At 50.0% G+C, this 72,089-nt stretch overlaps 2 protein-coding genes across 2 annotated transcripts; both read right to left on the bottom strand.

Annotated features, from left to right (window-relative positions):
• Window positions 1-27,398: 27,398 nt before the first annotated feature.
• On the bottom strand, window positions 27,399-27,848 carry LOC147976281 (uncharacterized). Its single transcript, XM_087520806.1, has one exon. It carries the CDS (start codon window positions 27,846-27,848, stop codon window positions 27,399-27,401), a length of 450 nt encoding a protein of 149 aa, XP_087376932.1.
• A 195-nt stretch (window positions 27,849-28,043) lies between these two features.
• LOC147976282 (uncharacterized) lies at window positions 28,044-28,999 on the bottom strand. Its single transcript, XM_087520807.1, has 2 exons — window positions 28,645-28,999; window positions 28,044-28,537 (listed from the first exon to the last, which is right to left on the bottom strand). Exons 1-2 carry the CDS (start codon window positions 28,997-28,999, stop codon window positions 28,044-28,046), a joined length of 849 nt encoding a protein of 282 aa, XP_087376933.1.
• Between the last annotated feature and the right edge of the window lie 43,090 nt (window positions 29,000-72,089).

Raw genomic sequence — 72,089 nt, forward strand, 5'->3', positions numbered from 1 at the left:
GGTTTGTCGGCGTTGCAGGGACGGACCCATGCGCAAGCGTCGTGCCGTTTGGGAGCAGTTCCGTCAGTTGGCGTCAGTTGAGCGGGCAACTAGGTCAAACACATTAGCCGCGAAGGAGTGGATTCATTCAAATAGATGCTGGGAAGGCGGACGTCACTGGGTCAGGCCCGAGCGACTTGGGGATGATGCAGCCCGAGGGGCGCCCCCAACAAGGTAAGCTAACAACATGAAATAAAAGGGATGCATGCCGCAGGGACGGACCCACGCGGCCTGGGAATAATGCAGCTCTGGGGGGGGGGCGCTCCCAGCTGGAAATGAAACTTGTAAGATGTCACCTGATGATGTTGAGGACGAAGGACTGTTGGTGTAGCAGACTCGGTGGGCTGCGGGAGCCGATCCTCACAAGCCCCCAGGCCTAGGGGCCTCGGGAGGCTCCGGAGGCGCTGGTGGCTCCTTGCGGACCATCTCCATCTCCGCCAGGGCTGCGGAACGCCTAGCCTCTTGTGCCTCCATGATGCCCCTCATGAGGCGCTGGTACGTGGCAGCCGGGTTCGGTAAGCCATAAGGCATGCGAACGTAGCTGTGGGGTGGACCTCCGCAGCGCCCCACTCGCGAGGGCCAGAGGCGCTCCAGAGAGGCGACTCGATTGAGCCCTGGTATGTCGATGCAGACGCGCAGCCCACCATCCTCGCCTGGATGGGGAGCCACTGCTGGTAGGCGGCGGCCGCCTTTCATGACTCTTGACTCCTGTAGCTCCTGAATGGCCTTGCTGACGAACTCCTGAGGGTCTGGCTCTCCTTGCCTTACTCCTTCTTGAGGGAAACGTGCTTCGAAACACGCCTCCATGTGGTGCCCAAGCGCCTCCCTCGTGACCCTAGCCAGGTCGGTGGCCCTCCAGGGGAGAGCCCCCGAGCCCTTCCTGAGGAGGGCGCCGGGCGCCCTTTCCTATGCAATGGAAGGAGGTTCCCCCTGGGCAGGCGCGGGCCCAGAGGGGCCTGCCTCCTGAGGGGCCGGGCCAGATGATGTCTTCTTCTTCTTGGGGGCGGTCTCGGGAAGCCTCCTGCTTCTGCGATCCGGGTCTTCCAGTGACACGGCCTGAAAGGCTCGCTCCAGGGAACACACCGCGTCCTTTTCTTCATAGGGCACCGTGATGACTCCGCCACTTTCTGGCATCTTAAGGACGTTGTAGCCGTGGTGAGTTACGACCATGAACTTGGCCAGCGCTGGGTACCCAAGGATGGCGTTGTACGGCAGGTGAATGTGAGCGACGTCGAAGTCGATGAGCTCGGTGCGGTAGTTGTCACGTGCCCCGAAGGTGACAGGGAGGCAGACCTGCCCAATCGGGCCCGTGGAGCCGTCGGTGACTCCGGAGAAAGGCTTGGTTGGCTGAAGCTGGCTGTAGGGCACTTGGAGATTGTTGAATGTTTCCACGGACAGGACGTTGAGCCCTGCCCCGCCATCGATGAGGGTCCTGGTGACCACCACATTGCTGATGATTGGGGAACAAAGCATCGGGAGGAATCCGGCTGCAGCCGCACCCTTGAGCTGATCTGCTGAGCTGAACGTGATGGCGCATGCCGACCACCTGAGAGGGCGCGTGGCTTCGAGCTTGGGGAGGACTGCATTCACTTCGCGGGTGAACTGCTTGAAGATATGTTGAGAGGCTGGGGCTTGAGCCCCGCCCAGGATGCAGGCGATCGCGCGCGGCTCCTGGAAGCCCCCAGCCCCCTCATCCTGGTGGCGGTCCTCGTTCCTCCTTGGCTGCAGCAGCAGTGGAGGGAGGCCTGCGTTGCCTTGCGGGCGATCCTCGCGAGGCTAATCCCTCCAATCTCCCTCGCGAGGCAGATCTTGCCAGCGATCCTCGCAAGGTTGATCGCGCCACCCTTGGCGCGGGCCACGGTCTTCCCAGTGTCCTGCGTTCCTTCCTCCTCCTCGACCGTAGCCCCGGTCACCGCGGTCGGGGCGACGGCCGATCCTTCCTTCTCGCACGGCTCGGAGCTCTTGACATTCGTTGGTGTTGTGGGTGTGGAGGTCGTGGTACACACAGTATCGACTGCCCTTGGGAGGTTCGGGCAGATCTCTGCCCCGCTTGGTGTCTGGTTCTGCCGTGAGCACGGCAGCCCCCTTGCGCTTCACATCCTTGGCCTTGGGCTTCTTCTCTTCTGAGTCTGCGGCAGGTAGCTCGAGGAGGGAGAGACGCCCTTCCTCGGCCCTGGCGCACTTGGTTGCCAAGTTGAACAGCTCCAAGGAAGTGCAGAGGTCTTCATGCATCGCCAGCTCCTCCTTCATCTTGACATCGCGCACGCCGTCGGAGAAGGCTGAGATGATGGCCTCCTCAGTCACCTTGGGAATTTTGAGGCGTGCGTTGTTGAAGCGCTGGATGTACTTCTGCAGGGTCTCCCCGGGTTGTTGCTTGATGCGGCGCATGTCACTCACGGCGGGTGGCCGGTCACGAGTACCTTGGAAGTTGGCGATGAAGCGGGTGCGTATCTTGTCCCAGGAGGAGATCGTGCCCGGGGCCAGGTTCAGGAGCCAGGTGCGGGCCCCGTCCTTGAGCGCCATGGGAAACCAGTTCGCCATGACCTTCTCGTCTCCGTTGGCAGCTTCGATGCCCAGCTCATAGGGCTGGAGGAACTCCGCAGGGTCGGCCGTGCCGTCATAACGAGGAGGCAGGTCTGGCTTGAACTTGCCGGGCCACGCGACGCGGCGTAGCTCGGTGGTGAAGGCACGGCAGCCTGCTGTGGCCACGGGAGGCCTTGGGTGACGGAGAGCTTGGTCTTGCATGTCCCCACGCGCTGCAGCTGGGAGCAGCGTGGGGTCTTGGCGTGCGGGAGCAGGAGCATGGTCGCGACGTGCTGGAGCAGGGAGCACCCGGGCAGCTTCTTGCGGTCGAGGGACTTCTTGGCAGCTCTGCTCTTGCCGCGCTGGCACCTGACGGAGCGGGTTCCGCCCAGGGGCCACGCGCCTTGGAGCCATGGCGCCTTCTTGAGGAGGAGGCGGCCGGGGCGCCGCCGGAGCCTCGTCGCCCACGCGGGGCGGGGTGCGGTGCAACGGAACGAGCGGCGCAGGAGAGCCCCCTGCGGCGCGGACGAGCTCGGCGACGCGGTCAAGCCATTATTCGTAGACGTCGTCGACGGGACGGTAGCGCGGGAGCTTGTTTGCCGCGATGAGCGCAGCTCGAGCCTCCATGGGTGCGCGGAGTGCGCGGGATAAAGAACCAGCTGGGGTGAGCGAGGGAGTAGCGGTGCGGCCGTCTTGTTGCACTGACGGATGCCGAGACGATGCTTGCTGCTCGTCCCCGCCGGGCCGGTGGCGGCGTTGACGGCAGGTGACGGGGAACGGCGAGGACGCCCGCCGAAAGGAGCCGTCTGGGCGACGCAGGAAGCGAGAGCGGCCCGGCGCTCGGCGCGGGCCCGACAAGCGTCAGACATGGGCGCGATGGTCGGAGGAGAACGGGGTGGTGGAAGACGAATTCCAGCGCACCTCTACCTGGCGCGCCAAATGTTGGATTTCGGGTTCCAGCAGACCCTTGAGGTTCGAACACTAGGGTGCGCGCGGAGATTTTGCCTCCTACCTACCTCCACCCCTCCGCCTCGCTAAGATCTAAGCTAAGGAAGGAACAACACAAGAGACACATGGTTTATACTGGTTCGGGCCACCAAAGGGGAGAGGAGGACACTGCGCGGGCTGGCGCCCGCCTGGCGCCCTTGGTCGTCATGGCTTGCGTCACGGGCACCTCGTGAGGTACCCCGCCTTGATCTCTCCGCCTCCTCGTGAGCCAGCCTGGTGAGGCCGTGCCTGAGGAAGCTCCGTGTCGTCCGCCCCGCGAGGCTTGGCCCCTCGCGAGGGTCTTGGGTCTGTGTTGATGAAGATGGGCCGTGCTGGGCCCCCCTTTGAGCCACGCCGCAGGCCGCAGGCAGGCAAATCTGGGGACCCCCGTTCCTAGAACGCCGACACAATGCGAATCCAAGCATTAATGATGTAAAGTACTTAGATACATAGAATCATTACACATAATTTTTGATTTTACTCTGGATATCGATCCTTAATTCAGCCACCCGTGCCCGCATTAAGGCTCGGGAGCTACTGGGCTTTGGGCTTATCATTTAATAATATTAAAGGGGCACATTGATCCCCTGGTCTGGTGTTTCCACCTGACCAGTGTCTCGGGGGCTACTGCATTGGCAATCCAGTGCAGAAAATTTAAGTGCAATATAGTTTTTGAGGAGATTATAATCCTCAGGTTGGTCGGCCGCACCCAACCTGAGTCTCGAGGACTCTGCACACTGCTTTTTGTGTCCCGAAGTATTCTACCGAGCTAGGAGTTTATCCTTAGACTGATTTTGCAAATCAACCTGAGTCTCAGCGGATACTGGGAACAACGGTCTCATGTCATCCTTCAGGTGCATCTCGGGTTTTAGACCGATACACACCTTGAGGGCTACTGGCTATATATCTCGACAGAGAATAAATTGCACCAATCAAAAATATTGACAAAAAATCGGCCCATAGTCGAGGTGGTGCACCACCTCGGAAACAGTCCGGCATAAAGCTCGGGCGCCAGTGGCTGGCTCCATAGAGGGCATTCCCGGCATTAAGCTCGGCTAAACTCTTTCAACTTTTTTTGAACCAAGGTGATCTATGACACCTCGGATATAGTCCGGCGTTGGAGCTTGGACATAGTCCGGCGTTGGAGCTCGGATACATTCCGGCGTTGGAGCTCGGAAGCGGTCTGACGTTGGTGCTCGTCTGCAAAAGATACCTTGAATATAGTCCAGCATTGGAGCTCGGATGCAAGAGGACACTGCCGCCCGGGAACAACTTCAAACCCGAGGTGTGGCATAAAAATAACAAGGCATTGATAAAGGCCGAAGAATTAAAGGGCTCCTCGGATACCCGATGTGTGAGATCTCCAGATTTAGCTCGGCAATCCTCAAGATAGAAGATGTGAAGATTTGTTGAACCAGTTTTCAAGACCGACGACCGAAGATGAAGAATAGTTCGGAAGAACCGAGGAGCGTCCCCAACTTGTAGACCGGTTCAGGGGGCTACTGACGGTGTCCTGGACTAGGGGGTACTCACCACAACGTCTCCCGATCAGTTGGATTGGGCCGAGGACCCCCATGGCCGGTTACTCATGGGCCAGTTTGGACAGCCGAAGACATATACGAGGAAGATTCCACAATACTTGGTGATCAAGACAAGGACTCGTCTCCACCAACGTATTCGGCTAGGACTCTTGTTGTCCTAGGCCTCCGGTACATTATATAAACCGAGGCCAGGCTAGTCGATAGATCATTATGACATTACTCATCATACCTGTAGGGTTTAGACCATAACATACGATCTCGTGGTAGATCAACTCTTGTAATACTCATATCATCAAGAACAATCAAGCAGGACGTAGGGTATTACCTCCATCGAGAGGGCCTGAACCTGGGTAAAACATCGTGTCCCCTACCTCCTGTTACCATCCGCCTTAGACGCATAGTTCGGGACCCCCTACCCGAGATCCGCCGGTTTTGACTCCGACAAGGGGCCTGGGGGCTTCCAGGAGCCGCGCACCATCGCCTGCATCTTGGGCGGTGCTCAGGCTGCAGCTTCCCAGTGCACCTTCAAGCAGTTTGCTCGCGAGGTGAACGCGGCCCTCCCCAGGCTTGAGGCCACACGCCCGCTCAGGTGATCCAAGTACGCCATCACCTTCAGCTCGGCGGACCAGCTCAAGTGCGTGGCAACCACCGGCATCCTCCCGATGCTCTATTCACCCGTCATCAGCAACGTCCAAGTCACCAAGACCCTCATCGATGGCAGTGCGGGGCTCAATGCCCTATTTGTCGAGACGTTCGACAACCTCCAAGTGCCATATGACCAGCTGCAACCTACCAAGCCTTTCTCAGGAGTGACCGACGACTCCACCACCCCGATAGGGTAGGTCCGCCTCCCTGTCACCTTAGGCCAGCGCGACAACTACCGCACCGAGCTCATCGACTTCGACGTCGCCCATACCCGTCTGCCGTACAATGCCATCTTTGAGTATCCAGCATTGGCCAAGTTCATGGCAGTGACCCACCATGGCTACAACATCCTCAAGATGCTAGGAAGCGACGGAATCATCACAGTCCCATGCGAAGAAAGAGATGCGATGTGCTCCCTGGAACGCGCTTTCCAGGCCGCAGCAATCGAAGACCCCGATAGCAAGGGCACCCTGTACCCTCTTGATGCCATCCCCAAGAAGAAGAAGCTGCTGCTCCACCCAGGGCCTCGGGAGAGCGGCGTCCCCAGCGGCACCACCTCAGGATCCGCGCCCGCAGCTGGGGCGCCTCCCTCCCTCGCATAGGAAGGCGTGCCCGGTGCCCTCCTCGGGCAAGGCTCGGGGGCTCTCTTCTAGAGGGCCTCAGACCTAGCCAACATCACGAGGGAGGCGCTCAGGCACCACGTGGAGGCGTGCTTCGCTGCACATTTCCCTCAAGAGGGCACAAGGCACGGAGCGCCAGGTGCTCAGGAGGAGCGCCAGGTGCTCAGGAGTTCATCACCCAGGCAATCCAGGGGCTTCGAGAAGCAAGGACCATACATGGCGACCGCCGCCCACCACCCGGCGCAGCTCCCCATCCTGGCGAGGACGGCGGGCTGCACGTCTGCGTCGACATTCCAGGGCTCAACAGGGCCGCATCTCAGGAGCGCTTCTGGCCTTCGCGCACTGGCCGGTGCGAGGGTCCACCTCACAGCTATGTTCGCATGCCATTTGGCCTGCTGAGCGTGGGTTTCACCTACCACCAGCATCTATGGAGCATCCTGGCGGCTCAGGAGGCCAGGCACCACGCAGTCCTGGCGGAAATGGCGACGGTCCTCAAGGAACCACCTGAGCCCCCAGAACCTCCCGAGGCTCAGGGCCCTGATGGCTCGTGAGGAGTGACTCTTCGGCACGCACCTTCAGCTACTTCAACACTCCTTCGACAACGGTACTAGGTGACATTTTCTGGTTTACTCAGCTGGGAGCGCCCCTCGGGCTGCATCATTCCCAGGTCGCACGGGCTTGCCCCTGCGGCACGTATCTTTCTGCATCTTTAGCTTACTCTGCTGGGGGCACCCCTTGGCCTGCATCATCCCCAGGTTGCTCGGGTCCGTCCCAGTGGCATGCATCGTTTTTACATCTATCTAAACTAGCTTATCTCCTTGCATGGTTCTCTTACGGCTATCGCTTGTTTGATTACATCTCGCGGCATCCTGCGTTGCTGACCAATCTCCTGTTTACCCTGTGGCGAAAACTCCACATACTGGCACGGCGCTTGTGCTCGGGTCCATCCCAGCAACACTGATAAATCTAAGAGATCGAGCTCTGGCTTGCGGCCCGCTCCGCACACGTCACCTCATCAGATCCTCAGTGCCTTTGTCTTCTGGTGGAGCAATCAGCAGCTACGTAACCAGCGCGACCATGGGCTATGCTCTCTCTTCGACTAACCTGCAGGAACCTCCCGAGGATGACAGCGGGCGGTACCGCGGGCTCCTTCTTTTCCCATGCAATTCGCTTGCGCGTTAAAGGGGAGGCACCTGAGCATCGCACCTCAGGAGCTCTTACTGGCTCTCCAGCCCTCACCCCTGGCCTTGACCATGGCATCATGACCTGGCATACCAGCGGAGACTGAGCTCGCTCGAGGGCCGGGACCCGAGGACGTAGAGCACACGGAAGAGTGTGGTAAAGAAGGGAAAGCTCGCACGGACCTGACCCGGCTACACTATGGCCATTGACGCACAAGCCTAGCACAACACAAGGAATCGACTCTGGACCGCTAAGATAAGTTTGGCACTCGAGTCAACCAAGCGTTGCAGCATAGGATTCTCATCTCTTGCAGCCTTGCTACAATGACGCCACCTTCCTTTCCTATCCTTAGGTAGCTGTTTGCGCGCTAAAGGGGACCTCTTGAGCATCACCCCTCAGGAGCTCTTACTAGACCTTAGGCTTCTCACCTCCTGGCCTTGACCACGGCATCGCGACCTGGCATACCAGCGACGACTGCAGCCTGCCTGGGGACCGGGACTTGTCGGCGTAGAGCACCAAGCTACTGCGAGGTTGGAAAGGGGGGGCTGAGCCGAAGCAGGACATGTAGTCGTACATCTTCATAATAAGGACAATATTAACCAAAGGGCACTACAGATCATTTACACGCCCTCATGGGGTTCGTCTCGATTCCTCGCAGGGAACAAAAGAAGAAGGTTTCTAGGATCCCTATCTACAAGTGTCAATGCCACCGACGCCATCATCAACAGTGGGCCACGGGAGGTCGACGCCAACTCCATCCAGATCTACGACGGCGGCGGGCGGATGCTGCTGCCGCGTTCCGGGCACGGCGAGAGCTCGGGGGCACGTAGCTGTCGTCGCTCGTCTCCGGAGTCTCGTAGGACTCGGGAGAGTCGCTGGATTCCCAAGCGTCATCACCGCTGCTGGAGGAGCTAATAGCTAGGCCAGTGGCAGGCCCGGCTCCTGCCGCTGTGCCATCCGGATGACCCCCTCCAGGATAGTACTCTAGGCAGCGGCCTTCCGCGTCGAAAACCTTGAAGAACATCATGGAGGCGCAATCGTATTCGAAGTGGATGGCGAGGGCGTCCTCCGCACGGAAAACCCAGGCGACCTCACCCCATCCGCGGGTCATGAAGATCTTGCCTGGGGAGACGACCTCAACCACCACCCCCGTCGCCGGGGCATCGCACTCAGCGTGATATAGCCATAGCTCAAGGGGACCCCTCGGCGGCATTTCGGCAGAGAAGAACGACGGGAACCGGATCCACGTACGCGGTGGCATCGCCGCCCATACCACGAGTTCACATGAGGAGCCCTCGGCGTGGGTTTGCGGGGCGGCGGCATGCGCTACCACTGTTCGGGCACTGCGGCCGTGGCTCAAGGGGCGTCGGTCCCTGCCTCCTCCTCCTCCGGAGTCCGCTGCCTGGGCGTACAAGGGCAGCGGATAGCCGGGGGGGAGGCCGTTCGTGCCAAGGCCTCGGCACCTCTGGCCTTACGATGACATCGCGAGGGCGGGCAAGCCTCTTCTTCGGCGGGAGAGGCCCAAGCTCTTCACGGGGGACTTTCCCCTTCTCGGCGGTGGAAAACCTCCGTATCAGCGCCATGGATGACGCAGCGAAGCGGTGAAGAAAGGAAGAAGAAGCAAGCGGAACAGAGGAAGAGATGGGCGACGGGGGCTCCGGCCCCCTCCCCATTTATAGCGGGAGAAGGCCAACCGACGGCCTCGACGATTGCAGGTAATGATGGCTTTTCTGCATGCACCAGGGACTCGTCAAGTCAGGCAGTTGCCGAGGCAGCATGGGGAAGCAGAGACGCCCACGTCCCATTAGTCGCCACGCGTCAATCAAGGCCGCATGCGGTAGGGGCCCGTGGCGCTTCGCACTTGCCCCTTGGCTTTGCCTCGAAGCCAAGTCCGAGCGCGCCTTGGGCCCCGGGGCTACTGTCGGCGTTCTAGGAATGGGGGTCCCCAGACTTGCCTGCCTGCGGCCCACAGCGTGGCTCTTCTAGCGGCCTGGTATGACCCATCTTCACCAGCAAACACTCAAGACCCTTGCGAGGGGCCAAGCCTCGCGAGGCGGACGACACAAGACCTCCTCAGGGGCAGCCTTGCTAGGCTGGCTCGCGAGGAGCAAAGAGATCAAGGTGAGTGGAACCTCGTGAGGTTTCCGTGACGTAAGCCATGACGACCATGGCCAGGCGGGTGCCAGCGGTCGCAGAGTACTGGTTTCCTCTTTGGTGCTAAAGGAGCAGGCGCAGGCGAGGAGTCCCGAGGCATCAGGCAAAGGCTTCCATGTCGGTGCAACAAGACCAGGACCAGTAGGACGGAGGTCATCGCGGAGCCCATGACGATGTCACCACCATAGCCTTTGGCAGGCGAAGACCACCTTTTGTCAGGATAACTTGTACTAGTTGCCCCCCTTCAAATTGGCTGTTGTGGGATCCCATCCCGCCTAATATTTGGGAAGAGGACCAGGGCCTCTATAAATAGGACTAGCCTCCACCATAGGAGGGGAAAAAGGAGGAGAGCTGGGATCGGATCCATTCCACCCTCATACGCACCAGCTCACTGAGCTTAAGAACACCTCTCCTCAGGAGGATGTTCTTCCCTTATACTTGTTCATCCTCAGCCTACAAGGAAATCCACCACACCACACTAGAGTAGGGTATTACACCACATCGATGGCCCGAACCAGTATAAACTCTTGTGTCCCTTGTTCTTCGGGTTCGATGAGTTAGGTTTTGAGATCGTTGTGAGAGCGTGAGCTGGGGGGAAAGATCTTCACGCGCACCCCAGTGTTCGAACCTCAAGGGTTTTTCCGGAACCCGAAATCCGACACTAGGCATGATATGAACATATAATTTCAACTTCATGATATTCAATTCATTCAACAATTTACTCATAGGATATAAGTGAAGCACAAGAGTAAATGACAAGCTACTCCAAAAAGATACAAGTGAAAATCAAGCGAGTAGTTAAGTAAAAAGGTGGCTAATTGAGGACTCTCTCTTATTTAAAAGTTTCAGATCTAAGTATTTTATTAAAACAGCAAGCAAAACAAAATAAAATGACATTCCAAGAATAGCACACATCATGTGAAGAAGCAAAAACTTAGGCTCAACCGATACTAACCGATAATTGTTGAAGAAGAAAGGTGGGATGCCTACCTGGGAATCCCCAAGCTTAGATGCTTGAGACTTCTTGGAATATTAGCTTGTGATGCCTTGGGCATCCCCAAGCTTGAGCTTTTGTGTCTCCTTAATTCCTCTTATATCACGGTTTTCCTAAATCTCAGAAGCTTCATCCACACAAAACTCAACAAGAACTCGTGTGATAAGTTAGTATAAACCAATGCAAAAACCTTATCATTCTCTACTGTGGCAAATCACTAAAATTATTATTCAACATTTCATAATAAATGCCTCTGCATATTTAATACTCCTATCCTCAAATAGAATCATTAAACAAGCAAACATATGCAAACAATGCAAACATAACAGGAATCTGCCAAAATAGTACAATCTGTAAAGAATGCAAGAGTATCAATACTTCTTAAACTCCAAAGATTATGAAAATTTACCATACTGTAGAAAATTTATCAGAGCTTATTCTCAAAAAGTTTCAAAATTTTATTACATTCTGACTTTTCTAGGGAATTTTTGCAACAGCGATAAACTTTCTGTTTTCAAACAGCAACATGTAGACTTGCAAAATAAGCATAGTAAAGGCTACCATTGCCACTTTTTTTTGAAAAAGATGCAAAGCATTATTATAAATAATAGTAAGCAAATCCTAACAAAATATAATGATGCTTCAAGCAAAACACATATCATGTGACGAATGAAAATATAGCTCCAAGTGAGGTTACCGATAATATTGAAGACAAAAGAGGGGATGCCTTTTGGGGCATCCCCAAGATTAGTTGCTTGGATCTTCCTTGAATATTACCTTGGGGGTGCCTTGGGCATCCCCAAGCTTAGGGTCTTGTCACTCCTTATTCTCCTCATATCGACATCTCACCCAAAACTTGAAAACTTCAATCACACAAAACTTAACGGAACTTCGTGAGATAGGTTAGTATGATAAAGATAAAATGATTCCACTTTTGGTGCTGCCAAAGACACGACTCATGATTGTTCTCACACAATGCCTACTGTAGCATATCATTTATACAATTTGTATTGAGCAATATAAGCCATAGAAACTAGAAAACAAGCAAACTATGCTTTGAAAACAGAATCTGTCAAAAACAAAACAGTCTGTAGGAATATGTACTCAAACCATACTTATGCTACTCCAAAAATTCTGAAAACTTAGGATCACATGAGAAATTGAAGCACCAACTTGAGTCAGAGATTGAAGGACAAAGAGATTTGAAAAACCAGCATGCGGCTCAGAGGGATCAAGATCAAGCCAGAGGAGCAGTATATCGGCAAGAGAAGGGCCTCCTTTGCCGGGTTAGGCGAGCCCGGCAAGGGGTGAGGCCACAACCAGAAGCAGGCAACAAAGGCTCCCCGGCAAGGTCTGCCGGGGGCTTGCAGAGGCAAAACCATCCCACCAACCACTCAAGCACGACCCACGTCGTCAATCAGTGCGGTGTCAAGCCGCAAGGTGATTAAGTGGCAGCCATTTCCTACAGAAGAAACTCACAGGTGACACCCGTCCTGTGACGTGTGAAGAGAACAAGCACAGAGCTGGCGAGGTAGCCTGGCAAGCCTTGCCGGGTAACCAATGATGTGACACAAAGCGGTGCATTTAATGCACCCTGTCAGCCCACAAAGTTAGGTATGATAGCACTATTTGCTATCATATCAGTGGATAATGACCACTTTGCCATTGTGGTGACCCCTTAATCTATAAAAGGAGGCCCATGTCACTCGTAGGAGGGGTTGGGAAATTTGAGGAACCCGCACCCATATGCGTGTAGTCACTGCTACCATACGGCAACCCCTGCCGGGCAAGTGTACTGCGTTGCATTATCCACATTCCACCATCAATCCACCAAAGAAGGAGTAGGGTTTTATGCCTTACGGTAGCCCGAACCTGGGTAAATTGCTTGTGTGCTTTGTGTCGTGCTGCTGTGCGCCGGTCTGCTGTTTGTGCAACGTGACGTCCCCCTGCTGAACCAGCAAGGGACCCCGTGGTCCCATAGGTGGCCGTGGATACCCCGCGACATCTTTGGCGCTCCAGGTAGGGGGGCTCTCCTGCGTGAACATGGAAGTGTGCGCAGCGCATCATCTTCAACACCACCTTCATTTTCGACGGTGCCATTAACCATGGCACCTGCGGAGAGGCGGAGGCGAAGCGGGGGCCTCGCCCGCGCCATTCTGTCGCTCTCCAAGCTTCGCCGTAGCGACAATTATGGCCAAGACCGCCACCGACGGCGGTAGAGTTATCCCGATGGCTCGTAGGCATTCTCGCCATTCGGGCACCATCAGGGGGAAGGGGCGCAAGACATGCGGGCGCGAGCTCCCTCCTTCCCGTCCCTCCCCCTCATCAGCAGTCCAGCTGCTTTAGCCTCGGCGTTGTCGACGTCGACGATTACCACTTGATGCTCGGTCCAGTATTTCCCCCGCTGTGGGTAATCCCAAGAAAAGCACTGGTACGAGTCCGTCGATTCATGCCCCGGCAAGTATGCTTTGGCAAGGCTGCCTACATTGCCACGATCCATGCAACGGCAGCCGCTGCACTGACTCGAGGGGAAGGGAGAAAAAGGGAAGAGGACCAGAGAAGCCCGACACCGTTTCCCGATGCCCACCAGTTGCAAGAAACACATGTCGGTCCTTACCAGGAATAAGGAAACCACCTGATTACCTTCTACTCCTCCAGGCGCCGCGGACGCATCGAACGCGCGCGGCCCGTCAGAAGAAAAAGAGGCTCAAAACGAAAGCTAAGTTCAAATTATCGCTTCTTGTTGATGCATTTCAGATTTTTGCGGCCGCTTATCCCTTAACTCTAGCGAGTGTTTGTATCGAGAGATCCCTCATGCGATTGTCGGATTACGGGTTCCGGAAAACCCTTGTGAGGTCTAAACTCTGGGGAGCGCATGAAGAACACTCTCTTCCTAGCTCGCTTGCTTAACGATCCCACGGCCTAACTCGATGGACCCAAAGAACAAGAGACACGGGGGTTTATACTGGTTCGGGCCACCTTGTGGTGTAATACCCTACTCCAGTGTGTGGTGGATTGCCTCGAGGGGCTGAGGATGAACTAGTACAATGGATGCACTGCCTTGGGAGGTGAGGTGTTCTTGAGCTAGATGAGCTCGTCTGGGTGGAATGAATCCGACCCCCTCTATGGTGGTGCCTAAGTCCTATTTATAGTGGCCTTTGTCCTCTTCCCAAATGTTTAGGCGGGAAGGGATCCCACAATGGCCAAGTTTGAAGGGGGACAACTAGTACAAGCTATCCTGACAAAATGTGGTCTTCGCCTGCCAATGGTTCTGGTGGTGATGCTGCAGTGCGCTCCGCGATGACCTCCGTCCTGCCGTCCTGGCGGTCTTGGTCTTGTTGCACCGATATGGAAACCTTTGCCTGATGCCTCAGGGCCCCGCGCCTGCGCTTGCCTCCTTAGCACCAAAGAGAAAAATGGTACACTATGCCCGTTGGCACCCGCCTGGCCTTGGTCGTCATGGCTCATGTCACGCAAACCTCGCGAGGTGCCCCTTGCATAGATATCTCCGCTCCTCGGGAGCCAGCCTAGCGAGGCTGCCCCCAGGGAGGTCTTGGTGTCATCCGCCTCGCGAGGCTTGGCCCCTCGCGAGGGTCTCAAGTTGCTGCTGCTAAAGATGGACCGTACTGGGCCGTTGACGGAGCCACGCCACGGGCCGCAGGTAGGCAAGTCTGGGTACCGCTGTTCCCAGGACACCGACAGTATCCCCCGGGCCCAAGGCACGCTCGAGCTTGGCTTTGAGGCGAAGCCAAAGGGCAAGTGCGGAGTGCCACGGGCCCCAACCGCCTGCGGCCTTGGTCGACGCGTGGTGATTGATGGGACGTGGGTGCCTCCACCTCCCCATGTTGCCTCGGCAACCGTCCGACTTGACGAGATGCCGTTGCATGCAGGAGGAAATCATCATTATGTGCAATCATGGAGGCTGGCGGTTGGCCTCCTTCTGGCTATAAATGCGGGGAGGGGCAGAGCCTCCTCGCCCATCTCCACTTCCTCGCCGATTGCTCCTTCTTCATCCTCCTCGCCTTGTCATCTTGCAGTAGTCCCATGGCGCCTACGAAGAGGTTTTCGGCCGCAGAAAAGGGGAAATCTCGCCAGGAGGGGCCCGGCTCGCCACTGCCCAAGTGGTCCTCGGCGGCCGCAGCGGCACCTCCTCCCATGGCGAGGGCCGCTCTAGGCAAAGCAGCCCTTGTGCTGAGGGGAAGCATGCTGTGGTCGCCCGGCCCACTCGGCCGCGCTTCTATTCAGCGGAGGTGCTCCCGGAGTTCGTCGTGTGGTCAGAGAGTCCGGCTAGCACCTGGCTCCAGCTTCCGTGCTCCTTTGCCAGCAAGCTGCCGGCCTGGGGTCTTGACGGCCTCTGGCTGCAGGCCGACGGTTGCTGCAGCAAGGCCTCGTTGGTCGCAGTGGAGGTCTCCGTCGCGGGCAACGTGTCCCTGGCCCCCGGTTGGCAGACGTTTGCCCGCACGCATAGCCTGAGCGGGCGGTGTACCCTCCACTTCAAGTACGATGGCACCGCGACCCTCTTCGTGAGGGTGTTTGAGGAAGATGGTCACCGTGCAGGGTGCTGCTATTGGGGAACGTAGTAATTTCAAAAAATTTCCTACGCACATGCAAGATCATGGTGATGCATAGCAACGAGAGGGGAGAGTGTTGTCTACGTACCCTCGTAGACCGACAGCGGAAGTGTTATAACAACGCGGTTGATGTAGTCGTACGTCTTCACGGCCCTACCGATCAAGCACCGAAACTACGACACCTCCGAGTTTTAGCACACGTTCAGCTCGATGACGATCCCCGGACTCCGATCCAGCAAAGTGTCGGGGTAGAGTTCCGTCAGCACGACGGCGTGGTGACGATCTTGATGTACTACCGTTGCAGGGCTTCGCCTAAGCACCGCTACAATATTATCGAGGATTATGGTGGAAAGGGCACCGCACACGGCTAAGAATATGATCACGTGGATCAACTTATGTGTCTAGAGGTGCCCCCCTGCCCCCGTATATAAAGGAGCAAGGGAGGAGGAGGCCGGCCCTAGGAGGGGGCGCGCCAAGTGTGAAGTCCTACTAGGACTCCCTAGTCCTAGTAGGATTCCACCTCCCATATGGAATAGGAAAAGAGGAAGGGAAAAGGAGAAGGAAGGAAGGGGGCGCCCCCCTTCCCTAGTCCAATTCGGACCAGACCAAGGGGAGGGGTGCGGCCACCCTTGAGGCCCTTTTTCTTCTTTCCCGTATGGCCCAATAAGGCCCAATACGTATTCCCGTAACTCTCCGGTACTCCGAAAAATACCCGAATCACTCGGAACCTTTCCGATGTCCGAATATAGTCGTCCAATATATCGATCTTTACGTCTCGACCATTTCGAGACTCCTCGTCATGTCCCAGATCTCATCCGGGACTTCTAACTCCTTCGGTACATCAAAACTCATAAACTCATAATATAACTGTCATCGAAACCTTAAGCGTGCGGACCCTACGGGTTCGAGAACAATGTAGACATGACCGAGACACGTCTCCAGTCAATAACCAATAGCGGAACCTGGATGCTCATATTGGCTCCCACATATTCTACGAAGATCTTTATCGGTCAGACCGCATAACAACATACGTTGTTCCCTTTGTCATCGGTATGTTACTTGCCCGAGATTTGATCGTCGGTATCTTAATACCTAGTTCAATCTCGTTACCGGCAAGTCTCTTTACTCGTTCCGTAATACATCATCTCACAACTAACTCATTAGTTGCAATGCTTGCAAGGCTTATGTGATGTGCATTACCGAGAGGGCCCAGAGATACCTCTCCGACAATCGGAGTGACAAATCCTAATCTCGAAATACGCCAACCCAACATGTACCTTTGGAGACACCTGTAGAGCTCCTTTATAATCACCCAGTTACGTTGTGACGTTTGGTAGCACACAAAGTGTTCCTCCGGTAAACGGGAGTTGCATAATCTCATAGTCATAGGAACATGTATAAGTCATGAAGAAAGCAATAGCAACATACTAAACGATCGGGTGCTAAGCTAATGGAATGGGTCATGTCAATCACATCATTCTTCTAATGATGTGATCCCGTTAATCAAATAACAACTCTTTTGTTCATGGTTAGGAAACATAACCATCTTCGATTAACGAGCTAGTCAAGTAGAGGCATACTAGTGACACTCTGTTTGTCTATGTATTCACACATGTATTATGTTTCCGGTTAATACAATTCTAGCATGAATAATAAACATTTATCATGATATAAGGAAATAAATAATAACTTTATTATTGCCTCTAGGGCATATTTCCTTCAGTCTCCCACTTGCACTAGAGTCAATAATCTAGTTCACATTGCCATGTGATTCAACACTAATAGTTCACATCACCATGTGATTAACACCCATAGTTCACATCTTCATGTGACCTATACCCAAAGGGTTTACTAGAGTCAATAATCTAGTTCACATCGTTTATGTGATTAACACCCAAAGAGTACTAAGGTGTGATCATGTTTTGCTTGTGAGATAATATTAGTAAACGGGTCTGTCATATACAGATCCGTAAGTATTTTGCGAATTCTATGTCTACAATGCTCTGCACGGAGCTACTCTAGCTAATTGCTCCCACTTTCAATATGTATCTAGATCGAGACTTAGAGTCATCCAGATCTGTGTCAAAACTTGCATCGACGTAACTTTTTACGACGAACCTTTTGTCACCTCCATAATTGAGAAATATTTCCTTATTCCACTAAGGATAATTTTGACCGCTGTCCAGTAATCTACTCTTAGATCACTATTGTACTCCCTTGCTTAACACAGTGTAGGGTATACAATAGATCTGGTACACAGCATGGCATACTTTATAGAACCTATGGCTGAGGCATAGGGAATGACTTTCATTCTCTTTCTATCTTCTGCCGTGGTCGGGCTTTGAGTCTTACTCAATTTCACACCTTGTAACACAGCCAAGAACTCTTTCTTTGACTGTTCCATTTTTGAACTACTTCAAAATATTGTCAAGGTATGTACTCATTGAAAAAACTTATCAAGCATCTTGATCTATCTCTATAGATCTTGATGCTTAATATGTAAGCAGCTTCAGCGAGGTCTTTCTTTGAAAAACTTCTTTCAAAATACTCCTTTATGTTTTGCAGAATAATTCTACATTATTTCCGATCAACAATATGTCATTCACATATACTTATCAGAAATGCTGTAGTGCTCCCACTCACTTTCTTGTAAATACAGGCTTCACCGCAAGTCTGTATAAAACTATATGCTTTGATCATACTATCAAAGCGTTTATTCCAACTCCGAGAGGCTTGCACCAGTCCATAAATGGATCACTGGAGCTTGCACACTTTGTTAGCTCCTTTTGGATCGACAAAACCTTCCGGCTGCATCATATACAACTCTTCTTCCAGAAATCCATTCAGGAATGCAGTTTTGACATCCATTTGCTGGATTTCATAAAATGCGGCAATTGCTAACATGATTCGGACAGACTTAAGCATAGATACGAGTGAGAAACTCTCATCGTAGTCAACACCTTGAACTTGTCGAAAACCTTTTTGCGATAATTCTAGATTTGTAGATAGTAACACTACTATCAGCGTCCGTCTTCCTCTTGAAGATCCATTTAATCTCAATGGCTTGCCGATCATTGGGCAAGTCAATCAAAGTCCATACTTTGTTCTCATACATGGATCTCATCTCAGATTTCATGGCCTCAAGCCATTTCGCGGAATCTGGGCTCATCATCGCTTCCTCATAATTCGTAGGCTCGTCATGGTCAAGTAACATGACCTCCAGAACTGGATTACCGTACCACTCTGGTGCGGATCTCACTCTGGTTTACCTACGAGGTTCGGTAGTAACTTGATCTGAAGTTACATGATCATCATCATTAGCTTCCTCACTAATCGGTCTAGTAGTCACAGGAACAGATTTCTGTGATGAACTACTTTCCAATAAGGGAGCAGGTACAGTTACCTCATCAAGTTCTACTTTCCTCCCACTCACTTCTTTCGAGAGAAACTCCTTCTCTAGAAAGGATCCATTCTCAGCAAAGAATATCTTGCCTTCGGATCTGTGATAGAAGGTGTACCCAACAATTTCTTTTGGGTATCCTATGAAGACGCACTTCTCCGATTTGGGTTTGAGCTTATCAAGTTGAAACATTTTCACATAAGCATTGCAACCTCAAACTTTAATAAACGACAACTTCGGTTTCTTGCGAAACCACAGTTCAGTTTGTGTCGTCTCAACGGACTTAGATGGTGACTTGATGGTGCCCTTTTAAACGTGAATGCAGCTGTCTTGAATGCATAACCCCAAAACGATATTGGTAGATCGGTAAGAGATGTCATAGATCACACCATATCTAATAAAGTACGGTTATGACGTTCGGACACACCATTATGCTGTGGTGTTCCAGGTGGCGTGAGTAGTGAAACTATTTCACATTGTTTTTAACTAAAGGCCAAACTCGTAACTCAAATATTTTACTTCTGCGATCATATCATAGAAACTTTCATTTTTGTTACGATGATTCTCCACTTCACTCTGAAATTCTTTGAACTTTTCAAATGTTTCAGACTTGTGTTTCATCAAGTAGATATACTCATATCTGCTCAAATCATCTGTGAAGATCAGAAAATAATGATACCTGCCACGAGCCTCAATATTCATCGGACCACATACATCAGTATGTATGATTTCCAACAAATCTGTTGCTCGCTCCATTGTACTGGAGGATGGAGTCTTAGTCATCTTGCCCATGAGGCATGGTTCGCAAGCATCAACTGATTCATAATCAAGTGATTCCAAAAGCCCATTAGTATGGATTTTTTTAATGCGCTTTACACCAATATGACCTAAACGGCAGTGCCACAAATAAATTGCACCATCATTATTAACTTTGCATCTTTTGGTTTCAATATTATGAATATGTGTATCACTATGATCGAGATCCAACGAACCATTTTCATTGGGTGTGTAACCATATAAGGTTTTATTCATGTAAACAGAACAACAATTTATTCTCTTACTTAAATGAATAACTGTATTGCAATAAACATGATCAAATCACATTCATGCTCAATGCAAACACCAAATAATACTTATTTAGGTTCAACACTAATCCCAAAAGTATAGGGAGTGTGCGATGATGATCATATCAATCTTGGAACCACTTCCAACACACATCGTCACTTCACCCTTAACTAGTCTCTGTTTATTCTGCAACTCCCGTTTCGAGTTACTAATCTTAGCAACTGAACTAGTATCAAATACTGAGGGGTTGCTATAAACACTAGTAAAGTACACATCAATAACATGTATATCAAATATACTTATGTTCACTTTGCCATCCTTCTTATCCGCCAATCACTTGGGATAGTTCCGCTTCCAGTGACCAGTCCCTTTGCAGTAGAAGCACTCAGTTTCAGGCTTAGGTCCAGACTTGGGTTTTTCACTTGAGCAGCAACTTGCTTGCCATTCTTCTTGAAGTTCCCCTTTCTTCCCTTTGCCCTTTTCTTGAAACTAGTGATCTTGTCAACCATCAACACTTGATGTTTTTCTCGATTTCTACCTTCGTCAATTTCAGCATTATGAAGAGCTTGGGAATCGTTTCCGTTATCCCTTGCATATCATAGTTCATCACGAAGTTCTACTAACTTGGTGATGGTGACTAGAGAATTCTGTCAATCACTATTTTATCTGGAAGATTAACTCCCACTTGATTCAAGCAATTGTAGTACCCAGACAATCTGAGCACATGCTCACTAGTTGAGCGATTCTCCTCCATCTTTTAGCTATAGAACTTGTTGGAGACTTCATATCTCTCAACTCGGGTATTTGCTTGAAATATTAACTTCAACTCCTAGAACATCTCATATGGTCCATGACATTCAAAACGTCTTTGAAGTCCCGATTCTAAGCCGTTAAGCATGGTGCACTAAACTATCAAGTAGTCATCATATTGAGCTAGCCAAACGTTCATAACGTCTACATCTGCTCCTGCAATAGGTCTGTCACCTAGCGGTGCATCAAGGACATAATTCTTCTGTGCAGCAATGAGGATAAACCTTAGATCACGGATCCAATCCGCATCATTGCCACTAACATCTTTCAACACAATTTTCTCTAGGAACATATCAAAATAAACATATGAAAGCAACAACGCGAGCTATTGATCTACAACATAGATATGCTAATACTACCAGGACTAAGTTCATGATAAATTAAAGTTCAATTAATCATATTACTTAAGAACTCCCACTTAAATAGACATCCCTCTAATCCTCTAAGTGATCACGTGATCCAAATCAACTAAACCATGTCCGATCATCACGTGAGATGGAGTAGTTTTCAATGGTGAACATCACTATGTTGATCATATCTACTATATGATTCACGTTCGACCTTTCGGTCTCCGTGTTCCGAGGCCATATCTGTATATGCTAGGCTCGTCAAGTTTAACCTGAGTATTCCGCGTGTGCAACTGTTTTGCACCTGTTGTATTTGAACGTAGAGCCTATCACACCCGATCATCACGTGGTGTCTCAGCACGAAGAACTTTCGCAACGGTGCATACTCAGGGAGAACACTTCTTGATAATTAGTGAGAGATCATCTTAAAATGCTACCGTCAATCAAAGCAAGATAAGATGCATAAAAGATAAACATCACATGCAATCAATATAAGTGATATGATATGGCCATCATCATCTTGTGCTTGTGATCTCCATCTTCGAAGCACCGTCGTGATCACCATCGTCACCGGCGCGACACCTTGATCACCATCATAGCATCGTTGTCGTCTCGCCAATCTTATGCTTCCACGACTATCGCTACCGCTTAGTGATAAAGTAAAGCATTACAGCGCAATTGCATTGCATACAATAAAGTGACAACCATATGGCTCCTGCCAGTTGCCGATAACTTGGTTACAAAACATGATCATCTCATACAATAAAATTTAGCATCATGTCTTGACCATATCACATCACAACATGCCCTGCAAAAACAAGTTAGACGTCCTCTACTTTGTTGTTGCAAGTTTTACGTGGCTGCTATGGGCTTAAGCAAGAACCAATCTTACCTATGCATCAAAACCACAACGATAGTTTGTCAAGTTGGTGCTGTTTTAACCTTCACAAGGACCGGGCGTAGCCACACTCGGTTCAACTAAAGTTGGAGAAACTGTCACCCGCTAGCCACCTTTGTGCAAAGCACGTCGGGAGGACCGGTCTCGCGTAAGTGTACGCGTAATGTCGGTCCGGGCCGCTTCGTCCAACAATACCGCTGAACCAAAGTATGACATGCTGGTAAGCAGTATGACTTATATTGCTCACAACTCACTTGTGTTCTACTCGTGCATATAACATCAACACATAAAACCTAGGCTCAGATGCCACTGTTGGGGAACGTAGTAATTTCAAAAAAATTCCTACGCACACGCAAGATCATGGTGATGCATAGCAACGAGAGGGGAGAGTGTTGTCTACGTACCCTCATAGACCGACAGCGGAAGCGTTATAACAACGCGGTTGATGTAGTCGTACGTCTTCACGGCCCGACCGATCAAGCACCGAAACTACGGCACCTCCGAGCTTTAGCACACGTTCAGCTCGATGACGATCCCCGGACTTCGATCCAGCAAAGTGTCGGGGTAGAGTTCCGTCAGCACGACGGCGTGGTGACGATCTTGATGTACTACCGTTGCAGGGCTTCGCCTAAGCACCGCTACAATATTATCAAGGATTATGGTGGAAGGGGGCACCGCACACGGCTAAGAATATGATCACGTGGATCAACTTATGTGTCTAGAGGTGCCCCCCTGCCCCCGTATATAAAGGAGCAAGGGAGGAGGAGGCCGGCCCTAGGAGGGGGCGCGCCAAGTGTGGAATCCTACTAGGACTCCCTAGTCCTAGTAGGATTCCACCTCCCATATGGAATAGGAAAAGAGGAAGGGAAAAGGAGAAGGAAGGAAGGGGGCGGCCCCCTTCCCTAGTCCAATTCGGACCAGACCAAGGGGAGGGGTGCGGCCACCCTTGAGGCCCTTTTTCTTCTTTCCCGTATCAATAAGGCCCAATACGTATTCCCGTAACTCTCCGATACTCCGAAAAATACCCGAATCACTCAGAACCTTTCCGATGTCCGAATATAGTCGTCCAATATATCGATCTTTACGTCTCGACCATTTCGAGACTCCTCGTCATGTCCCCGATCTCATTCGGGACTCCGAACTCCTTCGGTACATCAAAACTCATAAACTCATAATATAACTGTCATCGAAACCTTAAGCGTGCGGACCCTACGGGTTCGAGAACAATGTATACATGACCGAGACACGTCTCCAGTCAATAACCAATAGCGGAACCTGGATGCTCATATTGGCTCCCACATATTCTACGAAGATCTTTATCGGTCAGACCGCATAACAACATACGTTGTTCCCTTTGTCATCGGTATGTTACTTGCCCGAGATTCGATCGTCGGTATCTTAATACCTAGTTCAATCTCGTTACCGGCAAGTCTCTTTACTTGTTCCGTAATACATCATCTCACAACTAACTCATTAGTTGCAATGCTTGCAAGGCTTATGTGATGTGCATTACCGAGAGGGCCCAGAGATACCTCTCCGACAATCGGAGTGACAAATCCTAATCTCGAAATACGCCAACCCAACATGTACCTTTGGAGACACCTGTAGAGCTCCTTTATAATCTCCCAGTTACGTTGTGATGTTTGGTAGCACACAAAGTGTTCCTCCGGCAAACGGGAGTTGCATAATCTCATAGTCATAGGAACATGTATAAGTCATGAAGAAAGCAATAGCAACATACTAAACAATCGGGTGCTAAGCTAATGGAATGGGTCATGTCAATCACATCATTCTTCTAATGATGTGATCCCGTTAATCAAATAACAACTCTTTTGTTCATGGTTAGGAAACATAACCATCTTCGATTAACGAGCTAGTCAAGTAGAGGCATACTAGTGACACTCTGTTTGTCTATGTATTCACACATGTATTATGTTTCCGGTTAATACAATTCTAGCATGAATAATAAACATTTATCATGATATAAGGAAATAAATAATAACTTTATTATTGACTCTAGGGCATATTTCCTTCAGCTGCCCCATAGGCAGCGCCGGCGATGGTGAGCCCGGTCTGGGCGATGGCCGTGATGAGGCTGAGGGTGAGCTTGCCCTTAGCGACAACCGTGGTTCACCCAGCGGCGGCAGCTTCTCCGCCAGTGAGAGCACCAGCAGTGGCGGCTACGACCAGCCACCTCACCGCCGTGCCTACTTCGAGGATGGTGGCGGGTCGTCCCGTCGTCGCGCGGCGGTGAAGCGCGAGAGGGACTCAGATTGAGCTGAGTCCGGGAGGCCCTCAGAGCCGCGCCTTAACAGCTGTCGCAGTCACGCGGGCCGCTTTTGTTTGTCCTTTCCTTTCTTCCTGCATTTTGAAAAAGGTAGATGGCCCTGCTAGGGCATGTAATGAACTGTGATCTCTATGCTGCTATGTTATGCTTATTGCTCTGACGTTGTTCGTGTTCCACGTAGATGCAAAAAAGAAGGGGGTGACTTAGCTTGATACGCTCGGGGTAGTTTGCTGTCTCGGGAGGGCGTGCCTCCTGGTTGCCGACTTGGGACCTGTTGACCTTAGGAGGTGTCACAAAGCTGCTGAGTTTGTTATGTCATCTGTCGGGTGCCTTACTCCTCCTTGCACGAGCCCTCAGGCATGGGCTAATCATGGCTTAGTGCACCGCGTCACGGTACCTGTGGGGCACATACTTAGGAGGGTGCGCCAATCACGAGCTCAATCGAGGGCGCCTCGCGGAGATCAAGGGAGCTGAAGCTCTGGGGAGACAGGGCTTTGGCGAGGTGTGTCAGTGGTTTAGGGTAGCCCAGCACACGCATACACCTGCCCAGCACACGCATGACACGCTGGTCCAGGGCCATCCCCGTAAGCACGCCGCGACCCTTGCCGTGGCTCCTCGGGGGTGCGGTCGCACTCCTTCGGGGACCGTGTCGTCCTCGGCGGCCGCAACAACGCCTCCTCCCACGGCGAGGGCCGCTCTAGACGGAGCAGCCCTTGCACCGAGGGGAGGTGTGCCGTGGTCGCCCGGCCCCCTCAGCCGCGCTTCCATTCGGCGGAGGTGCTCCTGGAGTTCGTCATGTGGTCGGAGAGTCCGGCTGGCACCTGGCTCCAGCTTCCGCACTCCTTTGCCGGCGAGCTGCCGGCCCGGGGTCTTGACGGCCTCTAGTTGCAGGCCGATGGTTGCTGCAGCAAGGCCTCATGGGTCGCAATGGAGGTCTCCATCGCTGGCAACATGGCGCTGGCCCGCAGCTGGCAGATGTTTGCCCGCGCGTGCGGCCTGAGAGGGCGGTGTACCCTCCACTTCAAGTATGATGGCGCCGCGACCCTCTTCGTGTGGGTGTTTGGGGAAGATGGTCGCCGTGCAGAGTGCTGCCCCGAAGGCAGCGGCGGCGATGGTGAGCCCGGTCTGGGCGATGGCCGCGACAAGGCTGAGGGCAAGCTTGGCCTTAGCGACGGTCGCGGTTCACCCAGCGGCGACATATTCTCCGCCAGCGAGAGAACGAGCAGTTGTGGCTATGACTAGCTGCCTCGCCGCCGGGCCCGCTTCGAGGATGGCGGCAGATCGTCCCGTCGTCGCGCGACGGTGAAGCACGAGAGGGACTCAGATTGAGCTGAGTCCAGGAGGCCCTCGGAGCCGCGCCTCATCAGCTGTCGCGGTCATGCAGTCGCTTTTGTTTGTCCTTTCCTTTCTTCCCGCATTTTCAAAAAGGTAAATGGCCCTGCTGGGGCGTGTAATGAACTGTGATCTCTATGCTACTATGTTATGTTATTGCTCCAACATTGTTCATGTCCTATGTAGATGCAAAAAAGAAGGGGGTGACTTAGCTTGATACGCTCGGGGTAGTTTCCTGTCTCAGGAGGGTGCACCTCCTGGTTGCCGACTCGGGAGCCGTTGACCTCGGGAGGCATCGCAAAGCTTCTGAGTTTGTTATGTCATCTGTCGGGTGCCTTACTCCTTCTTACGCGAGCCCTCAGGCATGGGCTAATCATGGCTTAGCGCACTGCTTCGCGGTACCCGTGGGGTACGGACTTAGGAGGGTGCGCCAATCACGAGCGCAATCGAGGGCGCCTCGCGGAGATCATGGGATCCGAAGCTCTGGGGCGACAGGGCTTTGGCGAGGTGTGTCCGTGGTTTAGGCTAGCCCAGCGCACGCACACACCTGCCCAGCTCCCGCGCGGGGCGCACGAGGGGGAGCATCAGGCAACTGCCGTCCTCCCTGATGCAAAACAAAGAAGCGAGCGAAGAAGTAGAGGAAAAGGAGGCTCAACCAAGCAATCGAGAAATGCCAGAACTCCAAATTTCACAAAAGGTTGCAACCAGCTACAGAAAGCAAATGAATAGCCGCGTCCGGCACATAGTCTAGTCTTCTCACTAGCGCGGAGCTAAGTGCTGCCACTAGGACGTGGGAGGGAGCCCCCGAGGCCCGAGGGCAGCGCTCCGAAGACTCCGGGGCATGTACATCCCCACTCATTATTACGTGGGAGTGTCACGAGCGGAGACCTTCACATGCACTAGGCCTTGCTTCATGGGTGGAACTTCTGGAGGTGCTCGATGTTCCAGGCGTTCTGGATGGGGATCCTGTCCATCGTCTCCAGATGCACAACGCCATGCCTAGAGACGCGGGCAATCCTAAATGGGCCCTCCCACATGGGTGAGAGATTATGCAGCCCTTCCCTTGAGAGCACCCGCCGCAGGACGAGATCTCCCACCTCGAGCATCGTGGAGCGGATACTGCGGCAGTGGTACTGTCGTAGCGCCTGCTGGTACCTTGCCGCTCGAAGCGAGGCTTGGCGGCGGCGTTCCTTCCCCAGCATGAGGTCCATCCCCCGCATGGTGTCCTGACGTGCCTCATCAAACGCCAAGACCCACGCGGAGCGATGCTTGACCTCGTGAGGGAGAACCGCTTCGGCTCCATAGACGAGGAAGAACGGGGTCTCACCTGTTGGCTTGGTGGTGGTGGTGCGGATGGACAACAAGACGGAATGGAGCTTGTCGTGCCAATCCCAGCCATAGGCCTCGAGCTTCTTCTTGAAGGTCCTTATCTTGAGGCCTCTTAGGACCTCCGCACTGGCGCGCTCAGCTTGGCCGTTGCTCCTGGGGTGTGCCACTGAGGCATAGCATATCTGCGTTCCAGGATGAGCGCAATATGTTTTGAAGAGATTGCTAGTAAACTGTGAGCCGTTGTCACTGATGATGCTATTAGTGACTTCGAACCGGCTCACAAGGCCCTTGATGAACTTAACTGCGGAGCCGGCTGGGATGGTGTGGACGGCTTCCACCTCCGCCCAGTTGGTGAACTTGTCGATGGCAATGTAGAGGTAGCGGTAGCCCCCGGGTGCTCGAGGGAATGGACCCAGGATATCCAGCCCCCAGACCGCAAACGGCCATGAGAGCGGGATGGTCTGGAGGCCCTGGGCAGGCTGGTGGATTTTCTTGGCATGGAACTGGTAGGCCTCGCATGATTTCACCAGCTCGACTGCGTCGTTGACTGCCGTGGGCCAATAGAATCCACTGCAGAACGCCTTGCCCACCAAGGTGCGCGACGACGAGTGATGCCTGCAGTCTCTGCCATGTATGTCAGCTAATAGCTCACGCCCCTGGTCCCTGGAGATGCATCACAAGGAAACATCGTTCGATCGTTTTTGGTATAGCTCACCGTCCTGGGTGCAGTAGGCTGTAGCTTGCCGAGCTACGCACTCCGGGTCCTCCTCCTTCTTCTGTAGGGCCCCCTGCGGCAGGTACACCTTGAGTTCTTCAGTCCAGCACCCCTCCTGGGGTTCAAGTGCGAGGAGCAGGCGCGCTCGTGAGGTCGGGCCGTAGGCGGGAGCTCCTGAGGCTGGTGGCAGGGGGAGCTCCTCCTGAGGCGGCGTAGGCTCCGCAGCCGGAGGGGCCGCTGAAGGCTTGAATAGCCACTCCTCGAAGACGCCAGGCTCCTGGGGCTGATGCCTTGATGCCCTCTTGGCGATATCATCAGCTTCCTTGTTTGTGCCGCGGGGCACATGTTGCAGTTCTAGGCCCAAGAATTGCTTCTCCATTTTGCGTACCTCCGCGAGATACGCCTCCATGTGCTCGTCCTTCGGTTCGTACACCTTGTTGGAAAAGTTGACGAGGAGTTGAGAGTCGCTCTTGATGGTGAGGCACTTCACCCCCAAGGCCTCCGTAGCCTTGAGGCTGGCGATCAATCCTTCGTATTCCGCGATGTTGTTGGAGACTTTCTCGCCTCACTGGAAGCAGAGCTGCACAGCATAATAGAGCTTGTCCTAGGTGGGCGAGATGAGCACGGCCCCAGCCTCCGTGCCCTGGTGCACGAAGGCGCCGTCGAAGTACATGACCCAACCGTCTGGTGCTTCGCTCCTTGGCGAGAGGGACCGGTCCTCACCCGCTTCGGGCCCTGGAGCGTCAGTCCCTTCCGCCACAAAGTCGGCCAACACGGCTCCCTTGATGACCCTGGTGGTGCTGAACTCCAGCTGGAATGCCTGCAGTTCGATGTTCCACTCGGCGACCCTCCCCGCAGCATTGGGGCTCAGGAGTACCCTCTCCAGCGGGTAGGTCGAGACGACCTTGATGGGGTGGCCTTGGAAGTAGTGGCGTAACTTGCGCGAGGCCACGAGGAGCGTGAGCAGAAGGTTCTGCGGCATGGGGTAGCATGCCCGTGTGTCTCGCAACACCGTGCTGACGAAGTACACCAGGCGTTCGATGAGGGCGGGAGTGTTGGTGGAGTCTGAGATCTCCTGAGGCTGGGGGCTCCCTGAGGCTGGGAGGTCTCAGGAATTCGGCCACCTATCAAGGCTATCGCGGCCTCAGAAGCGTTGTCTTGTGGTGCCTGGTCATTTGCTGGCTCTGTTGTGGCTTCAGGGGTGCCTTCTTGGTGCTGCACCATCCTGACCGGATGCACGGCGTCGGGTGGCAGGCTCTTGGACAGGCGCTCCTCCCGAACGACCACCAGCACTGTGCTAGCGGAATGAGGTGTGGCGGCCAGGTAAAGCACCAGGGGCTCGAGAGGACGAGGCGCTACCATCACCGGCGGGCTGGTTAGGTATCTCTTGAGGTCTTGAAATGCCATGTCGGCCTTCGGAGTCCACTCGAACGGGCCCTTATTCTTCATCAGCTTGAAGAATGGGACGGCGCGCTGCCCCAGCTTGGAGATGAAGCGCCCCAGTGAGGTTATGCAGCCCGTGATTTTTTGCATTTCCTTGAGAGTCTGCGGCGGGCTCATGTCTTCTATTGCTTTGACCTTCTCCGGGTTCGCCTCGATCCCCATGTGTGATATGAGGAACCCAGCAGCTTTTCAGAGGGGACGCCGAACACGCATTTCTCTGGGTTGAGCCGCAGGTCTACCTTGCGCAGGCTGGCAAAAGTCTCCTCCAGATCCTGAATGAGGGTCCTTGCCTCCCGAGATTTCACCACAATGTCGTCGACGTAGGCCTCAGCGTTCCTCCCGAGCTGCTGGCCTAGAGCGATGTGCGTCAGCCGCTGGAAGGTTGCTTTAGCATTACGCAGCCTAAATGGCATGCAGGTGTAGCAGTACACCCCGCACGGGGTTAAGAAGGCCGTCTTCTCTACGTCCTCCACCGCCATCTTGATCTGGTGGTAACCTAAGAAGGCATCTAGGAAACACAGCAAGTCGCACTCGGTGGTCGAGTCAACGATCTGATCAATGCACGGAAGCAAGAACGAATATTGAGGGCAGGCCTTGTTGAGGTTGGTGAAGTCAACACACATGCGCTCTTTCTTGCCTTTCTTGGGCACGACGACCGGGTTCGCCAGCCACTCCGGGTACCATACCTCGCGGATGACACCTGCATCCTGCAGGTTGCGGGTCCCCTGGACGATGAAGGATTGCTTCTCTGCAGGCTGTCACCGCACCTTCTGCTTCACCGGGCATACATTCGGGCACGCCCTTAGGTGATGCTCGATTATCCCCCTTGGGACCCCAACCAGCTGCTTGGGCTCCCAGGCGAATACCTCCTTATTTGCGTGCATGAAATTCACCGACGCCTTTTCTTGGTCTGGGGCAAGGTCGGCACCGATGGTGAAGGTGGCTCCTGAAGCCCCATCCTCGTCGACCGGCACCTGCTTTGTCTTGGCCCGATCTTGGGAGAACAATTGCTTCTTCTTCGTCAGCGAAAGTCCTTGGGTACCAGGTGATGCTTCTCCCGCGGGGTGTGCCACCACCGTGGCCCTGAAGGCGAGCTTGAGGGCCATCAGGGCCTCCTTGGTGTGTCTAGCCATGGTGAGGACGCCGTTGCTCCCCGGCATCTTCATGAGGCTGCATGCAGGGTGAGTTGCTTCCATGAATTGAGCCAGGGATGGGTACCCGAGGATGGCATTGTACGGGAGGCCAATGCGAGCGATGTCGAAGTCAATAAGCTCGGTGCGGTAGTTGTTGCGAGTACCGAAGGTGACTGGGAGGCAGATCTGCCCTAGGGGGCTGGTGGAACTGCCGCCATCTTCGGAGAAGGTCCTGGTGTGACGGAGCCTACCGTGTGGTATATGGAGCAAGCCGATAGCTTCCACAGAGAGCACATTGAGGCCAACCCCGCCATCGATGAGGGTCTTGGTTACCGCCACGTTGCAGATGGTGGGTGTGCAAAGCACCGGGAGCGCGCCCGAGCCGGCGGTGATCGCCGGATGGTCCCCTGAGTCAAAGGTGAGGTCGGCCTTGGGCACCACCCATCCCGGGGGAGGTCCCTGCTGCACAAAGGCGGCGCCCATTTGGCGGAAGAACTGCTTGATCTGGCGATCTGAGGGCGGTGCCTGCGAGCCGCCGAGGATGGCTGCAACGGCGAGGGGCGCTGGTGCTGCGAAGCGCGCGATGACGAGACCGCACAGCTCTTCCTAGGAGGCCATCGAGGATCCTGATAGGCTGAGCAGCCAGGCACCCGGCATGCTGGCTAGGGCCATGGGAAACTGGTTGGCCATGACCCTGTCATCTCCTCCGGCTCCCCGAACGGCCTCCTCGTATACCAGCAGGAAGGCTGCTGGATCCGCTGCGCCATTGTAGCGAGGCGGCATATCCGGCTTGAACTTGCGCGGCCACCACACCTGTCGTAAGGTAGGGGTGAAGGTCCGGAGGCCCATGACGCCTCTACACGTGCCCGTCGATCCAGCCGGTGGGGTGGCGCTTGCCATGAGGGCCGAACAAAGAGACGAAGCGGGCGGACGGGCGGAACGAGCGGAGAGGTGGAGCTCCGACGCACCCCTACCTGGTGCGCCAAATCTCGGATTATGGGTTTCGGCAAACGGTTGTGAGGTTTGAACTCTAGGGTGTGCACGAAGAACACTCTCTTCCTAGATTGCTCGCTCAACGATCCCACGGCCTAGCTTGATGGACCCAAAGAACAAGAGACATGGGGGTTTATACTGGTTCGGGCCACCTTGCGGTGTAATACCCTACTCCAATGTGTGGTGGATTGCCTCGAGGGGCTGAGGATGAACTAGTACAATGGATGAACAACCTAGGGAGGTGAGGTGTTCTTGAGCTAGATGAGCTGGTGAGCTCGTCTGGGTGGAATGAATCCGATCCCCCTATATGGTGGTGGCTAAGTCCTATTTATAGTGGCCTTGGTCCTCTTCCCAAATGTTTAGGTGGGAAGGGATCCCACAATGGCCAAGTTTGAAGGGGGACAACTAGTACAAGATATCCTGACAAAAGGTGGTCTTTGCCTGCCAACGGCTCTGGTGGTGATGCTACTGTGGCCTCCGCGATGACCTCCGTCCTGCCGTCCTGGCGGTCTTGGTCTTGTTGCACCAATATAGAAACCTTTGCCTGATGCCTCGAGACCTCGTGCCCGTTCTTGCCTCCTTAGCACCAAAGAGGAAACTAGTACACTGTGCCCGCTGGCACCTGCCTGGACTTGGTCGTCATGGCTCACATCACGCGAACTTCGCGAGGTGCCCCTTGCGTAGATATATCCGCTCCTCGGGAGCCAGCCTAGTGAGGCTGCCCCCAAGGAGGTCTTGGCGTCGTCCGCCTCGCGAGGGTTGGCCCCTCACTAGGGTCTCGAGTTGCTGCTACTAAAGATGGGCCGTACTGGGCCGTTGACGGAGCCACGCACGGGCCGCAAGCAGGCAAGTCTGGGTACCCCTGTTCCCAGGACGCCGACAGCGATGGAACCTTGGCTATTTATTTGATCGCACCATCATCCTGTCCAGAGCTACGCTCGTAGGTCGAGCGGCTGCATCGAGAGCTACCTAGGAAAAACCTGCCGAGACGCATCCACACCAAGATGACTGTTAAGGGCCGGACCCTTACGAGAATCGTGGCAATATGATATCGGCAGGCATCCAGAACTTGTAGGGGTTGATCATACAAACACAAGCATATAGAGTTCAAAGGGATAAACGCACATTCAAAAGATCCAGCTAGAAGTATCGGTTTCGCACAAACACTAGAGATACAACGACTAAACACAAAATATATGGCATGTTTTCATTACAGGGTCTCGTGGAGCGACCGAGGCCCGATGCATGGCCCTGTGGCCAAGAAGAAGAGCTTAAACACGGATAACCCTGTCGGCATGGGGGGTGGCCTTCTCCTCAGCAGCAGCAACGTCAGCACCAGATGGCGGTGTCGTCGTCCTGGGAACGGGGGTACCCAGGCTTGCCTGCTGCGGCCCAGGGTGTGGCTCTGTCAACGGCCTGGTACGACCCATCTTCAGCAGCAACCACTCAAGACCTTCGCGAGGGGCCAAGCCTCATGAGGAGGATGACGCCAAGACCTCCTCAGGGGCGGCCTCGCTAGGCTGGGTCCCGAGGAGCGGAGATATCTATGCAAGGGGCATCTCACGAGGTTCACGTGACGTGAGCCATGACGGCCAAGGCCAGGCAGGCGCTAGCGGGTGCAGAGTACTTGTTTCCTCTTTGGTGCTAAAGGGGCAAGCGCAGACAAGGAGTCCCAAGGTGTCAGGCAAAGGTTTGCATATTGGTGCAACAAGACCAAGACCAGCAGGAAGGCAGGATGGAGGTCACCACGGAGCCCACAGCTACATCACCACCAAAGCCCTTGGCAGGCGAAGACCACCTTTTGTCAGGATAACTTGTACTAGTTGCCCCCCTTCGAAATTGGCCGTTGTGGGATCCCTTCCCGCCTAAACATTTGGGAATAGGACCAGGGCCTCTATAAATAGGGCTAGCCACCACCGTAGTTAGGGATCGGCTCATCTTGGATCAGATCCACTCCACCAAGGCCATCTCACCAGCTCATCAAGCTCAAGAACACCTCTCCTCAAGAGGCTATTTGTCCTCTGTACTAGTTCATACTCAGCCCTCGAGGCAATCCACCACACCACACTAGAGTAGGGTATTGCACCACAATGGTGGCCTGCACCAGTATAAACTCTCGTGTCACTTGTTCCTTGGGTTCAGCGAGCTAGGCCTAGAGATCGTTGCGAGAGTGAGCGAGCGAGAGAGAGATCTTTGTGCGCACCCCAGTGTTCAAACCTCAAGGGTTTGCCGGAACCCACGATCTGACATTTGGCGCGCCAGGTAGCTAGGGGTGCACTGAAGCCTCTCTTTCGCCAGCTGATCTGCCAACACCCCGCTGTCTCGATGTCCGACGACCCAAGGACCAACGCCGACCATTGGGCTACTTGGTCGGTCAGGGCGGGACCGTCCACCCAAGGAGACCTCAACTCCGTCCAACTACCAGGCTCCTCAGGAGCCCAACACCTCGTGGGCCCGTGAGGGAGTCTCCTTGGGAGAAATATGCACCGGCAACCACCAGACCAGTCCGTGGTCTGTCTGGACCAAGGTAAGTTACTGCAGCAAGCTCGTGGAAGAACTTGAGAACTCGCAAAAGCACGCCTTAAGTCTGTCTCAGGGAATAAAACAATAGTCTGATTACATGAGGGGCTCCCCCTCCCCAAAATGCTCTTACATCCTGAAGGGTCATGCCCAAGCCTTTGCGCGCAGGTTCAAAACAAGGAGCGCGGGCTCAATCGGACATGTCACTCGTAGCATCTTCCGAATCGCTCCCGGACATGCTGCAGGCGTCGTCGCCAGCATTGTCTTCACCATCATCGACCACGCCGCCTTCATCCGCCACGACCACCACTGCATCATCGTCGGAAGCGAAAGCCCTGACCAGAGCATCCACGTTATCGTCCACCCAACGCGCCAGGTTGTCCCGGATAGCTTCGAGCATTGGGGCGATGGCGGCGTTGAAATCGAAGTTGGGGCCGGCATTCTGAAGATGGCTGAAGACGCAGGAGAACGCGCGTCCAAGGAGGCCCTGGCTCTTTTCCTCGACAAGCTCGCGAGCCCTCTCGGCCCGTTCCTCCAGGCGCGTCACGATGTCGGTGAAGAAGAGGAGATGGCTGGCATAGTCCTCTGCGTGGGGGTGAGGGGCGTGTTCGTCGCAGATGGCACCGAGCGCCTGGTTGTCCCTCACCCTGAGGGCCTGATGCATGGGAGTATGCTCATGCAGTAAAGGCTGCCGGCGGAGCGCTTGCTGCGTGAGGGACTCAGCATCAGCAACCCGCCGCTGGAGTGGGAGCAGTTCGGCACGGGCGGAGGCCAGCTCGGGCTGGATGGAGATCAGGGCTGCTGCGGCGGCCTTCTCACGCTGCTTCGCTTCGTCCAGCCTTGACCTGAGGGCAGTGGTTCTGCACTCGGCTTTGGCTCCCACGAGCTTCAGCTTCAGCTCGTGCCTTTTGGCGAGATCTACACGAGCCTCCGCCACCCTGCGGTCGACTTCCTCCTGGATCCTCGCTTCACGCGCGCTGGTGCCGTCCTCTGCCTGGGCGACCTGACGCTCCCTCGTCTCCAACCGTTCAAGCTCGAGGCTGCGCTCCGTGGCCTCCAACATCAGCGCCTCCTCGTGTTTCAGGAGCTCCCCCTCCTCGGAGGGTGCCCCCTTCATCGACACCAAGGCAACCCTTAGTCGCCTCGACCTGCCGCTCCAGGGAGGCGTTCAGAGCCCGGAGCTCCCCTTCGCATTTCTCTGCGGCCTCGCGGCGGCGGTCAGCTTCCTAGGCCTCCTCCAAGGCCCGGGCACTGGCCTCGCGCGAGGTAGCAAGGGACGCCTCGGCCTTCGGCGCGTTCGTGCTGGAGACTCCCAAGGTCGATGGCTACCTTTAGCTGATGCCATTCATCTGCCAGCCGGAGGCCTTCTGATTCAAGGCAGGCGTTAACGTCCACGAGCTCTTCCCCGAGCCGGCTCAGCGTGCCCATCGCTTCCTAGAAGAGCTTATGATGGACGGTGCCGCGCTCGCATGCAAGCTTGAATGCGCAGCTAGGTCCGTCCTCCGCGCCTAGGATTGTTGGAGAAGTTCGAAGTGGCTCGCCCGCTCCCGGCAGGGGGCTGGGGGCCGGTGCCTTTCCGGCCGCCCTTCGGGCCTCGGCGGAGGCCCGGTGGGGCGGAGCCTCATTGCTTGAAGGTGAGGCCAGAGTCGGTGTCTCGCAGCCGCGGGCAAGGACCAGCGGTGGGGCCGTCGGCACACTCTCCGCACCCCAGGCAGGCCACGAAGGAGGGACAACAAGAGCTCAGGGTCAAGGGGCCAGGCTAGCATGTCTGCTTCCCTGGCAGGCCTCGCGCCACGTGTGGTAGTTCGACACGAGGCGCCCAGGGTTAGCAGGGAGCCCGAGGTAGGCAGAGGTTGCTCCTCGGGAGACTTCATCACCCTAGCAGGAGGGACCCTAAGGAACCACGGTCAGGAGGGTAAGCGGCGCTCAAGAAATTACAAGGATAAGGTACTCACTCGTCAATAGCTATGTACTTCCTCTGCTTCAATGGCCAGAAGGCGTCACCACTGCAGCTTGGAGACCCCTTCCTCTTGCCCCCCGACCGCTTCCTCAGGGCGGCTCTCCTGGGTACCGGGGGACGGCACCTCAGGAGCCCCGAGTGGCGCCGGTTCCTCGGTAGCCGCGTCGCCAGCAGCTGACGGTGATCGCCCCCCTGCGCCCACTTCCGGGGAGATCACCGCATCGACGACGGGCAAGGGAGCCACGAAGACAGGGCTCTCGTGAGACCCTTCAAGGCCAACCGGGCATAGTCCCCATTCGTCGAAGGGGGGCATCTTCTTCATGAACTCCACCTTGTTCGAGCAGCAGTATAGAAGACAACCTTCTTCCGGTAGGCTAGCTGGCGTTGGGTCGCCCATCAGGAGCTTGAGTACCGTGCGCCGCGCCTCAGGGGCAAGAGGCGGCACCTGAAGCCTCATGCGGTCCCTGTAGCCAGAGAAGGTCCACATCGGCTGGGAGTGACGTTGAAGCGGAGCAATGCAGCACCGGATGAACTCCTTCACCACCATGGGCGCCATCACCCCGAGGCCTTTCAGCCTGGCCAGCCGATGCCAGACATGGGCGAGCCACCGGCCAGTGAGCCTTGCGTGCCCCCAGCCGGAGCTTGGGCGGCCGGAATCCGTGAGAGCAGCAGCAAGGGATTGTGCACACCAACATCCACAAACACCCATCGTTTCCAAAAACCTCCGACGACTAGCGAGAGCTCGAAATCGATCCCCGAGCCGGCCGTCGCCGCCACAGCCTGGAGAGATACACACCCTGAGCGCTGGAGAGCATCTGTCAGATGCAGAGAGAAGAAGTGGCGGAGCAAGGCCACAGAAGGGGCAATTCCCACCATGGCTTCGCAGACGAAGGCGAAGACAGCAAGGAGGATGATGGATTGGGGATCAAGGTGTAGTGCGTTGATCTGTTAATGCGAGAGCATCGCATTGAAGAAGTCGGAGAGGGAGGGATCAGACCAGCCCAGAGGGCGTGAAGATGGAGGGGGACCACAGCGGTTGTCCTGTCAATTTCAGCGCGGGAAGTAGGCCAGGCCACCATCGCCCCCACTCATTGGAATCGGCGGCGAGCGCTGGACGCACCTTATCCATCGCTTCCTGGTTGAGCACCACTGACCGCTTGATGGAAGGCTCGAAGATCGGCGGCGTGGGGGCCGAGGTACGGGACTCCTTCTTCCCCTTCTTCTTCCGGCTAATGGGGGCGGTGCTGTGTAGGCGACGGTGGCTGCCTAGCTAGGCGGAAATCGAGGCTGCATGGGTAAGTGGAGGCGCCCAAGCCCCGTCAACCGCCATGCGTCAATCAAGGCCGCAGGATATTGGGGCCCGCGACACTCCGCACTTGCCCTTTGGCTTCGCCTCGAAGCCAAGTTCGAGCGCGCCTTGGGCCCGGGGGCTACTATTAGCATCCTGGGAATGGCTTGCCTGCCTGTGGCCCAGGGCGTGGCTCCGTCAATGGCCTGGTACGGCCCATCTTCATCGGCAACTACTCAAGACCCTCGTGAGGCGGACGACGCCAAGTCCACCTCAGGGGCGGCCTCGCTAGGATGGCTCCCGAGGAGCGGAGATATCTATGCAAGGGGCACCTCACGAGGTTCACGTGACGTGAGGCATGACGACGAAGGCCAGGCGGGCGCCAGCGGGCGCAGAATACTTGTTTCCTCTTTGGTGCTAAAGGGGCAAGCGCAGGCAAGGAGTCCCAAGGCATCAGGCAAAGGTTTCCATATTGGTGCAACAAGACCAAGGCCAGCAGGACGACAGGACGGAGGTCACCGCAGAGCCCACAACTACATCACCACCAGAGCCCTTGGTAGGCGAAGACCACCTTTTGTCAGGATAACTTGTACTGGTTGTCCCCCTTCAAAATTGGCCGTTGTGGGATCCCTTCTCGCCTAAACATTTGGGAAGAGGACCAGGACCTCTATAAATAGGGCTAGCCACCACCGTAGTCAGGGATCGGCTCATCTTGGATCAAATCCACTCCACCAAGGCCATCTCACCAACTCATCGAGCTCAAGAACACCTCTCCTCAGGAGGTTGTTTGTCCACTATACTAGTTCATCCTCAGCCCTCGAGGCAATCCACCACACCACACTGGAGCAGGGTATTACACCACAACGGTAGCCCGGACCAGTATAAAGTCTCGTGTTACTTGTTCCTTGGGTTCGGCGAGCTAGGCCTAGAGATCGTTGCGAGAGTGAGTGTGAGAGAGAGATTTTCGTGCGCACCCCAGTGTTCGAAACTCAAGGGTTTGCCGGAACCCACAGTCCGACAGACGGCTTCTTGAAACCATCGTCAAGATCGAGCTCTGGGTCGCGACATGCGATGTTGCTCAAGACCATGAAGATGGCGTTGCGGGAGAGCTTCCATGACTCGATCGCGAAACGTTCAACCCTCCCCTCTTCATGCACCTTCAGCTTATTGATCAACTCGTTGAAGAAGAGCCCCAGCTTGACACTCGGGACCTCCTGCTCGCTGGCTGAGTAGACTGGGCCGTCCATGCCCGTCGCCCTAGCTTGGGCGCCAAGACGTTCTGCGATGTCAATCGGGCTCTTGATCCAGAGGTTGTTCATGTCGACCCGATTCTTCAGCCTGTCCTCTGCATCTTGTCAGGGATGTTTGGCGCTTTCCAAGTCCTTGGACAACAACTGATACCAGGATTCAACAAATTCCGCTGATCGCTCTAGCGAGCCGATCCTCGCCTTCATGTCAGAGATGTTGTCGTTGTCGGTCTCAAGGCTTTGGGTCTTGGAGGAGAGTTGTGACTGCATGTCATCCAGGTGAAGCTCTGCCTGTCATGCTTCCTCTTGAGTGCCTCCACCTTCTTGGCACTCTCAGCAAGGTCTTCATTCAGTTTGGCCACCTACCGGTCGAGTTCAACCTTGGCTGAAGGCACATCATCCAAATCTTTAACAAGCTTCTTCAGCTGGGCGGCATGGTCAGTGGCAAGGGTGTCCAGAGCAATCCTATGCTTGTCCTCCAATTCCTTGGCGCGTTGCTGCACCAAGGCCTCCAAATTTTCATCTTTGGCATGGAGGGTAGCTTCAAGATTCTCCTCCCGAAGGGAGATCTCTCGCTCCCTGGCATCCAGAGACGCCTCGCGGTCCGCTAAGCATGCCTCCCGAGCTCTGAGATCCTCCCTCATCATATGAAGGGTCTCTTGCCGCCTCATGAGTACCTTGAACTGCTTGTCATGCCACTCATGCAGCTCCAGACATTTGTCCTTCAGCCTCTGATCAACCTTGCTGGCAGATTCACGCTGTTCCTTGAGCTCCTGCCACTTTTGGCAGTGCCGGGCCTGCATTTCCTTCATGCCTGCCGCCATGGATTCCATGAAGGACAAGTCCTTGGTGATGGTATCTGAGTCGTCGGCCTCCCCACCTCCCAGATGCAGCGATGCCAGAAGACGCTGAAGCTCTTCGCCGAGCTCTGTGTTTGTCAGGAACGGGCTGAGGGCTCCCATATCCGGCGACGACAGCACCATTGCCAGCATACTCGAGGGAGGCGGCAGAATTTCAGCAACGGTCCCGGCAGTGGGAAGCGGGCCCATGGTTTAGAGTGGGATCTTCATCTCGACGGCTGCTTACCCTACCGGGGCGTCCAGCAAAGGATGCTTTGTCACCGCCAAGGAGCCTTGAACATCCCCAGCAGCAAGATCCTGACCCTCAACAGCTGAGAGCATTGCGGCTTCGCCGCGGCATACCTCCCTATGTCAGCCAACACCTCCAGCAAATCTCATTCTTCAGTTTGGGCGGCTTTACGCGGGAAGGCCAGGAAAGAGTGAAGAAATAGAAATCTCAAGCGGATGAAGAAACCAGTGAAAGCAACCAGAGCATAAAAAAGAAAGGTTCAGTCAGATACATGGGGAAGTCTGCCGGGCAGGGGTCTCCGTTTCCCCGATAGCAGTTGTTGCCGGGTCGCGGGCTTCATCCTCTGCTGGGGTGGGCTCGGCAGCCTTCTGCACGGTCTCTGCCGTGGAGGATTCCATGATGATCTCTTCAGTTTGAGCGGTAGAGGAGACATGCCCCTTAGGGAGGGGCTCACCCTACATCATCTCGTCCCCTCCTCCATGTGGGGGGGAGGGGCTGCCTCCATCATCTCCGGCGGGTGGGGCCAAGTCTCGGCTCCCAAGCCGGGGGCTGGGCTGGGGGCTTGGCACAGGGTCCTCTGCGTCCTTCCCTACCGAAGCCAAGCCCTCTACGCCCTCCAGCGACCTGAGGCACCGGAGCCTCTTCCGGGAATGGTGGACGAGGGTCTTCGTATCGTCCTCCACTTTCCTGCCGGCAACAACAAAAATGAGAGGTTAGTCAGCCAAAGCTCAAATTCGCCTAAGTAGATGCCTGCCACCAAGAGAAACCCTCCTTACTCTTCCTTGACGAGCATGGAGTTCAAGTTGAACTTCGTGGGAGGGGTAGACTCCCGTCCTTTCTTCAGAGGCAGGACGGTGGAACTCCCTGGCAGCTTCGGCGCCTGCCGTGATGATGGGAGCTCCGGGGAAGTTGAGCTTTGCGAGGAGCTCAAGCCAGAGCGAAGGCTGGACTCCGCCTCTGTGGCCACTGGCCATTTGGCGGAAGGAGCCTTGGCCTGGGTGAGGCGAGGGGATTGGAGACACGCCACCTCAGCCTTGGTGGACTTGGCAGAGGTCTTCTTCACCCTCTTGGTGGTTGGTGCTGGGTTGGAGGTCGCCGCCCCTCGGACCACGGTGCACCAACGGGTGCGCTGATCCAAGTCTGGTGCAGGAGCTTGCGGTCCAGCTGCAAGCCACTCCTCTTCAGGGGCCGCTACCGCGTCCTTCTCCCTCTCCTCCTTCTCTCCCTCTTGGAGCTTCGTTTCTGCCGTGGCCAGGGCGTCCAGCCCGGCAAAGTTATCCCCGACATGCTCTCCCCCGGCAGCATCTTCCGTGGTTTGCGCCTCGCTACCGCCGTGGGAAGAGCTCCCGTCCCCAACCTTCCCTTTGCCTTTACCGGCCTTTGCAGACTTCTCCATCTCCGCGTGGCGGGCCGCCTTGTCCTCCTCGCCCCTCTTCAGAATATACGCCACCTCCACAGCGGAGGTGCGCTAATACATATCACCCTCAGCCCTGGTGGTCATCTCCACTAGGGCGCTCGACCACTGAAGCTCTTCATCGAGGGAAGGGAGCTGCCAGGTGCTCGATACTCCCTTGACGTTTTAGTCCGACATCCACTTCAGTATCTGATCCAGGGCAGAGTTGATGTTCAGGGGAATGCCGGTTGCCGGGAGTTCCCTCTTCGTCCGTGGAATCCAACTAATGATTCCGGAGCAGTTGACTTTGCTCTCCACCCTCGGAATGAAGTAATGCCGGAAGAAATCCATGTTGGGCATCACTCGGACGAAGTTCTCGCACAAATGTGCGAAGATAGCCATGGTCGCCATCGCATTTGGTGTGAAATCGAGGAGATGGAACCCATAGAAGTTCATAATCGCCTCGAAGAATCCGGAGAAGGGGGGACAGAGGCTGCAGATGTAATAAGCAGCAAAGAAGCGATAAGAATCAGGGGATCCACCACACCCGCTTCGTAGACTACGGGCGCGCCGTGACCCTTCTCAACGGGTCGCCCCCACAAAAATCCATACTTCGCCTAAAGAACAGGGCCGCTCAAGGTCGACAGAACGAAGACGATGTCCTCGCTCCGCTTCTTGCTCAGCTCCGCTGACCTCTCGTTCCCCTCGGCGGTGGCCTCCTTCACCGCGGCCGTCGGCTTTTTCTTCTCCGCGGGTTTCTTCCCCATTTTTGCGACAACATGGGGAGGGGAGGGATTAGTTGGAAGGAGGAGTGAGGGGGGCAGCGGCGGAAGGAGCATCGAGAGGAGGAATTGTCGCTTGGCTTGCAGAGGAAGAAGATGGAGGAGCGGGGGAGAGACATGTGAATCGTGCCGCTATGCTTTCCCCTATTCTTAAGGGGGGGGGGGAAAGGAGCAAAGACGCGATGCTTCAGAAAGTTACCGTTTTACCATAACTGCAACAGTGCCATGACCCCACGACGCATAGTAATTGTGCAAGATGGATGTTGGGTTGACTGGCCGCCATGATAGAATGGCACGCACAACCCTCTCCTCCCACGTGTCCGCGCACTGTTTGGGGCCTAACCCGACATGCCATGCGACACGTATGGCTTAGGCCCGGGAGCTTATGTCGGGGAAAATATACATGGGTATGCATTTTCGCCTGACTCGTGCACAGACAAGAACAGAATTGAAGCATCAGCTTGAGTCAGAGATTGAAGGACCAAGAGATTTGAAGAACCAACGTGCGGCTGAGAGGGATCAAGATCAAGCCAGTGGAGCAGTATATCGGCAAGAGAAGGTCCTCCTTTGCCGGGCAGGCGAGCCCGACAAGGGGCGAGGCCACAACCAGAAGCAGGCAACAAAGTCTCCCCAGCAAGGTCTGCCGGGGGCTCGCGGAGGCAAAACCATCCCACCAACCACTCAAGCACGACCCACGTCGTCAATCAGTGCGGTGTCAAGCCACAAGGTGATTAAGTGGCAGCCATTCTCCACATGGCAGCCATTTCCTACAGAAGAAACCCACATGTGACACCCGTCCTATGACGTGTCAAGAGAACAAGCGTGGAGCTGGCGAGATAGCCCGGCAAGCCTTGCCGGGCAACCAGTGATGTGACACAAAGTGGTGCATTTAATGCACCATGTCAGCCTGCAGAGTTAGGTATGATAACACTATTTGCTATCATATCAGTGGATAATGACCACTTTGCCATTGTGGTGACCCCTTAATCTATAAAAGGAGGCCCATGGCACTTGTAGGAGGGGTTGGGAAATTTGAGGAACCCGCACCCCATACGCGCGTAGTCGCTGCTGCTATACGGCGACCCCTGCTGGGCAAGTGTATTACGTTCCACTATCCACATTCCACCGTCAATCCACCAAAGCAGGAGTAGGGTTTTACTCCTCACGGCGGCCCGAACCTGGGTAAATTGCTTGTGTGCTCTGTGCCATGCTGCCGCGCGATGGTCTGCTCTTTGTGCAACGCGACGCCCCCCTACCTAACCAGCATGGGACCCCCTGGTCCCATAGATGTCCGTGGATATAAATTCTCAAACATGTCATTATCATCAAACATAGCATCCCCAAGCTTGTGGCTTGGCATATCATAAGCATAATCACTCTCATCATTAATAGTATGGATAGCACCAACGGTATAGTAATTGCTATCATCACAATTTCCAAAGTTGGTGCCAAAAAGATTTCCAAGATTATAAGAAGTATCATTATCTTTCCAATCATAATCACCACAACAAGCAATAGGCATAACAAAATCATCATCAATAGTGCTCTCGGACATTGTGCCATAAGACATAGAAGCAATATCATCATCAAGTGCATCACCTTCCACAATTATTTTTGATTCATTTTCTTGAGGCACAATAATAATAGGAACAACACTATTTGGGAGAGATACCTTTTTACCTCTATTCTTTCTTCTTCTTTTCTTCTTCTTCACCACATCATGTGTGGGTTTAATTAATTTTTTCAAGCTTCTTATTGATGAGATTGGTTGAATAGGGAGCTCCTCCTCGTCACCTATTTCATCATGAGAGACAATAGGAGGAAAAGTGGAAATCTTTACCCTTTCATTATGTTCCTTTTACATTCTATTGGTTGTCCCATCTTTCTATAGTTGGCAATATAAGCATTCTCATTACAATTTACCATGCAAAACATATATATATATATATATATATATTAGTTTAGTTTCAATGTCGTCCGTGAGAATGAATACTTCAAACCAACTATTTTTATATGTTAATTCTTTACTCCCCAAAAATAGACAAAGATCATTATAAAGTTCAAGGGTGATCAAATTATTGCAATATTTGGACATGGTTCGATCATGAAAAAGCATGCATTGGAAATTAAGGTGACCAACTTTATTGCAAAGATCACAAGTAATAGGACAAAGATAACATAATTTTGTAGCAAATTCATCTATCACTTTGAGCAAAGAATTGGTTCTATCACGTTTATGCTTCTTACAAAAGCTATCTTCGCTATAAGGCACGTCTTCACAAACTTTATGCATGCCACAAAAATTGACATGCTTAGAAGAAACATTTTTTTCATGACTTGTGCAATCATCATTAGCATTCCGGATATTCAAATAATTCATACTAACAACATTGCAATCATGCTCATCATTCAAATGTTTTGTGCCAAACATTTTATTGACTTCTTCTAACAATTGAGCACAATTTTCCGATCCATCATTTTCAAGAAAGATATTATATGATGCAACCTCAATTCCATTTTATGTAGTTTTCTTTTATAAACCAAACTAGTGATAAACAAGAAACTAAAAGATTCGATTGCAAGATCTAAAGATATACCTTCAAGCACTCACTTCCCCGGCAACGGCGCCAGAAAAGAGCTTTGTTGACGGGATGTGAGTGCCGCTTACCTAACCTCGCCAGCAACGGCGCCAGAAAAGAGCTTGATGTCTACTACGCAACTTTATTATTGTAAACTCGTGTTGGGCCTCCAAGTGCAGAGTTTTGTAGAACAGTGGCAATTTTCGCTCAAGTGAATGACCTAAGGTTTATTAATCCGTGGAAGGTGTAGGATGAAGATGGTCTCTCTCAAACAACCCTGCAACCAAATACAAGAAATCTCTTGTGTCCCCAACACACCCAATACAATGGAAAGTTGTATAGGTGAACTAGTTCGGTGAAGAGATGGTGATAAAAGTGTAATATTGATGGTAGAAATATATTTTTATAATCTGAATAAATAAAAACAGCAAGGTAGCAAATAGTAAATGGGCACAAAAATGGTACTACAATGCTTGAAAATGAGGCCCAGGGTCCGTACTTTCGCTAGTGCAATCTCTCAACTGTGCTAATATAATTGGATCATATAACCATCCCTCAAAATGTAACAAAGAATCACTCCAAAGTTTTTATCTAGCGGAGAACATAAGAAGAAATTGTTTGTAGGGTACGAAACCACCCCGAAGCTATTCTTTCCGATCGATCTATCCAAGAGTTCGTACTAAAGTATCACCAAATAATTTCATATTCATAATACTCAATCCAACACAAAGAACCTCAAAGAGTGCCCCAAGATTTCTATCGGAGAAACAAAAGACGAGAACGTGCATCAACCCCTATGCATAGATTACCCCAATGTCACCTCAGGAATCCGCCAGTTGAGTGCCGAAACACATATCAAGTGAATTAATATGATACCCCATTGTCACCACGAGTATTCATATGCAAGACATATATCAAGTGCTCTCAAATCCATACAAATATTCAATCCGATAAACAAAATCTCAAACGGAAAACTCAATTCATCACAACAAGATAGAAAGGGGAAAACACCATATGATCCGACTATATTAACAAAGCCCATGATACATCAAGATCGTGCCGTCTCAAGAACATGAGAGAGAGAGAGATTAAACACATAGCTATTGGTAGAAACCCTCAGCCCCGAGGGTGGACTACTCCCTTCTCATTGTGGTGGCCGCCGGGATGATGGAGATGGCCACCGGTGATGATTCCCCCCTCCGGTGGAGTGCTGAAACAGGGTCTAGATTGGTTTCCCGTGACTACAGAGCCTTGGGGTGGCGGAACATCTGATCTAGGGTTACCCCGAGGGTTTTCAGAATATTTGGGAATTTATAGGGTAAAGAGGGGTGTGGGAGGCCATCTAGGTGGGCACAACCCACCTGGGCGCGCCTGGGCTCCCAGGCGCGCCCTGGTGGGTTGTGCCCCCCTCGGGGCACCACCAGGTGGTGTTCTGGTGCATAAAAAATCCAAAAATGTTTCACGGTGCTTGGACTCGGTTTGATATTGATTTCCTGCGATGTAAAAAACAGCAACTGGCACTGGGCACTGGGTCAATAGGTTAGTCCCAAAAAATGATATAAAGTTGCTATAAAATGATTGTAAAACATCGAAGAATGATAATATATTAGCATGAATACTTCATAAATTATGGATACGTTGGGGACGTATCAACCATCTAGAAAGCAAAAATGTGTATGTTTGGATAGTCTTTCTAGCATTTGATCAATAGAAGGTAGATGGTAATGATCTTTTCTAGTAGCTTTATTCAATTTGCGAGAATCAATTACCATTCTATAACCTGTAACAATTCTTTGTGCAGTCAATTCATTCTTATCATTAGGGACAACAATAATACCTCCCTTCTTAGGGACACAATGAATAGGACTTACCCGTTTACTATCAACAATAGGATAAATTATACCCACCTCCAGAAGCTTTAGTATTTCATTTCTTACCACTTCTTTCATCTTAGGATTTAACCGTCGTTGGTGATCAACAACCGGTTTAGCATCATGCTCCAAATTATTTTTCTGCTGACATAGAGTGGGACTAATGCCCCTAAAATCATCAAGAGTATATCCAATAGCGGCATGGTGCTTCTTTAGAGTTTTCAATAATTTTTTTCTTCATGCTCTGAAAGGTTAGCACTAATAATAACAGGATATATCTTCTTTTCATCAAGAGAAGCATATTTCAGAGTATCAGGCAATTGTTTAAGATCAAACACGGGATGACCCTTAGGTGGAGGAGGATCCCCAAGGATTTCAATGGGAAAGTTGTGTTTCAAAATGGGCCCTTGATTAAAGAATATTTCATCTATTTCCCTTCTTTCATTCATAAACATATAATTTTCATGGTCTAGGAAATATTGTTCTCAAGGATCAGTAGGAGGCACGGCAATAGAAGCAAGACCAATAATTTCATCCCTACTAGGAAATTATTTATCATGGGGTTGTCTATGAAATTTAGAGAAATTAAAATCATGAGACATATCCCCTAAACCAACAGTAACAATATCTTTCTCGCAGTCTATCTTAACATTAATAGTATTCAAGAAAGGTCTACCAAATATAATGGGACAAAAATTATCTTGTGGGGAAGCAAGAACAAGAAAATCACCAGGGTATTTTATCTTCCCACACAAGACTTCAACATCTCTAACAATCCCAATTGGTGATATAGTATCTCTATTGGCAAGCTTAATACTAACATCAATATCACTACAAAAAATACACTTCTGTGATGATACGTGTTTGTCACAGTAGGTCACGTATTCTGTCATGCATGTACATCCATGAAGATTTTATGACAGAATCAAGATAGTCATACCTGTGCTGTCGTATAAGTGTTAAATGACATTACCAAAATTATCATCACGGAAGTGTCCACTTCCATGACGATAAATCACGCGTCACAGAAGTGCTTTCGTCAAGGGTGACCGACACGTGGCATCCACCGTAATGGGTCGCCGTTAAGCTATCGGGTTCCGGTTTGGATCTGATAACCCATTAATATCCTGGACCAATGGGTATTTTCCACGTATAAAATTCTCATTGGCCATAGGAAACACGTGTTGACTCACCATTGGGACAGATGTCATCCACTCATTGGATAGGAGGCGCCTATGATAGGTTGACATGTGGCATGGCCCAACAGTGGCCCATTCCGATGAAAAAGGCCATCCCAGTAAAAATTAGCAGGCCGGCTCATATAAGGCCTACTTGTGTCACGTCCATTTAAGCCCACGACCCATACGAGATGTGCCAATTCGGCCCGTCAATGATTTGACACCATTGCAGCCCATCGTTAGTTCGAGCCCGTTAACAGCCTGCTATATATTTGGGCTCAATATTGGCCCGATGTGGTTTCAGCCTGTTAACGACCCATTCAAGGGATGGGCCAATTTTCAGGATGTACATCTTTTGGCCTTTTAGCGACCCATTTAAGTGTTGGGCCAATTTCCGGCCCGATGTGTCTTTCGGCCTGTTGACGACCCATAAATGAGTTGGGCCATTTGCAGTCGGACCTGAGTTTTGGCCTTTTAACGGCCCATGATCTTCATGGTCCAATATTAGCCCGGTTTCTCTTTCGGCATGCTAAAGGCCCACAACACAGCTGGGCCATTTACAATACGACCTGACTTCCGGCCTCTTAGCGGCCCATGCTCTTCATGGTCTAGTACGAGCCCGCTGTCTCTTTCGGCCTGCTAAAGGCCCACAATATAGATGGGCCATATGTAGCCCGACCTTAGTATCAGCCTGTTAACAGCCCGTGAAATCAAATGGGACCACCTGTTGCCCGCTTCGATGTCGGCCTGTTAACGACCCGGGAGGTAACAGGGCCGACCATTAACTTTTGGCCTAGTAACGACCCATTAACTTAATGGGCCCACTAAAGTTCGTACATGTCTTTAGGCCCAATTAGATAATTTGAGCCCATTATGATGAGCAATTATGCACATGACCAGAGTCGATCAAGCAAGGGTACGACATATAGGGAAAAATGTTGCACATCCAGCATATATTAGCGGAAATTACATCCATTGGGCAATCAAAGATTGATGCCAGTGCAAATAAATGAACAGAACCTAACGATCTACAATGTCACAATCTGCATCCTCAGCGTGGATGACGCCCATAAGCATGTGGGAAAGTTCTTGCTGCTTTGCTACACTGTCTATGAAAACATTGATCAGTTGTTGTTGCGCACGAATGTGCACCCCTGATTCCTCCACCAGTTTCATCATTGCTTCAGCCATTAATTGGTTCACAAACATACATTTTTTTCATTGCATTCGAGAAAGAGGAAACTGAACAGATTCAGATGGCGATTTTGGCAGGCTTGTATTATTGGTAGTGGAGAGTGTCTCGACCACTACATCACAACATAAATTAGGAGGGGAACCAAACAGATTAATCAAGAGTTATTGCCATTTTACCTAGCCTAGATTTACTGGAAAGAAACAATGGGGTTGCCTTGTTGTTTTCACAGTTTGTCTTGTTATCTTTAACAGCCTGCACCAAATTAACACACTAGCATTGCTATCATTGGCCAGGTCAGATAATAGGAAAGCAACATTGACACAACGAATGTTTGGGCAACCAGACCAGACCAGCCTACACCAATTTAACACAATATGGCACTGAGGGAGTCCTGGATTAGGGGGTCTCCGGACAACCGGACTATATCCTTTGGCCGGACTGTTGGACTATGAAGATACAAGATTGAAGACTTCGTCCCGTGTCTGGATGGGACTCTACTTGGCGTGGAAGGCAAACTAGGCAATACGGATATGGATATCTCCTCCTTTGTAACCGACCTTGTGTAACCATAGCCTCCTCCGGTGTCTATATAAACTGGAGGATTTTAGTCCGTAGGACAACATACAATCATACCATAGGCTAGCTTCTAGGGTTTAGCCTCTCTGATCTCATGGTAGATCTACTCTTGTAATACTCATATCATCAAGAACAATCAAGCAGGACGTAGGGTTTTACCTCTATCAAGAGGGCCCAAACCTGGGTAAAACATCGTGTCCCCTGCCTCCTGTTACCATCCGCCTTAGACGCACAGTTCGGGAGCCCCTACCCATGATCCGCCAGTTTTGACACCGACATTGGTGCTTTCACTGAGAGTTCCACTGTGTCGTCACCATAAGGCTCGATGGCTCCTTCGATCATCGCTAGCGATGCGGTCCAGGGTGAGGCTTTCCTCCCCAGACAGATCTTCATATTCGGCGGCTTTGCACTGCAGGCCAATTTGCTTGGCCATCTGGAGCAGATTGAGAGCTATGCCCCTGGCCATCAGGTCAGATTTGGAAATTTGAACTACACGGCCGATATCCGTGGAGACTTGATCTTCGACGGATTCGAGCCCATGCCGGACACGCTGCGCAATCGCGACGAGCATGGCGTAACTCTACCGTCGGACAGTGTTCGGGAGATCGCGTCCGCAGCTACTTCGGCCTTTAATCCGGAGCAAGTCGCGCCATCCGAGAGCGGAGGGATGGACCCCGCCATGGAGGCCGCACTCTCAGTGGCGATGGAGCCGGATACTGACTTCACCCCTTACGAGATCCGTGTTGCCGAACCACTGGATTCATCTACGGCCACGGACTCCAAGCCGCTCATATCCATGCCCGTCGAATCCGACTGGGCGCCGATCATGGAATTCACCTCGGCGAACATCTTTCAGCACTCACCCTTCAGGGATGTGCTAAATTCTTTAAGGTCCCTCTCACTGTCAGGAGAACCTTGGCCGAACTATGTCCGGCTAGAATGGGATGCGGACGACGAAGAAATTCGCTGCCCACCCAACACCCACTTAGTAGCCACTATCGATGACTTAACCAACATGCTCGACTTCGGCTCCAAGGACTTCGACGGTATGGACGATGAAGTCGGAGATGAATCGGAACCACCGCCCACAGGGCGCTGGACCGCTACTTCATCACATGACGTATACATGGTGGACACCCCCAATGAAGCCACTGGCGACGAGAAAGCGGAGGATGACCCCTCCAAGAAGCAACCCAAGCGCCGACGTCAGCGGTGCCGCCCTAAGTCCCGCCATAGCAAAAATAGCGATAACAATAGTCCACACGACTCCGGAAAAGACGACAACTGCACCACCCCGGTGGCAGAAAACGATCAAGATGCAAACAACAAACATAGTATGGATCCGACGTCCGGACACGATGACGCCAAAGATAAGCATCATCAATCCCCGTCTAGGGAAGAAAACAGTCCGGGCAATGATGCACCCATCATCCCGGAAACACACTTGGAGCAAGAGAACCTCCGCGGAAGGCTTACTGCCACAGCGAGAAGCCTGAAGAAACAGAAGCAAAGGCTCAAGGTCGCACAAGATACGCTCAACAGCAAGTGGAACAAAGTAACAAAGTATGGTAGAAGCTACCACCCAAATATCTATCCAAAGCGCAAGCTATTACCGGAATTCGACGACGAGGCCTTAGAGCCCATACAGCCGATAAGTGATACGGCCAACCGGCCAGATCCACCACCCTGTGAACGCGATAGAGCGGCTAACAAAGTCACACATAAGTCAACACACGTTCTACGTGAGAACTTGCGTCAAAAATCCGACACAACTAGATCTATCCATGGATCTAGGAAGCGCGCTACGGTACACAACCAGCATCGAACACTACAACCGTCCGAACACTATGGCGCATCCCAATACAGGGGTGCCACACACCCACTATGTTTCACTAATGAGGTGCTGGATCACGAATTCCCAGAAGGATTGAAACCAGTGAACATAGAGGCGTATGACGAAACCACAGACCCTGGAGTCTGGATAGAGGACTTCATCCTCCACATTCATATGGCTCGTGGAGACGATCTCCATGCCATTAAATACTTGCCCCTCAAGCTTAAAGGGCCAGCTAGGCACTGTCTGAAAAGCCTCCCCGAAAACTCAATTGGAAGTTGGGAGGAGCTCGAGGACGCTTTCTGGGCCAATTTTCAAGGGACTTATGTCCAACCTCCGGATGCAGACGATTTAAGTCACATAATCCAACAATCCGGAGAGTCCGCCAGAAAGCTTTGGAATAGGTTCCTCACCAAGAAGAACCAAATAGTCGACTGTCTGCACGCCGAGGCCTTAGCAGCTTTTAAACATAGCGTCCAAGATGAATGGCTCGCCAGACACCTCGGTCAAGAAAAACCGAGACCAATGGCCCGCTTTTGTGCGAGCGAGGACAGCTGGTTGGCCCGTAGCAGCACCAGCGACCCAAGCACATCCGACGTAAGGGATGTCAATGGTAAACCACGTCGCAACAAAAACAAGCGTCGAAATAAAGAAGGTAGCCCAGATAATACGACGGTAAACGCCGGATTCAGGGGCTCCCGACCAGGTCAGCGGGAAAAGCCTTTCAAAGGCAGCAGAGAAGGACAATCTGGCCTAAACAAAATTCTTGACAAGCTCTGTCAGATTCACGGCACCCCAGACAAACCTGCAAATCATACCCACAGAGAATGTTGGGTCTTCAAGCAGGCCGGTAAGCTAAATGCCGAACACAAATGGGAGGAGACACCAAGTGAAGACGAGGATGAACCTCGCCAGCAAAGCGACTGAGGACAGAAAAAATTCCCACCGGAGGTTAAAATAGTAAACGTGATCAATGTGACAAGGAGAGAAGCAATCACGCACTCCGATGCACACGCGCCATCGAGCCCGTCACCCCTAGGTCCAACCCCTGGTTGGCCTGCCCGATCACTTTTGATCGTAGGGATCACGATACACATATGCGGCGCGAAGGACTGACGGCCTTGGTGTTAGACCCAATAATAAATGGGTACCATTTCACAAGGGTCCTCATGGACGGCGGCAGTGATCTCAATCTGATATATCAAGACACAGTCCGCAAAATGGGGATAGACCCGACACAAATAAGCCACAGTAATACTACCTTCAAGGGAGTAATACCAGGCCAAGAGGCCCACTGTACGGGCTCTCTACTACCAGAGGTAGTATTCGGTTCTCCCGACAACTTCCGACGTGAAACATTAACTCTTCACATCGCTCCATTCCGAAGTGATTTTCAAGCACTACTCGGAAGGGTGGCTTTCGCCCGTTTTAACGCAATACCGCATTATGCTTTTCTCAAGCTCAAGATGCCCGGTCCACGAGGCGTCATTACAGTTAGAGGAAATACCAACCGTTCTTCACGTACAGAAGAGGACGCGGCGGTTCTAACAGCCGCTCACTAGACGGCCTCACCAACCAGAAAAATGGCAGGTCGTCAAGACCACGGACACGGTTGGACGAGTCCTACGTTCCATCCTACATGTATAAGATTGGTTTTTGAACCCTCATAAAGCGATACCAGGGGCTTCCCGCGTGCAATCAGGGCCAGCCCGGCTCAACTAGACTTCTCTGGAATTCTGATAACTCATTCTTCTTTTCGGCATGACAACTTTCATCTAAGTTCTTTCCTTTTTGCAGGTTACAATCGTGCTACACCCGTCCAGGACATGGCACAACGGAGATACAGGTGCAGACGTGCAGCAGGGACCCGTCAAAAGGTTTCTTTTTAGATTAAGGCCCTGCGTAAACCATTTTTTACCGTCTCTTGTTGCTCACATCCTCCGGATACTCCACACAACCGAGAAGGATGCCGACATTATTGGCATGTGGCCACGCTAGGATTTTGCACGTACCTGGACACATGGGGTTTCTTATAAAGGGCATTGTTTAGCCCGGTATATGTTATAAAGACCAAACAACTTAGGGAGTGTTCGGCGTCGCGAGTTTGGCCCTATATGCATCAGCTCCGAATCATGCCTTTGGTCAAATGTTGGGTTTGCTCGGCTCCCACGTTTTGGTACCTTACGTTCCGTTATATCGGCTAAGGTAGTACTGGGAGAACTACTGTGATTGTGCCCTGGTTCGTCCGGATGAGCACCTCAGTAGAGAAAGCCAAAAACTGACTGTCATGATATAGCGAGAGACTGGTCAACCACTCGATGACTAATCGGAATCTTCGGGATTCCTCCGCATTAACGAAGGGCCGTTTCCCGGTCATGTACGTACGCGCACCGTATTCAGACGAGCGCAGAAGTACCAGGGGCTATATAGTAGCCCCACTGTCAAACTCCTATGGCTAAGTGAAAGTGTTAAAACAATATAGTCCGATTGCCTCGTTCGCTATGCTATCACCTCCTTAACGGACCAAGACGTTGGATCAAGTGTGGATAGGCATCTTTTGTGAACACCCCCGCATTATATGCATGGGGGCGGAAGCCGACGACTACAAACTTTCAGGTTATATACATATACACATAAACGGCCGCACAGGAGGCATCATAGTACTTTCGGGGAAAAGTATAAATACAGCCTTGATTAATTCAGAAAAACATTGTTTGTACAATGGGACTACATGTCACTGGAAAATAATATTCTTCGAGCACTGAGCCTCTATCGAGCGAGCGCCTTCAAGGACTTCTTCAAAGTAGTGCTCGACAGCCACTCGGCCTATGGCCGAACCCTGTGCCGCAACAGTGGTGGCCTCCATCTCCGCCCAGTATGTTTTGACACGGGCTAGGGCCATCCGCGCACCTTCTATGCACGCTGATCTCTTTACAGCATCGATGCGTGGCACAGCTTCAAGGAATTGTTGCACTAAGCTAAAGTAGCTACTCGGCCTTGGCCCTCCCAGCCACAGGTGATCCACAACGGACCTCATGGCAAGTCCGGACAACCTATGGAGCTTGGCCCAACCGGTCAATCGCTCATTCAGCAGCAGTGGACGGACTGGAGCGTGAAACTATGACCAGAATAGCTTCTCCACTTTGGGACCTTTCTGATCCTTGAAGTACTCGGCTGCATCAGCAGCACTTGTAGCCAAATCCATGTACTCGTCCGCAGAACTCCATAGCCGGTCCAGAGGAGCATACTTCGGATCTCTGAACTTAGTCCGCAACAAGAAGAGCTTCCTAGACACGATATCGGCAGCTTGATTCAGCTCCTCCTTCGTCGCTCTAATTCTGGAGCGGGCTTCCTTGGCAGCCACCCGGGCCTTCTCCATGTCCGTCGCTTTCGCCCGGTCTTCTTCTTCAAGAAGACGGTAACCGTCAGCAGCATCTTTTAATTCTACAGCCATCTTGGCTATTTTTTCCTTGCTTTCGCAATGCGCGGCCTGTTCTGCCCTTAACTCTTCGACCGCCTTTAAAGTGGCGCATTGCTACTCCTGGCTTGCTCCTTGGCTCGGGCAAGCTCTGCCCGAAGGGTCTCCACGGTGGCAGCTCCATCTGCAGTCACAAGATATTAAAGATACTGGCATCATGCTGCTCTTACTATGTGACGATCACCAGAAAAATCAGTCACCTTGTGCCTCGTCAAGCTGCTTGTTGACAAGCACGACGTCGGCATCTGCCGCATCCAACTGCCGCTTTAGTTCGGCAAACTCATCAGTCTGGCTAGCCACTGGAGCTTCAACCACCTGCACATAAAGGCGGTCTGGTTATTACTTGGGACTATGATCCTCTGTTTGCCGCCGTTCTTGACGACAACCAGAGTCTCAGGGGCTACTATCTACATGGGCATACATAACGTATGCGGTACTTTTAAAGGCATACATTATTTCACGTACCTCGAAGCCTTTCAGCAGACTCATAAAAGCTTCGTGCAAACCGCTTTCGGTGGATGAAATCCTTTCAATTACCGTACCCATTAGCGTACGATGTGCTTTTGAGACGACAGCTTGCCCCAGAAGATCCTTCAGCATGTCCGACCGCACACTGTACGGACCCTTGCTGTCGCTCTCCTCAGGAGCCGGATACTGGGGACGCCGGGTAGCCAAAGGTTTATCTTCCGGCGATATTGGATCCGGAGATACCCTTCGCGACGACACTTCAAGGTTGCCCGCTTCTTGAGCTGGGGAGTCCGGGGGAGGTGTTTCGCTCTCCATCATCTCCGGAAGAAGATCCCCCAAAGATGAACTCTGTCGAGAAGAGTTGCGATCCGGACTACAATTTACAAGAATCGGTTATTGTCTTTGGAAGTAAGGTAGGATATCTTCACTATTAAGTACTTTTTGATTACTTACAGCTCAGTAGAGGGCTGATCCCCGTGCGGACATTGTGCGGCAAGAATACCCTCCGAGGCAGGACCCTCTGGCAGAGATTTCTTCTCCCGTTTGGAAACCTTAGTTTCCGGATCTTCAGAGGTAGTCCTCTTCCTTCCCCGGGGAGAGAGAATGTCAGATTCTTCCCCTTGGTTATCCTCCCTCATGGAGGCACTCATTCCTTCGATTGAAATAGGTAGTGATGGAGGCCCGCTTTTGCCCTCTTTATTTCCCCTTCATCTTCCTTTGAGGGCACTAGACGAGGTGCTGGCTCGAGCATCTTTTCCAGCACCGGATTGTCCAAGCCTTCAGGAAGGGGGACCGAACACCGGATCATATTCGCCTTTGCTATCCAGTCTTGGTCAAAGAGTGATTCGTCAGAATGATGTCATGATAAACAAAAGGACATTGTGTTCGGCCAGGGGATTACTTACTTGGGAAGCGGGGCGGTTGCAGCTCAGGCCCACATCCTCGGTAGTGTCCGGACACTCTATTTGGGGACCGAAGAACGATTTGTACATCTCCTCGTGCGTCATGCCGAGGAAATGCTGAATAGTGTGCAGTCCTTCCGGGTTGAATTCCCACATGCGGAGGGGCCGACGTTTGCAAGGCTGGACTTGACGAACCAGCATAACTTGCATTACCATAACCAGACTGAAATATCCCTCGAAGAGATCTCGGATACGGCTCTGTAGTACTGGCACATCCTTGGCTGGACCCCAGCTCAGCCCCCTGCTGATCCATGACATCAGTTGTGGTGGGGGGCCCGAGCGAAATGTGGGGGGAGCTACCCATTTGGCACTTTGGGGAGCTGTGACGTAAAACCACTCCCGTTGCCACAATCCGGACACCTGTGGAAAGGAACCCTTTGGCCATGGAGCGTCAGCAATTTTGCTTATTAAAGCGCCTCCGCACGCTGCGTACTGCCCCTTGACCATCTTCGGTTTCACATCGAAGGTCTTGAGCCACAGGCCGAAGTGAGGGGTAATGCGGAGGAAGGCCTCACACACGACAATAAATGACAAGATGTGAAGAAGGGAATCTGGGGCCAGATCGTGAAAATCCAGCCCGTAATAGAACATAAGACCCCTGACAAAGGGATCCAGAGCGAGGCCTAGTCCTCGGAGGAAGTGGGAGACGAACACAACGCTCTCGTTGGGTTCGGGAGTAGGGACGACCTGCCCTCGGGCGGGCAGCATATGCGAAATTTCGGCGGTCAGATATATGGCCTCCCTCAACTTCTTGATGTCCTCCTCCGTGACGGAGGAAGGCACCCACCGGCCTTGAAGGCTGGATCCGGATATGATTGAAGGTCCGAAGCACCTGACCTGAGCTTTGGGTGTTAGAACTCGAGGCGGGGGAAGGATTCGATTGAGCACATGAGGGAAAAATAAAATGCCTTGTCCCTTTATAAAGGGGATGAATATCAAGCGTCCTCCTCGTGGCCATTCGAGACTTACCTAAGATCTAGGAGTCATACTAACAGGCACGGTTGGGTTACCCACGTTTGTATTGATGAGAATCCCGTGATGAGGGGAACACGATCTCTGCATTGACAAGACATGTCAAGAAACCGCCTCGCGTTATGTGCGGGGCTGGTTAAAGAAAAACGGTTCTAATAATTACCGGGCCGTGGTGTGATGTCATGCTACCAAAACACGTCAGCAGATTAGATTTGTGGAAATATTATTCTCTATATGGTGGTATGTGGAACTTATTTTGCAGGGTCGGACACTATCCTTGTATTCAAACTCTTCTGTGGTGTATTCGAAGGAGGAACCCGCCTTGCAATGCCGAAGACAACACTGCGCGCCAGACTCATTGTCATTGAAGCCTGGTTCAGGGGCTACTGAGGGAGTCCTGGATTAGGGGGTCTCCGGACAGCCGGACTATATCCTTTGGCCGGACTGTTGGACTATCAAGATACAAGATTGAAGACTTCGTCCCATGTCCGGATGGGACTCTACTTGGCGTGGAAGGCAAGCTAGGCAATACGGATATGGATATCTCCTCCTTTGTAACCGACCTTGTGTAACCCTAGGCTCCTCTGGTGTCTATATAAACCGGAGGATTTTAGTTCGTAGGACAACATACAATCATACCATAGGCTAGCTTCTAGGGTTTAGCCTCTCTGATCTCGTGGTAGATCTACTCTTGTAATACTCATATCATCAAGAACAATCAAGCAGGACGTAGGGTTTTACCTCTATCAAGAGGGCCCGAACCTGGGTAAAACATTGTGTCCCCTGCCTCCTGTTACCATCCGCCTTAGACGCACAGTTCGGGATCCCCTACCCGAGATCCGCCGGTTTTGACACCGACAGGCACAATTATCATCAGCCAGGAAAGGTAATACGAATGCAACATTGACACAATGAACGAATGGGCAACCAGAGCAGCACTACAATTCAGTAATGTGCATGATATGAGATAGTACACTCATGCAGCTCAGTATGCAAAACTACCAGCCAGCTTTCCTTACAAAAATCAACATTGTCGCCTTTAACATTTTGCTACAACTAAATTTAGATCTGATAAAGGTTGGATTCACACCGATTAACAAAATACATGCTGATGTAAAAATATAGTGATATACAGAAGGTACTTACATCAGCATTTGAGAACAAAGAATTCCCGCAAGATACTTTCCTCGAATATGATGCCTGTGGAGGAAGTCTTCTATCGTTTAACCTTATTTTCTAAAAGAGAGATGGGTAAGAAACATGTAGAAAATATGATCAGAATGCTATAAAATTTCATGATTCGAGGATATGCACACGCTTCTTAGAATGGAGTTGACATGTTTTCGCTGGACTGGAGCGGACTAGTTGTTTGGCCACTGGAATCTGCTTATTATCAGTGGGAGTTGGGTTTCTCTGTGCTGGAGCAGTATCTATGAAAACTGGAGTTGGTTTACTATCTCCTGGCATTTGGATATTTTCAAAGACCTGGTTTGTAACCCTTCAGATTCTAACATAGCCGTCTTCCCCTTGCATGTCTTATATAGAAGAATGGTGCTTCAATTATAAAACATGCTACATCAGAGATGGAATAGGTACTGAAGAATAGAAAGGCATGACATATTGACATGTATTCCCTCCATCCGGAAATAAATGGATGGGTCTAGGCATATTTCAATTCTAGACACATCCATTTTTATCCATTTCTGCGACATGTAATCCGGACGGAGGGAGTGTGATGTAAGAGCTAGGGATACGACAGGACAGCAGTGTAAAAAAACACTACTTGAATGTAAACCTGTATGCTAGTGGAATACATACAGGAAAACACTAAGGCAACATATGCGTGTATGATTGGGAAACTAAGATGGCATTGCAACAGACCACTAGAAGAGCAGTTCAATGTAAAAAAAGAACATGGTATGGTACACAAATGAAGTACATACTGATGAATAACAATGCATAAGATATTCAGAAGCATGATGTCCAAACTAAGCAGATGGCATTGCGATAGAGTAGAATGACAGTACTTGAATTTGAAAACATGTTATCATGAATGGAATATGTACTTAAAAATAGGAAGGCATGCCATATTTACATGCATGATCAGTAGGCTAAGCACAAGGCATTGCAACAGAGTGCATGCACTCTAGGACATTATATGCATGTTGTACCCATATCATGGGCCAAGTTAGAGCAAGGACATTGTGGGGTGAATAGGATTCATCATCTTTCTGTAAATCTTGTGAAGAATTGCCTTTACATGTTCAGTACCAACTGCAAGGTCCAAGCCAAGTTCGACGGTGGTTCTTATCCCCCGCCCTAGATCAGCTCGAGGAGCTCAGCTTTGAAGCTGGACGATGTCGCTATCTGTCGCCCTCCGCGCTCCACCTCACGCCAAAGCTGCGCCACGCCAGCTTCAGCTCCTGCTATCTTCCCCAGATTAATGCCGCGCCCGCCCTTCTTCTCCCTCAACTCAAGAAGCTCGACCTCTTCGATGTTGACATCTCGAAGAAGGCTATGGAGCACCTGCTCCGCAGCTGTACTACGCTCTAGTACCTTCATCTTGAGCAGATCCACGGGTTCATTAGCCTCCACATCACCTCAACAAATCTCTGATGGATTTATGTGTCTTGCTGGCCTCGCAACAAGACGTCAGTTGGGAAGAGATCACTCCAGCTATTCCATGTTACGGTCATTGAGAATGCACCTTTCCTTGAGAGATTGCTTGTATCTGATCTAGAAGGTCCAACAAAAATCAAGGTCATTGACGCGCCGAAATTGACAGCGTTGGTGTACCCGTTTGCCAAATTCTCCAAACTCTTTATTGGATCCGTAATCGTTCAGGTACAACACTCATATTCTTCGCCGTCTTCTTGAAATTCACATTTTTAAATTTCTTCTTGATGTATTTACGACTCTCATCCAGAAAATGATTCCCACAAGCTTTACCCAGTCTATGCGCACAGTGAAGATCTTGGCAATAAAATCTATTGGCCCCAATCTGGATCAAGTTGTTGGATTCCTTACATGCTTTCCGTGCACGGAGAAGCTACTCATCGAGGTGAAACTTCTTTCCTATTAGTAAACGGTAATCACAACGTAGCTCAATATTTTTTCTCGAAATTTTCCCAAATTACGATGACAAGTGTAGTGTTCAAAACTGCATCTACGTACTGCACCGAAAGAAATGTTTTTAGTAATTTTTCTCACATGATCACCTGCATGGTTTTTTTGTTGTACTACTATAGTAGCCTAGGCTAGTCATAGTGGCAAGTAACTTAGACTAGTAGCTCTATGGTTACCCTAAGAGCAAGTACTACCTCCATCCTGGTTTACTCTTCCTATTTTGTAGTATCAAAATTCGACCATAGATTTAACTGACAAAATGTTAATGCATGTCACTAAAAATTATATCGTTGGATTCGTATTTGAACATAATTTCAAATGGTATAATTTTTGGTGACATGCATCGACATTTTCTTAGGTAAATCTGTGGTCAAAATTTTACACTAAATACGAGGTAGTACAAAAGTGGGCTATAACGGCCCTCCACTATGTAGGCCAAAACATGTGCCAAATTCACTTGTGATGCATTTGACATCGATGCCCCTCCATTGCTCACCTGGTGCCCCAATCCGGATCACCTACTTTGCTCCGGTGCCAAATTTAACTCACGCAATGAAAAAAATACTTGCACGGGAGAGGGAGAGGACCGAGGCAATAAAAACACTTGTTTGGGAGAGTGAGAGGCTGGTGTAGTTGGTTTGATTGATTTGTTTATACATGTGGGTCTGTGTGCACAGCAGTGCCAACTCTCTCACATCGCTAGAGCGGTGCCAAAATCTTTTGATTTGACATCGATGCATATTATGTGGCATACTTTTGAGAAATATGGCATCGGCCACATAGTGGAAGGCAACAAATGCCCAAGCTCTTCATGTGCTCCTAGGTAAATGAGAGGAAAGAGAGAGAGAGAGAGAGAGTGAAAAAATATGACTAGCCAACCAACCCTATCGTATGAGCGAATGATATTGGTACCTCTTGATGACACGACAATCTTATACAACCAGCTGCTCTAATATGTTCTCTTCTTTTGCAGATAAAAAAGACTCGAAAGTGAAAAATGTGTTGCACTATAACAATCTCATCGAATGCCTTGATCTCCATCTTATAGAAATTGATTTGATCGACTACCGAGGAAGCACATCTGAGATTAAATTGGCCAGGTTCTTTGTTCTGGAGGCAAGTGTGCTCAAGGTAATGAGGTTTGGTGTTCTCTTGCACAACAATGAATGACGTGCTGATCACCGCAGGCGTCTAAGCCTAAATGACAAAGTCTCCGCAGAAGCTGAATTTGTTTTTGAAACATCAAGTGGCCAGAGACTCGAAAATTTATTTGCCCATTAGTGACTTGTCAAGGCGGTGGATTTTAGTTTGTACTATAATGCCACATCCACCTAAAGTAACGAAAGTTCTTACGTAAACTTCCTAGTAATTCCCTCTTCGTAGGTGTGATACGTCTCCAACGTATCTACTTTTCCAAACTCTTTTGCCCTTGTTTTGGACTCCAACTTGAATGATTTGAATGGAACTAACCTGGACTAATGTTGTTTTCAACAGAATTGCCATGGTGTTATTTTTGTGTAGAATAAAAAGTTCTCGGAATGACCTGAAAATCAACAGAGATAACTTTTGGAATTAATAAAAAATATTGGTGAAATAACCAGTAGCAGGGGGCCCACACCCTAGCCACAAGGGTGGGGGCGCGCCCTCTGACCTTGTTGGCCCCCTGGACCTCCACCGACCTCAACTCCAACTCCATATATTCACTTTCGGGGAGAAACAATCAGAGAGAACGATTCATCCCATTTTATGATACGGAGCCGCCGCCAAGCCATGTTCTTCCTCGAGAGGGCAGATCTGCAGTCTGTTTGGGGCTCCGGAGAGGGGAATCCGTCGCCATCGTCATCATCAACCGTCCCCCACCACCAATTTCATGATGCTCACCGCCGTCCGTGAGTAAAACCATTGTAGGCTCGCTGGACCGTGATGGGTTGGATGAGATTTACCATGTAATCGAGTTAGTTTTGTTAGGGTTTGATCCCTTGTATGCACTATGTTCTAAGATTGATGTTGCTATGCTTTTTGCTATGCATAATGCTTGTCACTAGGGCCCGAGTGCCATGATTTCAGATATGAACCTATTATGTTTTCATGAATATATTTGTGTTCTTGATCCGGTATTGCAAGTTATATTCACCTACTATGTGTTATGATCCGGTAACCCCGGAGTGACAATAGTCGGGACCACTCCCGATGATGCCGTAGTTTGAGGAGTTCATGTATTCACTAAGTTATAATGCTTTGGTCCAGTACTCTATTAAAAGGAGGCCTTAATGTCCCTTAGTTTCCAATAGGACCCTCGCTGCCACGGGAGGGTAGGACAAAAGATGTCATGGAAGTTCTTTTCCATAAGCACATATGACTATATTCGGAATACAAGCCTACATTATAGTGATGAACTAGAGCTAGTTATATGTCACCCTATGTTATAACCATTGCATGATGAATGCCATCCGACATAATTAGCCATCAGTGATCCATTGCCTACGAGTTTTTCACATATTGATCTTCGCTTAGTTACTTTTTCGTTGCCATTGTTACGATTGCTATAAAACTGCTACTGTTACTTTTGCCACCGTCACCGTTACTTCCATACTACTTTGCTACTAAATACTTTGCTGCAGATATTAAGTCCTTCAGGTATGGTTGAATTGACAACTCAGCTGCTAATACTCAAGAATATTCTTTAGCTCGCCTTGTGTCGAATAAATAAATTTGGGTTGAATACTCTACCCTTGAAAATTGTTGCGATCCCCTATACTTGTGGGTTATCAAGACCTTTTTCTAGCGTCGTTGCCGGGGAGCATAGCTCTATTCTTTGAGTCACTTGGGATTTATATCTGTTGATCACTATGAGTAATTTGAAAGATCAAAGAACCAAGATTTTTCCCTCAACTACAAGGCGAGGTAAGTGCTACCTCTTGAGCAAGCGTTGGTTTTCCCTTGAAGAGGAAAGGGTGATGCAGCAAGTAGCGTAAGTATTTCCCTTAGTTTTTGAGAACCAAGGTATCAATCCAGTAGGAGGTAACACACAAGTCACCTAGTACCTGCACAAACAAACAAGAACATCGCAACCAACGCGGTAAAGGGGTTGTCAGTACCTTCACGGTCACTTACGAAAGTGAGATCTGATAGAGATAATAAGATACATATTTTTGGTATTTTTATGGTATAGATTGGAAAATAAAGTTTGCAAAATAAAAGGTAATAGAAATAGCAAATTGATATATGATGGAAGATAGACCCGGGGCCATAGGTTTCACTAGTGACTTCTCTCAAGATAGCAAATTCTATGGTGCGTGAACAAATTACTATCGAGCAATTGATAGAAAAGCGAATACTTATGAGAATATCTAGGCATGATCATGTATATAGGCATCACGTCCGCGAAAAGTAGACCGAAACGATTCTGCATCTACTACTATTACTCCACACATCGACCGCTATCCAGCATGCATCTAGAGTATTAAGTTCATAAGAACAGAGTAACGTATTAGGCAAGCTGACATGATGTAGATTGATAAACTCAAGCAATATGATATAAACCCCATCTTTTTATCCTCGATGGCAACAATACAATACGTGCCTTGCTGCCCCTACTGTCACTGGGAAAGGACATCGCAAGATTGAACCAAAAGCTAAGCACTTCTCCCATTGCAAGAACGATCAATCTAGTAGGCCAAGCCAAACTGATAATTCGAAGAGACTTGCAAAGATATTTAAATCATGCATAAAAGATTTCAGAGAAGAATCAAATATTGTTCATAGATAATCTTGATCATAAACCCACAATTCATTGTATCTCGACAAACACACCGCAAAAAGAATTACATCGAATAGATCTCCAAGAAAATCGAGGAGAACTTTGTATTGAGATCCAAAGAGAGAAAAGAAGCCATCTATCTAATAACTATGGACCCGAAGGTCTATGGTAATCTACTCACACATCATCGGAGAGGCTATGGTGTTGATGTAGAAGCCCTCCGTGATCGATTCCCCCTCCGGCAGAGCGCCGGAAAAGGCCCCAAGATGGGATCTCATGGGTACATAAGGTTTCGGCGGTGGAAATAGGGTTTCGTGGTGTTCCTGGATGTTTTCATGGTATATGGGTATATATAGGAGGAAGAAGTACGTCGGTGGAGCTGCGAGGGGCCCACGAGGGTGGGGGGCATGCCTACCCCCCTGGGCGCACCTCCCTGCCTCGTGGCCTCCTCGCTTCTTTCTTGACGCCCACTCCAAGTCTCCTGGATCACATTTGTTCCAAAAATAACTCTCTCGAAGGTTTCATTCCATTTGATATTCCTTTTCTGTGAAACACTGAAATAGGCAAAAAACAGCAATTTGCACTTGGCCTTTGGTTAGTAGGTTAGTCCCAAAAATAATATAAGAAGTTAAATTAAAGCCCATTAAACATCCAAAACAGATAATATAATAGCATGGACCAATCAAAAATTATAGATACGTTGGAGACGTATCAAGCATCCCCAAGCTTAGTTCCTGCTCGTCCTCGAGTAGGTAAATGATAAAAACAGAATTTTTGATGTGGAATGCTACCTAGCATAATTCTCAATGTAATTTTCTTTATTGTGGCATGAATGTTCAGATCTGAAAGTTTCAAGACAAAAGTTTAATATTGACATAATAATAATAATAGTTCAAGCATACTAACAAAGCAATCATGTCTTCTCAAAATAACATGGCCAAAGAAAGTTATCCCTACAAAATCATATAGTCTGGCTATGCTCTATCTTCACAACTCAAAATATTTAAATCATGCACAACCCCGATGACAAGCCAAGCATTTGTTTCATACTTTTGGTGTTCTCAAACTTTTTCAATCTTCACGCAATATATGAGCGTGAGCCATGGACATAGCACTATAGGTGGAATAGAATGGTGGTTGTGGAGAAGACAAAAGGAGAAGATAGTCTCACATCAACCAGGCGTATCAACGGGCTATGGAGATGCCCATCAATAGATATCAATGTGAGTGAGTAGGGATTGCCATGCAACGGATGCACTAGAGCTATAAGTGTATGAAAGCTCAAAAAGAAACTAAGTGGGTGTGCATCCAACTTGCTTGCTCATGAAGACCTAGGGAATTTTGAGGAAGCCCATCACTGGAGTATACAAGCCAAGTTCTATAATGTAAAATTCCGACTAGTATATGAAATCGACAACATAGGAGACTCTCTATCATGAAGATCATGGTGCTACTTTGAAGCACAAGTGTGGTAAAAGGATAGTAGCATTGTCCCTTCTCTCTTTTTCTCCCAGTTTTTGGGCCTTCTCTTTTTTATGGCCTTTCTCTTTTTTTTCGTCCGGAGTCTCATCCCTACTTGTGGGGGAATCATAGTCTCCATCATCCTTTCCTCACTTGGGACAATGCTCTAATAATGATGATCATCACACTTTTATTTACTTACAACTCAAAAATTACAACTCGATACTAGAACAAAATATGACTCTATGTGAATGCCTCCGGCGGTGTACCAGGATGTGCAATGAATCAAGAGTGACATGTATGAAAGAATTATGAACGTGGCTTTGCCACAAATACGATGTCAGCTACATGATCATGCAAAGCAATATGACAATGATGAAGCGTGTCATAATAAACGGAACGGTGGTAAGTTACATGGCAATATATCTCGGAATGGCTATGGAAATGCCATCATAGGTAGGTATGGTGGCTGTTTTTAGGAAGGTATAAGGTGAGTTTATGGTACCGGCGAAAGTTGCGCAGTACTAGAGAGGCTAGCAATGGTGGAAGGGCGAGAGTGCATATAATCCATGGACTCAACATTAGTCATAAAGAACTCACGTACTTATTGCAAAAATCTATTAGTTATCGAAACAAAGTACTACACGCATGCTCCTAGGGGGATAGATTGGTAGGAAAAGATCATCGCTCATCCCCGACCGCCACTCATAAGGAAGACAATCAATAAATAAATCATGCTCCGACTTCATCACATAACGGTTCACCATACGTGCATGCTACGGTAATCACAAACGTTAACACAAGTATTTCTCAAATTCACAACTACTCAACTAGCATGACTTTAATATCACCATCTTCATATCTCAAAACAATCATCAAGTATCAAACCTCTCATAGTATTCAATGCACTTTTTATGATAGTTTTTAATATACCCATCTTGGATGCCTATCATATTAGGACTAATTTTATAGCCAAAGAAAATTACCAAGATGTTTTATAAGACTCTCAAAATAATATAAGTGAAGCATGAGAGATCAATAATTTCTATAAAATAAAACCACCACTGTGCTCTAAAAAGATATAAGTGAAGCACTAGAGCAAAATTATCTAGCTCAAAAGATATAAGTGAAGCACATAGAGTATCCTTACAAATTCCGATTCTTGTGTGTCTCTCCCAAAAGGTGTGTACAGCAAGGATGATTGTAGTAAACTAAAAAGAAAAGACTCAAATCATACAAGACGCTCCAAGCAAAACACATATCATGTGGTGAATAAAAATATAGCCTCAAGTAAAGTTACCGATAGACGAAGATGAAAGAGGGGATGCCTTCTGGGGCACCCCCAAGCTTAGGCTTTTGTTTATACTTCAATTTTACCTTGGGGTGCCTTGGGCATCCCCAATCTTAGGATCTTGCCACTCTTTATTCTAAAATCCATCAAATCTTTACCCAAAACATGAAAACTTCACAACACAAAACTTCAACAGAAAATCTCATGAGCTCCGCTAGTATAAGAAAATGAACCACCACTTCAAGGTACTATAATGAACTCATTCTTTATTTATATTGGTGTTAAACCTACTGTATTCCAACTTCTCTACGGTTCATACCCCCCGATACTAGCCATAGATTCATCAAAATAAGCAAACAACACATGAAAAACAGAATCTGTCAAAAACAGAACAGTCTGTAGTAATCTGTAGGTTTCGAATACTTCTGTAACCCCAAAAATTCTGAAATAAATTTCTGGACGTGAGGAATTTGTCTATTAATAATCTTCAAAAATAATCAACCTAACCTCACTCTCCAGTAAAAAATGGCAGCAAATCTCGGGAGCGCTAAAGTTTCTGTTTTTTACAGCAAGATCACAAAGACTTCCCCCAAGTCTTCCCAAAGGTTCTACTTGGCACAAACACTAACTAAAAGCATAAAATGACATCTAAACAGAATCTAGATGAATTATTTATTACTAAACAGAACCAAAAAGCAAGAAACAAAAATAAAATTGGGTTGCCTCCCAACAAGCGCTATCGTTTAACGCCCCTAGCTAGGCATAAAAATAAGAATAGAACTAGGTATTGTCATCTTTGGTAGGAAATTATTCAATGGAACACTTATAACCCTTAGAGTTTCCTTCTTTTTATTAATAATCAAACTTTTAGGCAAGAAATCAAGGAAATCATTCGTAGCAAAAGGTTCCTTAATGATAGTGAAAAAGTTGGGGTGAACACTTATTGCTTTAAGATCCGCATTTTCCTTACTAGAAGATTCACCCTTTTTATTTTTAGGCACATACATAAACTTGGCAACTCTAGTAGTAGGAGGACTTGGAGTATTTTTCACGGAAGAAAAGGCAGACCCTAAGTTGGTAATAATATCCTCAAGTTTATCAATTCTTGTGGAATCTTGATCTATTTTTTCGTTGACTATGGGTTCTTTTTCTTTAAAAAAATTAAGAGTAAATCGTACCTTAGATCCATATTGGGTAATCTGGTTGTGGATCTTTTTATCCAAATTCTCAATCAACTCTACTGTGGCAACTTTATTTTCAATAATTTCAAGCCTCTGCATCACATGTTCCAAAGTTAAAATAGTTCCATTAACCAAGAGAGGTGGTGAGCCAAACAAATCTATCATAACATTATAAGAATCAAAAGTATGGCTACCCAAGAAATTCCCTACGATAATGGTATCGAGAATATATCTATTCCAAGGGTTGATGCCTACATAAAAATTGCGAAGAAGAACGGAAGTGGATTGCTTCCTAGTGGATCTATTTTGAGCACTGCAAATTCTATACCAAGCATATTTTTATTTTTCTCCCTCCCTTTGTTTAAAATTAAGAACTTCATGATCGGGAGTACTAATGATGATAGAAGGGCTAGCCATAATAGCAAAACCAATGATCTAACACACGAAAACACAAGAAGCAAGTGAAAAGATACGAACGGAAAAGAGGCGAGCAGAAAAGAGGGCGAATAAAATGGCAAGGGTGAAGTGGGGGAGAGGAAAACGAGAGGCAAATGGAAAATAATGTAATGTGAGGGATAAGAGTTTGTGATGGGTACTTGGTATGTCTTAACTTGATGCAACCTCCCCAGCAACGGCGCCAAAAATGGCTAGTTGCTGGGATATCAAATCTTGACTTGACTTGGTGCAACCTCCCCGACAATGGCGCCAGAAATCCTTCTTGCTACCTTTTGAGCATGCGTTGGTTTTCCCTTGAAGAGAAAAGGGTGATGCAGCACAGTAGCATAAGTATTTCCCTCAGTTTTTGAGAAACAAGGTATCAATCCAGTAGGAGGTAACACACAAGTCACCTAGTACCTGCACAAACAAACAAGAAGCTCGCAACCAACACGATAAAGGGGTTGTCAATCCCTTCACGGTCACTTACGAAAGTGAGATCTTATAGAGATAATAAGATAAATATTTTTGGTATTTTTATGATATAGATTCGAAAATAAAGATTGCAAAATAAAAGGTAATAGAAATAGCAAATTGATATATGATGGAAGATAGGCCCGAGGGCCATAGGTTTCCCTAGTGGCTTCTCTCAAGATAGCAAATTCTATGGTGGGTGAACAGATTACTGTCGAGCAATTGATAGAAAAGCGAATACTTATGAGAATATCTAGGGATGATCATGTATATAGGCATCACGTCTGCGACAAGTAGACCGAAACGATTCTGCATCTACTACTATTACTCCACACATCGACTGCTATCCAGCATGCATCTAAAGTATTAAGATCATAAGAATAGAGTAACGCATTAGGCAAGATGACATGACGTAGAGGGATAAACTCAAGCAATATGATATAAACCCCATCGTTTTATCCTCGATGGAAACAATACAATATGTGCCTTGCTGCCCCTGCTGTCACCGGGAAAGGACATCGCAAGATTGAACCCAAAGCTAAGCACTTCTCCCATTGCAACAATGATCAATCTAGTAGGCCAATCCAAATTGATAATTCGAAGAGACTTCAAAAGATATTTAAATCATGCATAAAAGATTTCAGATAAGAATCAAATATTGTTAATAGATAATCTTGATCATAAACCCACAATCCATCGGATCTTGACAAACACACCGCAAAAAGAATTACATCGAATAGATCTCCAAGAGAATCGAGGAGAACTTTGTATTGAGATCCAATGAGAGAGAAGAAGCCATCTAGCTAATAACTATGGACCCGAAGGTCTGTGGTAAACTACTCACACATCATCGGAGAGGCTATGGTGTTGATGTAGTCGCGCTCCGTGATCGATTCCCCCTCCTGCAGAGCGCCGGAAAAGGCCCCAAGATGGGATCTCATGGGTACAGAAGGTTGCGATGGTGGAAATAGGGTTTCATGATTTTCCTAGATGTTTTTGGGGTATATGGGTATATATAGGAGGAAGAAGTACGTTAGTGGAGCTGTGAGGGGCCCACGAGGGTGGGGGGCGCGCCTACCCCACTTGGCACGCCTCCCTATCTCGTGGCCTCCTCGCTTCTTTCTTGACGTCCACTCCAAGTCTCCTAGATCACGTTTGTTCCAGAAATAACTCTCCCGAATGTTTCATTCCGTTTGGATTCCGTTTGATATTCCTTTTCTGCGAAACACTAAAATAGGCAAAAAAACAGCAATTTGCATTGGGGCTTTGGTTAGTAGGTTAGTCCCAAAAATAATATAAAAAGGTAAATTAAAGCCCATTAAACATCCAAAACAGATAATATAATAGCATGGAATAATCAAAAATTATAGATACGTTGGAGACGTATCAGTAAGGAACTGTCATCTAGCTTTGCACTTGATTCTCGTTCTATTTTGAGTAAACTTGTGACACCTACGCCTGCTATTGATTCCAATATGTCGCATGTTATTGATGATGCCACTTCTTCTATGCATGATGCACATGATGATACTACTTCTAAGCTTGATAATACTATGCCACTTGGTGAATTTCTTGATGAACAACTTGCTAGGGTTAGAGAGAATGAAATTACTGAAACTAATGATATTATTGAAGATGATGATTATGATTCTCCCCCTAGATATGAATTGCCTATTGTACCTGAGGGTTGTGTTATGGATGAAGAAACTGCTAGAGACTTCTTTGCTTGTAATGATATAGAGGATCTTAAGAAATTGTTAGTTAAGCTGAAAGAAAAATCCCTGAATGCTAGAATGAAATATGATCCCGCTTTTGCTACTTCACCTATATTTGTTACTGATAAGGATTATGAATTCTCTGTTGATCCTGAGTTAATTACTTTGGTTGAATCTGATCCTTTCCGTGGTTATGAATCTGAAATAGTTGCGGCACGTCTTACTAAATTGAATGATATAGCCACCCTATTTTCTCATGAGGAAAAAAAATTCGCTACTACTATATTCTTAAATTGTTTCCTTTCTCATTAAAGGGTGATGCTAAGATATGGTTTAATTCTCTTGCTCCTGGTTGTGTGCGTAGTCCCCAGGATATGATTTATTACTTTTCTGCAAAATATTTCCCCTCACATAAGAAACAAGCTGCTTTAAAGGAAATATTTAATTTTGTGCAAATTGAAGAAGAGAGTCTCCCACAAGCTTGGGGGAGGCTTCTCCAATTACTTAATGCTTTGCCTGATCATCCTCTTAAGAAAAATGAAATACTTAATATCTTTTATAATGGACTAACAATGCTTCCAGAGACCACCTGGATAGTTGTGCTGGTTGTGTTTTCAGGGGAAGAACTATTGAGCAAGCTGAATTGCTATTGAATAATATATTGAGTAATGAAAATGATTGGACACTTCCTGGACCAACTCCGAAGCCAACTCTGTAGAAAAGGGGTATTCTATTTCTCAGTCCAAAAGACATGCAAGAGGCAAAGAAATCTATGACAGAAAAAGATATTAAAGCTGAAGATGTTAAAAATTTACCGCCTATTGAAGAAATACATGGTCTTGATAACCCGACACAGGTAGTAGAGGTAAACTCTCTCCGTAGATTTGATGAATGTGATATTCCTCATAATAGGTCTGCTAGTCAATGCTTGGATGAGTTTGATAATTTTATTGTTAAACAAGAAAATTCAATGCTTATGTTAGTACACAATTGAAAAGTAATGCTTACATGCTTGACCACTTGGGTGATTATATGAGTAGAACTGTTAATGATCTTAAGCTTATTAGTAAACATGCTTCCATGGTCACAACTCAAGTAGAACAAGCACTTAAAGCACAAGATGATTTGCTCAATGAATTGAATAGTAAGAATAATGATAATGCTATTAGGGTTATAACTAGATGTGGTAAGATGATCCATGAACCTTTGTATCCTGAGGGCCATCCTAAAATAATTAAACAGGATTCTTAGAGAAATAATACTGATGCACCTAGTCCTCGTACTAAAAAGAAAAAGAAAACTGATAGGACTTTGCATGCTAGTGAACCTACTATGGATACACATGAGAATCCAAATGATATTTCTATTTCTGATGCCGAGACACAATCTGGTAATGAACATGAACCTAGTGCTAATGTTAATGATGATGTTCATGTTGATGCTCAACCTAGTAATGATAATGATGTAGAGATTGAACCTGTTGTTGATCTTGATAACCCACAATCAAAGAATCAACGTTATGATAAGAGAGACTTTGTTGCTAGGAAACCTGGTAAAGAAAGAGAACCATGGGTTCAGAAAACCATGCCCTTTCCTCCTAAGCCATCCAAGAAAAAAGATGATGAGTATTTTGAGCGCTTTGCTGAAATGATTAGACCTCTCTTTTTGTGTATGCGTTTGACTGATATGCTTAAAATGCCTCCTTATGCGAAATATATGAAAGAAATTATTACTAATAAAAGAAAGATATCAGAAGCTGAGATTTCCATCATGCTTGCTAATTATACTTTTAAGGGTGGAATACCAAAGAAACTTGGAGATCTAGGAGTACCAACTATACCATGCTCCATTAAAAGAAATTATGGTAAACCTGCTTTATGTGATCATGGAGCTGGTGTTAGTGTTATGCCTTTCTCTTTGTATCATAGACTTGATTTGAATAAGTTGACACCTACTAAAATTTCTTTGCAAATGGCTGATAAATCAACTGCTATACCCATCAGTATTTGTGAGGATGTGCCTGTTGTGGTTGCAAACGTTACTATCTTAACAGACTTTGTTATTCTTGATATTCCTGAGGACGACAGTATGTCGATCATCCTTGGTAGACCCTTTTTGAATACTGCAGGGGCTGTTATTGATTGCAACAAAGGCAATGTCACTTTTCATGTTAATGGTAATGAGCATACGACACACTTTCCGAAGAAACAACCTCAAGTTCATAGTATCAATTCTATTGGAAAATT

This window comes from Triticum urartu, chromosome 4A, assembly GCF_056163025.1.
Source record: "Triticum urartu cultivar PI428250 chromosome 4A, HENAU_Tu73, whole genome shotgun sequence".
NCBI classification, from domain to species: Eukaryota; Viridiplantae; Streptophyta; class Magnoliopsida; order Poales; family Poaceae; genus Triticum; species Triticum urartu.

What these genes read in the sequence shown, in the direction of transcription:
- LOC147976282 (XM_087520807.1), bottom strand. Translation starts at nt 28,999, where the DNA reads ATGAGCCCGCCGCAGACTCTCAAGGAAATGCAAAAAATCACGGGCTGC. An exon ending in GATGGTGCAGCACCAAGAAG is followed by an intron (nt 28,538 to 28,644) that starts GCACCCCTGAAG and finishes GAGACCTCCCAG; the next exon opens with CCTCAGGGAGCCCCCAGCCT.
- LOC147976281 (XM_087520806.1), bottom strand. Translation starts at nt 27,848, where the DNA reads ATGGAGGCGTATCTCGCGGAGGTACGCAAAATGGAGAAGCAATTCTTG.